This window comes from Protopterus annectens, chromosome 15.part0 (assembly GCF_019279795.1).
Source record: "Protopterus annectens isolate FY-2018-M chromosome 15.part0, PAN1.0, whole genome shotgun sequence".
Classification (NCBI taxonomy): Eukaryota; Metazoa; Chordata; order Ceratodontiformes; family Protopteridae; genus Protopterus; species Protopterus annectens.
In genome coordinates, this window is record NC_056749.1 from 517,857,539 (window position 1) to 517,929,627 (window position 72,089).

The following is a 72,089-nucleotide window of genomic DNA, read 5'->3' on the forward strand; positions in this document are numbered from 1 at the left end:
GGCAGTGAAATGTATGGTTGTAACACAGCATTTTATTCTGGCAACTTTCCAACATTATATAAGCAATGTTTAAAATGTGTCCCTGGTTTTTGGGCTTTTGTCCCCCCCCCAATAAATTTTGTCTTTTTCCTGATTTCTTGTGCTGCAAAGTTCAGATATACAGCTGAGTGTTGAGTAGATTTTACAAGGAGCAGAGAGCTGCAGGGGAACAAATGTTTAGTGCTTATGCTGAGTCTGCCTGCATTGCTAATAACACAACAGGTAGTGTACTTGCTTTTGATGCAGAAGACTGTGGGTTCTACTCCCACAGTAGGTAGATGCATTGCTGATACTGTACTGTGTTGCAAAGGGGATGGTTGCTGCAGTCCTTTTTGGTGAAGATACTTAGCAAGTATGAACCTATTATCAGTTTGGGATACATTCCCTCTTGTAATATTACTAGCTTATCATTTTTTTAGTGTAACATGGCCAATTTATTCCTCAAAGGCAACAGGCACTTTGTAGATGAAACAATGAAATATAAAGTTGTTTGCTAGCAGCATCCTCTTTATTAGTTACAGATCTCTTTAACGTAGAATTATTTAGATGACATTTACTTCTTCAGAGATTGTGCATATTTACTGATACTGGTGGACTGTCGAAGTTTGAGTAGACTTTTATGATGGAAATGGTCTGAATTGGACAGTTTTGTCATTATTGGTGCATGCATTTTGTTTCATTGCTAACTGGAAAAATGTTCAAAACAATAAATTTAAAATGCCCTCTAAAACTGCACTGTATTGTACAAGGAATATAATTTAATACAATCAGGAAGGTGTATCAAAGACTATGTGTACGTTTCATGTGCAAGGGACCTGTGATTTGCAAACAGCCCAAAGTTAATCTTTATCTGCCACTGGCAAAATGTATTTGCTTTGAATGTGGGTTTCAATGCTGTTTCAATAAATGTGAGTTTCAAGGGCAGATAAGTTTTAATGCTAAGTCTGTTTTCATTGTGAGACTGCATTGCTTTGTTTAGCAGATATCTATTAGTGTTTGTTCTGTAAAATGCAAAATAAAACTTTCAAATGAAGTCCAAATCATCGCAGAAGTAAAGCAGTATGCACATTAGTGTTCATGGTAAATGGGGTGAAATAGCCAAGTAATGGTTCATTGGAATGGCTGCAGGGGGGAGGCTCAATTCGACCATGATTTTGTGATGGAGGAAGGGTGGCAAACTCAAAGACAGCCCCAGCTGAACTATACCTGTCAACTGTCCAGATTTTTGCAGAATGAACAGATTCTTGCTTCTTATTCTTGGTTTGTTCTTCATAAAATTTGTGGTTTTCTGGCAAATCGTTTAGGAATTAATTCACTAAATAATGACAGACGCTGAGCTTCAGACTTCATAACCTTCAGAAAAATGCATGCTAAAGCAAGACCTGTTATTCTATCAACTGTCTCAGTTTACACAAGAGCAATTTTTAGTACTGTTTATATGTTCCCTCAATACATTTGGCATTGTCCAGATTTCCTGCATTAACAGGTTGAGAGGTATGTGAAAATAAATTGCTTTATAGAATTAGGCATATTCACACCTCTCAACTGTCCCTGATTTTGACTCACAATGTTGCTCTTCCCCTATTAATGCCTCCACAAAATGGCAATTTTGGAAGAAAACATGGAGGTTTATATTTAATAAACTGTAATAATCAGAGTTATAGATTACTTTTATTTCAGAAATGCATGTAGATTTTTTTAATTTTGTCAGCTGCACAAGTTAGCAGTACTAATATTAAAACAGTGTCCCTTCTTTGACAGGTTCCCAGCTATATTGTGAGGCTATTTTATATTTTTGCATCACATTTTTGGTCCGTTTTTCATAAAATTGTGTTTTTTTTGGCAAATTAGTGGCAAATAATTAAAGAGTGAAGTTAGAAAATAATGACAGACATTTCAGTTTCAGATTTCATACCCTTCAGAAAATTCATACTAATGCAAGACCTACTATTCTATTATCTTTCTAAGTTTATAAGAGCAATATTTAAAAATTGTCCTTATTTTTGGGCCTTTGTCCCACTTCTATGTATGGCTTTGTCCAGATTTCTTGCTCTGAGGTTGAGAGGTATGACACATGTGTCAGGGCCGTCACAGTCAGCCAGAGACATTTCAAATTGTGACATACTTGTTGCACCCCACTCCCTCATGTAGTAACTCTGGATGTGACCAAGCAAGGCAAGGAGCAGTTATGCAGTGTAAATGTGCAGAGTATCACCCCATCAAAAGTAGACACAAGTACTACAGTGGCTTTTCATCTGTCCTTGATTTTGCGGAATGTTATGGTTTCTGTCATATTTTTATAGTGTTGATTTATGCTTATTATTATTATTCAGAAAGTGCCTGTTGCTCTGTGATTAAGTAGCAATGCTTTAATGACAATCAGGTAAGCTTGTCTGCAATTGTAAGATGCAAGTAAGCTTTAATAAGCATACTGTTAAAGAATTGCCAACATTGAAAGCCTTTCTGTTGTTGCCATGCAGAGAATACTTACATAACTAGATAACGTATAAGCCTTGGGTATTGAAATACCTATGACAGTATTTGTAATAAAGGACAGGATTACATTATTTTAAGAAGCTCATTACATTTGTTGGAGACTTGCAGTCATCTTTGCAGGCTTTACCTGTAAACTAAACAGAATGCTAATCTATTATGTGTGGCCCATAACATGTGCAGTAATCCTTTAAGCAATGTATCTTGAGCTTGTTTTTTTCTTTGCTTTTCATTTTTTACTTTGATCATGTTTTCCCCATGAAACAAGTAGATAGTTGTTGTCAGGCAGCAGGTCTTTTTTGAATAAGAAACATTTTTACAAGTGGGGTATCACAGAGATTGCTACTTTCAGCATATTACTTGGTACTTTAATAAAGGTGAATATAAATTATAATTAGAACTGCAGTGCAAGGAGAAGTGGTTTGAGTTGAGTGCTGCTTGTTTTTCTTATACTTGATTTTGATTGGCATTCCAGTAATGTATTTTAAAAGTAATTTATTTTTTCATGCCTCACAACCTTTTTGTTTCTATCTAGATATTAAGTAAGCTGTCATGCAGCAATGCATTGAAATATTTTTTTCTTCTACTCTTCATTTTGTCTTGATTAGACTCTCATAATGATGGTTTGGCACCCAGGGCAGCATATTTAATTAAATTTACAGTTTTTGTGGTTTTGAGCATAGCTCCTCTCCTTACTAGTTGACCATACCCCTTCCCATTGACCCCACCCATTCAGCTGTTTCCTGCAGCCCCCCTTTGATTTGAAGTCACCAGCTGTCACTGCATGCCACTGTATCATATTCTTTACTTTGCAACTCAGTACTGTAGCGTGTATCTTACACATCTATATGCATTCCATAATCCATAAATGTGGGATGCTGTCAGATGCTTTTTGAGATCTATACATGCCATACTTATACAGTTTATAATATCCTTGTCTAACAAAAATTAATACTTTGTTTCAAATGATTTCCATTTAATTTTTTATTGGTTGTATATTAATCATTTTACAGTTATAAACACAACAGAAACATATCAACAGTGCAGTCAAAATATCTTTTAACTTTTGCAACCATTTTTCTTTAAAATGAAACAGCAGAATCACAAAAAATGAATACATAATTAAATAATGTCCTCCCCGCGGTTGAGTGGGCGTTTGAAAGACATGCATTGAATGGGCGTGCCTTCATTGAAGGTTGGGCATTAGGCTGGCAACTCAACATCATAAAAACCAAGTGCCAATCATTAGCGGACCGGAGTTCCGCTGTGGCAACCCCTAATTGGGAAAAGCCAAAAGACAAACAACAACATCTGCAATGTGAGTCTAGATCTCCAATTTAAAATTCAAAACATTTTTGCTTATACCATCTGCTATGCTTAATTATCCAATAATTTAAATATGGTAAAAAATAGCATAAAATTACTAGAGAACATTAATGAAGCCAGCTCATTGTTTTGGCCAAGATTCCAAAAAACACACGTCTGAATTTAAAACTAAGTGGGTTATTATCAGATTTTTAAGACTGTTTCTACATTGTGAACTGTTCTTAAAATTCCTAAAAATTCAGAAAAAAGAGGGATAAGTATTATGTGCCCATTTTTTAAAAATTGTTTTCCTAGAAATAACTAAAATAAAATAGAGTATAGTGTAATTACTCTTTTTAATAGATGAAGGTAGAGAATTATTAAACAATACCAAATTTTTAGTAAATGAAAAGTTAGCAATCGAAATATTTAACCAAAAGCACAGCACCACAAAAAGCGAATCCAATTCAGTAAAAAGGATTTATTCCAAAAAACACTCGAATGGCAAAAAATTACCTATAATTGATCCACATATGATACAAAAACTGAAGAAATCTCTAGTGCCTCGGCAAACTTGCATTTAACAGAGTAAAAACTTATTGTATGCATTTGCTTCACCTATATACTAACACATGACACACCCTCTTTTGTGGTTCTACAAATTTAACCAAAAGTCTCAAACTTTCTACAAATGTCATGAATTTTTGAAAAATCAAACTGGTTTCCAATTAGCTTACTCATTTGAATTACATCTCCAGCACTGATTTTAGTTTTTTTTTTCAATTTTTGCTTGAAGTGTAAAAATCTCTATGTATGAATTTTTAAGTATAAAGCTCCCAGTAAAGAGAGCTAATTATACGTACAACAGAAATGTGAGTTAAATTTGTATCAATATCAGACAAAAAAAATTGTACATCTCATCCTGGACGATAAATTTCTAAAATTTCTTATTCAGTTCAATTCAGTTTATACTCTAAAATAATACCTTACATACCTGATAAGAGTTTCTAGCTTTGTTTTTATTCAGAGATTTACATAAAAACTTTATTGACTGAAGATGTCCTACTGTTTCTCTTTTCTCTATTACAAATGAACTAAGTCCTTGGATGTTCATCCAGTTCTTGCTTCCATTAAGTTAAAATTCTTTGTCATGATCTGAGAATATGTGTAAAGCTATACATGCAAAAAAGATCATGCAGATTCAGTAAACTCTGTGTAGGCTTTGCTCAGAGTCTACAGGGCATTTACATGTTACAGTGTAGCACGGTAGCATGCAATGCATATTAATGAGGTGTGGCACGCCTTAGCTGGATTTCGTAGCTCACAACAGTATTGCTGGTCACAAAACCTTGTAAGTGAACATGGATATTAATTCCATGTAAAGGAGAGCATATACGGCCTGTGGATTTGCGTTGAATGCCACAATGATCACCAGAGCTCTTCTCAAACTCTTTCAGCAAGAAATATAGACAAAAGCCATAAAATATGTGGAGACAAAGGATGAAAACTAGGGACACCATACCTCTCAACCTCTTAAGAGCAAGAAATCTGGGCAAAGTCATAAATAATGGGAGGACAGAGGCCTAAAAATAAGGACACTTTTTAAATACTGCTCTTACAAAGTTAGACAGGTGATAGAATAACAGGCTTTACATTCATAAATATTTTCTGAAGGATATGAAGTCTAAAACTTGTCTGTCATTATTTTCTGAAAATATCTGGACATTCTGTGAAAATCTGTACAGTTGAGAGGTATGAGGGGCACATTTATTTAATGTTGCTCTTACAAACTTATAAAGTTGATAGAGTGGCAGGTTTTGCATTCGCATTAATTTTCTGAAGAGTAAGAAGTCTGATACTCAAATGTCTGTCACTATTTTCTGAGTTCAAACCTCAATAATTTAACAATGATTTTCCAGAAAACCACAATTGCACGAGAAATAGACCAAAAATATGAGGCAAAATCTGGACTTCTGAAAAAAATCTTTACAGTTGAGCGGTATGGATGTATAAATAGCTGTCATTCTGTCAACGCAAAATATCTGCACAGACGCCAACTTAATGAGAGGACAAATAACCAGTAATAGAGTCATATTTGACATAGCTGTCAAATGGAAATGAGTTTGAATGTAACACTCTCAACCTCTTAGAGTGTGAAATTTGGACAAAGGGACAGAAATATGAACAGATTGTAAATATTCCACGTCCAAACTTATGAAGTTGATAGAATATATAGGTTGTACATTAGCATGAACTTTCTGAAGAGCATGAAGTTTGAAATTCAAATGTCAGTTATCAATTACAGACTACATGCTACAATAATATGCCAATGATTTGTTAGAAAATCAACATGTTATGAGGAAAAGATAATAAATACGAGACAAGAACTGGACATTCTGCACAGATTAGGACAGTTGAGAGGTATGTACCCAAATGTCTATAATATTGAATCACATCGGTCCAGAGATAATTTGAGTGGTATGGCAGAAAGCTGCATATTTGATAAGGAAAACATCTGGACATCCTGGCAATATCTGGACAGTTGAGAGGTATGAATGTGAAGTATATAATCCACAGGACAGTGTACCTACAGTGCACAGTATTGTGATATCCCATTCCTGGCATTCTGTACTGAAGCTGTGTTAATGATCTGTAACGGGGTCTATATCACATTATCGAACTTCCAAAATATTGAACACCATAAGCTCGAACTTGGAAGTTTGAAATGTGATATCATCGAAAGCTTAAAACAGGAAATTTTTTCCCAGGGAAAAAAATTAACTGTTCCGAGAAACCCACACACAACACAAGCACACCAAAAACCTTTGTCTAATGTGGGGGGCTGTGCCCCCCACACCCCCTACTTAAATATACCAACTCTGAGATCACACCATAGTGGAGGAAATAGCGAAGCCATGGAATGGTCCACTGAATTCTCAGCGTTCCTGGTTTCATGTTCGATGTAATGCTGTTCATAATTATGCGCTTTCGCAGTTATGATATACACCCATCTGTAAGAGGACATGGGACTGCTATGTAAAATGATCACAAATTGGAAGTGTGTGTATTGAATAGGGACACACAGATGAACTGTAAGAATGAACACAGGGAAAGAGGACAAGTGTAACTCCCTAATGTACAGCAGAGGAGGACATGTCAATGGAAGATGCTTGTAGCAGCAACACCAAGCAGATATCTATATGGTACAGTAGGGACTGTACAGTGAAAATGTGCTGCCTGTGACTGTCACACAAGGTGACATAATGGGGAGGATGTATGTGTCAGACAAGCATCCTTACATGAATAATGCAGAAGATATCTATCAGGGATCTGACATACAGTTGAGGTAGGGTGCATATTGGGAAGCTGTGCAAACTGTTTTGCCTGAATATGAGTGTACTATCAGCAGAGGTCTCCAGCATGGAGGCCACAGGTAAAGGATCATGGCAAACATTAAAAGAACCAACCACAATAATGGACAATATCTGAATAATACCACCACTAATCCCATGCCTCTGATATAACATATGTGATATGGAGTGATACCACATGAGCCTACACAGATACACTGGACAACTAGTATAACACATCCACACTCTATAAGAGTTAACAACTCACACTGTCCTGGTAATGTAATATATGCAGGAGGTGTTACGAGGTACACTGCTATACTTGTATGTGACAGTATGGGATCTACAGGCTAATTACCATGTGTGTGTGGCATATATCTATGGCACAATTCAGACTGTCACATATAATATACATGCCATTAATGTTTGTCAAACACCTATGTATGCAATGTGTGCATAAGGTGAACAGGTAGCACACATGCATCTGGTGTAACAACTTGATCGTGTTCCATACCATCAGACAGTTATGTATATTCCCCAGAAAGAATACCTAGGTATGGACAATAAGCTGTGTGACAGCGCACTGTGATTAAAGTGCTACACTTCAATTATACATCACTGGAACATGTATAGGAATGTACATGGAGATGGATACATTGTAGTCAGTTATTGGTGTGATGAAAGCTGGGAACCATGACATTAGTATGCTCTCTGATCTACATGTCTTTCATATACCCAGTACTTGTGTTACAGACAAGGGAGTAGTCAGCAATATGACCACATGCTGGTGGATATACCACTTACCTTCTACCCCAGGACACCTGTTAGATACCTATTTGGTCTGATTATAGCATGCAATGTCCATATTATACTTGGGTGGCATGTCTGTTTTCTGATGCAACACATTCCTCCATGTGTCTTGTCAGTGCAGGTGTTATCATGGCTGGGGCAGAAATCTCTGATATGTGTTGATTCTTTGTGTATTAAACTAGTTCAAGTTGTTGTCAGTTATTGCCCACAAGCTGTAGTCCTTAAGGCAGCTGTTTGGAAACAGCATGTGTATGTCATCTGTGATGTCCATCACTTAACTAAGGGGCAGACAAGGGCCTAGCGGACACCCCTGATGTACTGACCTGATCACTGTACTGAGTTATATGTCATGTCATACATTTCAACATAATGAGATGCCACAGCTGTCATACACAGGTATAACCATTTGGTAATATAGCTGTTTATGGCCACATGTGACAGTGCTGATTGAATACCACAGTGTGACTTTTTGCCAGATACCTTCAACTATTCAGATTTAACAAGATGATACTATTGTCATCATGCATGCCATCAATGAACTCTTTGACAACATCTATCAGATGTAACAGACCTGATGTAGCAATAACAACTCACACAGGTCTGTTGCTTACACCTGGAATCTTACTAGTATACATGTAGAAGAGCTCCATGATGACATGTCGGTGTACCTCACAGTCAAGGAGAGTGAGGATGTCTCTACACATGCATGCATCAGGTGCTGTCCCCCCAACTCAGGTGGATGCACGTTGATGTACACACATACACAGGAACATAGGCAGTGTGGAGGGTGTGTTTGTTGAACTGTGTATTCCATTGTATCAGGAAGGTGTTTGTGCAGGGTCACACCATAGGTGATCTGTGATGCTGTCACAGCACATTGATTCCATGTGATAGGCCTGGAGGAAGGTAAGACAGTACATACTGCTTACTGTGATCTGGCCTACAGTTTTCAGACAATCGCGCATGCAGGTATCATTGAGAAGACCCCCAAGTTGGGGATTAAACCTTATGTCAGATGATGGGTAAACAACTGGCTCTATGACTGAACAAATCATGTGACAGTCGTGAATTAACCTGTACCAGTACAGCTGTCACCACTGGCAAATCCCAGGGATCTGTGCTTGGACTTTCACTGTTTGAACTGTATTTCTAGACAGTTCAGGCTAAAGTATATGGCCTTTGTTTTACCAAGTTAGCCGATTCTTGCATATTGTGTGCAATCATTGAGTCCACCAATGGAGGTAATATAGTACAGGAGGAACTAACACACACAATTGAATGGTGACAAAAGCACACGATCTATAAATATCTGTAGAAATGTATGTTTGTAATATCTGTCTGAAAAGTGGAGTTTTAATCACAGCATTGACAACAGTCCTGCTATGCACAAACCCAATGATGCAAGTACTGGAAACACATTTAGACAGCAATCTGAACTTTGACCACCAAGTGTCCTCACTGCTATTGAAAGCATATGCTGTGCACATCCTAAATCATGCCATCATACTGACATCTTAGAATCGTATGACACCACTGTAGTCAAACCTCCTTGCAACATTAATAGAGTATAATGTTCTTTTCTACATGTATCTTACCAGACACATGTAGCAGCTGGAAAGACCACACGGCTTTCTCAGCAAGATAACACAGGGTTTACACAAATTGCCATGATGTATGTGGATAGATTGAAAGCCATGTCACTGTAAATTTTATTGTATAGGATAATGTGAGTTCTGCCTGGCTTCCAGGTCAGTCTCTGACCCTGCCTTGTGGAAGTACTGCATATCCAAAAATTTAATATAACTAATGACATCAGCAGTGTTTGTTGAGGAGTAGATGACAGTGTCTCACATACTGGTGTAAAATGCTCTATGTATGTCAAGGAACAGTTCTCTCTCACTCACACACACACACACACACACACACACACACACACACACACACACACACACACACACACACACACACATTTGACTCCAGTGAGAATAGGACCCCTACCTATCTAAGTGCATAGACTACAGAACACAGTACTTAACCTAAGTACCACTGCTTAAGTCTGATTTATACAGGACTGCAGGTCAACTTACGAAATTACATCAGCAGGCCATGTGGGAGACAAGAGGTTGGGAGGTCTTTATGAAATGGATGTGTAGGCATATGCAAGTATGGAAATAGTGGTGTTGCATGGCAGTGGAGATGTAACTGTAGGACACACACACACACACACACACACACACACACTTGTTGCAATGAGAACAGAACCCCTACCTGTCAAGTTCACAGACTACAGAACACAGTACTTAATGTAAGTGTCACAGCTCAGGTGTAATTTGTACAGGAGTGCAAATAAACTTATAGTAGATGATATCAGCAGGCCATGTGGGGAACAACAGGTTATCAGGCCTGCATAGGCACATAGCTTCAAAGGTTCATATGAGGCTACTAGCCTAATAGCACTAGTGTGTGTAGAAGCCTAGCTGTGTATAAACACATGTACCCTTATTGAACAGAGTTGGATGGTTGTTTTCAGTAGAGTGTGTTTGTGAGCAGCACAAGCTGGCCCTGTCCATAAGGGACATAGGTGCCAGCTCAAATGCAATTGTACAATCACCCTACCAGTAGTCAAGGTTGGGATTGAATGGGGTCATTGAGGAGTACTTCTTCACACAGAGTGGGAGCCTATTACAGCCTCTCAGGTAGCACCTATGTTTCTCATAGACAGGTGCAGCTACTGCTGCTCACAAAATCACTATACTAACAACCACCACCTAAATATGCTTAATAAAGGTACTTGTCTTCTCTTGCCTTGTGTGTAGTGGTAAACATTTACTCCTAAAACTTACCAATACAATATGTGAGAGATGTAAGTATGCAATGGATCTTGAATAAATGCTCTCTTTCTCTCAGGTAACAACAAACTAGATATCCAATAGGTTGTCAGCACAAACAATCCACCTCCTCAACAAACCAAGTGGACAACACATAATCCCACATACACAGAGGTATTCATTAAAAGCTTACCGGAAGAGCAGAGACCTTGCAAATGCAAACCTTCTGCACACATTACAGTCCCAACAGAACCCACAACACACAAAATCAAACATATCAGTGCCTCATCCATTAAGCCCTTAAGGCAAAACACCTCAAAACCAATGTATTGGTCATAGGCAAATCCATAGTGAGACACACAGATGTTCCCCTCACCAAGTTGTATAAGGAGAAAGTCACGGTCAGTGAGCTGTCAGATGCCAGGATCTGCAAAGTCACTCATGCACTCAATTGCTTAACCACAGTTACACCTCTGTCATACTCCATGTTGGAATAAATGACTTGAGATGTACCTCACTGGACTATATGAATAGAGATATGACTGACCTCTCAGATTATGTGTCCCAGACAGGTATGTCCATAGCCCTAAGCAGCGTTCTTTCACCCAGGATGATACCTCAATACAAACGAAAGAACTGTTGACTTCAACAATTGGCTTAGCTACTGGTGTCACTCCAGGGGGATCCAGTGGTTGTCAGGTGGGATGATATGGCTGACAGCTGCTTTGCCAGGGATGCTCTTTTGGTTATTAGCCAAAGTACTTGCCTCTCCCATAATGACTTTTTAGGCAATGTCATAAGATCAAAGATTCTGATGTAACAAACTGAAGATTATGCTTCTTAATGTTAGGAGCCTAAATCAGAAACTACATTTAATGGAGGCACTTCTTACTTGGGAACATGTCGATGTTTGTGCAGTCAAAGAGACATAGTTTAGGTCGACAGACAGTACTCCAGCCATGAAAGGCCATAATGCCTTCTGCAAGTTCAGGGCACAAAATGAACATGAAAGAACCAAATGAAGAGGTGTATCCATTTTCATAAAATACAAGTACATCTCAAGACTTGTTAAGCAGTATGACTCCTTAGAGTTACTCCAAGTCCAATTAACTGTATGAAAAAAAAAAAAACATGTCATTGTTAGCTACAGGTCCACCAACATGAACCATGAAAACCACACACGTACTGGACGTACTTGATTCACTCATATGTCCTTGACCTAGAACTTACCGAAATGGGAGATCGCTGCACCATCCCATGTGTGAGATTGGTTCTTATTAGATGACCGAAGATGCATTCTATCGAATGCGGCTTGGTCAAACTTAAAACAATGAAAAGGCAAAGTATAGGGAAAGAATTAACTTGGCTGCTTCCTTTACTTTGCCATTTCCAGCACTGTAGTGCGATCTCAGAGTTGGTATATTTAAGTAGGGGGGTGTGCGGGGGGGGGCAAAGCCCCCCACTTTATGTATTCTTTCAATTTTTTTTTCTTTTTTCTTTGAATAGCTGTTTTTTTCCCTTGGAAAAAAAATTGCTGTTTTGAGCTTTCGAGATTGTAAGCCTTCGCTTACATGGGGTAGATTATTCATTGTTCACTTTTTTAAGCGCGTTTGATGATATAATATAGACCCTGTGAGATCTTCCCTGGTAATGTCTGATCATAAATCAGTCACGTTCAATGTAACAATCATACCTCATTCCTGTCAGGAACCAAAAGGTGGAAAAAGCTTTGCAAGGCAAACTATAGTTTCCTATGTGATAGCATATATAGTTTCAAACCTATTGCCACCACTGACAGTAAAGACTCCTAGATGGAGGTCTACACAAATGCCCTGTATAAACATCATTACAAATGTATAGACTTAGCTGTACCAGAACGGATGAAAACTTGCTCACAAAAAACAAGCTACCCTTGTGGACATGTAGCATAAATAGATTATACAACAAGAGAAAGAAACTAATGTCCAGGAATAAGATGGAGCAGTCTCAGCAAAAGAAAACCTTCCATAGCTTGAGCAAACAAATTAGACGTCTTGTAAAGTCTTATAAAGCTAATTATGTAACTAAATTAGCAACTATAGCTAAGGATAATCACAAGGCATTCTGTAGTTATTTCTGTAATGTAAAGGGAAAGGCCCGACTTTGCACCAAATTCAGAGTGGACGGTACCACTCATACTGAACCTGAGGACATAGCCAACCTGTTAGCAGACAGGTTTGGCAACAATTTCACATCCCTGCCTCCACCAGTCATACCTATCCACAGTTCTCTACCTATTATCTCCAAATAACAGGTCAAAACTGCACTCATCAATGCCAAAAACACAGCCTCTATGGGACCAGATAACCTCCCAGGCTGCTTACTGAACAGTCTAAAGCAAGGATTAGCAGAACCGCTGGATACTCCCTTCAACCACAATCTAAGTACTGGCTTTGTCCAGGCAGAGAGGAACACAGCAACCATAATACCCTTGCACAGAGGGGGCCCCTCAACTGTCCTGGGGAACTATACACCCATAAGCCTGACCAGTCTTGGCTGTAAGGCCATGGAGAGAATCATCTTGGAACTTATCAACAATGACATTGGTGACCATCAGACTCTTCACCAGAGAGACAATTTGGCTTTGTCAAGTGCAGATAATGCCTGTTAAACCTAGTGGAATTCTTCAAGAGTGTCACCAAAGCCCTGGATAAAGGCAAATTAGTACATACTGCCTTCCGCAACTTGTCCAAGGGCTTTCACACAATCCCCCACTGAGGCATGATTTTGGAACTCACCCATCTGGGGATTACCCCATATGTCATTAATTGGGTAGTCAACTGGCTCAACAACAGAATGCATACAGTCATAGGTGGAGATTCCACCTCTACCAACAGTCCTTTTATCAGTAGTGTCCCACGATGGTCTGTGCTCAGCCCCCTAGTCTTTGGAATATATTTCTTAGAAAATCAGACAAAAAAAGATGGCCTGTGGCTCAACAAGGTCACTAACGACTGCAAACTGGGTACAATCATTGGATCCCCAAATGATGTCAACATACTACAAAATGTGTTTACATACATAAATGAATGTTGCCAAAGCCACAGACTTAAAGTTAACCCAAAATAATGCACTAGTATCCCTTTCAACAAAGGATAAGTCCCTACAAATTACAATATTAATAATACCCCCTAAGTTCTAACCCAGTGGTGAGAGATTTGGGAATGTAGGTTGATGGCAAACTCACCTTTGATCATCATATGTCCAGAGTAGTAATGAAGGCCCTTTAAGTTGCATACCTCATAAGTGAGGGCATAGTATCCAAGACTAAAGATGTTATAACTCCATTGTACTTATCCCTCATCAAACCAATAATATAGTGCAATAATGCCTTTTGCATGCACTTCACCAGACACCTGCAGCAGCTAAAGAGACCTCATAGGTTTCTCACTAAGAAAATCCAAGGATTTTCAACACATTACCTACATGGACAGACGGAAGACCCTGTCACTGTACTCTGTATCATACAGACTGCTGAGAGGTGACTGCCCTACAGAGCAGTCTCAAACCCTGCATTAATGATATTGCTGCACCTCTGTAAATCACATGAGACAAGACTTGCTCGCTCAAGGGACCTTAACCTAGCCTGTGACATCAAGAGAACATGCTGGAGAGACAGATATGTCTCCCAGAGATTGTCCCTCCAAACTCCCAATTCACATTAAACTGAGCTCCTCAATGAACCTATTTAAGAGTAACTGGGACAATTGGATGGGAAACCGCAAATTCACCCTCGGGATCTCACCTATGTCCCCTTTGGATAAAGGCAGATGGTGCTGATCATACATTTTGTGCTATAGGCCATTTCTCTTGGTCTGTGAGGGAATGGGAATAAAAAATGGCTAGGCTTGTAAAGGCCCTAGGGCTAATAGCCTAGTAGCCTCCTATGAGCCTATAATATTTATCACAGAGCATTGCATTTTCACATATTGCCAATCATGTATGTGAAATGTATATGAAATGACTTGACAAACATGCCAATGCCATCAGTACACTTGTAAGTAATGCATACAGATGAAAGTGTAAAAGGCTTTGCTTCAGATTTTCTTAAATACATTCCAGCATATGTAGTATGTAGCTGACAAAATGGAAGCATACCTTCTGAAGATCTGTAATCGTCTGTACAGATATATCCTGAAGAAAAATCATTTTTGCAGTCAAGCAAACATGTACAACTCCCTTCATTGTCAGTTTGGCCAGCTGCACATTTGCCTTTGTATAATTGTGTAGATTATTGATAGACTGCATCTGTCTTTGTCTGTGTTTCATAGATGTTAATTACAGCATAAGCAGCTGAATTGCATGCTACTCAACCAATCTGGTGGAGCTATTCGACCAGCTATAAAGCATCTATGCAGACTCCACTCGTTTTTTTCCTGCAGATTTCAAAACTTTTGAAGGACAAACATGGAAAGTCTACACAGACAGAATGCTAGGGGCTGCTGCTTTCATCCATTGTATGTGCTAGAGGCTGAAGCCAATGTTGCTTCTTCCAATAGGACTAGGCCGAGAAGGAGAAGAGTTTTCAAGCCGCGTTTAACTTATCACAACCAACATGAACAGGAAACTGTAGACTGCTACATGGTGGACAGGGATGCACTACAGGAAATCTGCAACTTCTGCCACCTTCAACTCAGAGCCAGAACCAACTGAGGGAACCCATCCCAGTGGAATCTAAGGTCTGTGTAGCCCTTAGCATCTTAGCTATAGGTACCTTTCAGAGACCAACACGGGACATGCTGGGGGTGTCACAGGAATCAGCATTCAGGATCCTCTACCAATTCCTGGATGCCATGCTGCAACATGCCAGTGAACATATATATTTTCTCTGTAGTTCTGAGGAGAGGGCCAGAAAAATGCAATAGTTCTACTGGGTAGCACACTACCCAGAAGTATGAGTTCCATAGATCACACTCGTGTAGAAATTAAGGCACCACCTGGGGAGCAAGGTAGGCTCTACATTAACAGAAAGGGCTAACACTCTATCAACTACCAAGTCATGTGTATTGCAAAGGGAACCCTGGCAGTTACCATGACTCATGTGGCTGGCACACCTCCCAACTATACCAGATGTTTGCTCGGGGGTTATCCGACAGGGTCATTTACTGGGGGATACAGGCTATGCACTGGAACCTGGCTGATGACACCCATCAGAAACACACACACACACACACAAACACATGGAAGAACATCATAATAAGGCACACACTCAAACCAGAAATTTCTTAGAGTGTGTGTTTGGGCTGCTAAAGTCATGGTTCTGGTGCCTAGATACATCTGGGTGAACCCTGTAGTACAATCCTTGGACATGTACTGAAACCTTTACAGTATGTGCCATGCTACACAACATAATTCTGGGGAATACAGCTGCAGCAGGATCAGTAAGAAGAAGGGGCGGACATCACACCACCAATGCCAAGGACACCACAGCCACAGGCAGATAGGGAGGCAGAGGGGGAGCCACCAGTTGCAGTGGATGTAGGTAGACATAGGTGTGCTCAATATGTCCTTGCACTAGCTAAGAAACAACGCATAGCACACTCACTCACCACCTAGGGGCATAAGACCTTCCTCCTACTCACAAACATATAGTAACATTGATGCCAACCAACTCACATGACCTTTACCTCCCCATGCTTTGGCTGTGTACTGCTTGCATCAGCCAGAGTCAGCCCTGGACTAACATTGTGGCAACTGCTGCATTTACAAGGTAAGTGCTGAACCTGGTGTGTGCTATTTAATAATATTATGGCATATCCCTGTATTTCATCACTTGTGACATTAAGCAAGTAAAAAGTGGGAGACTTGTACAAACATTACTGCAACATGTGATAGCAGAGACTTATTTGACTTATGTGTGTCCATTAGTAAATAGTAGGCCTCAGGCTTCAAAGATTCACACAGTCGTACCCCTCAAAAGTACTGATGATCACTACATTCCCTCAGTTTAGTACCATAGGTTTGTACTGGAAATCATTGAAGAGATAATTTAGAAAGTAATGTTACACATTGCAGTTTTTAGACTTCACAACCCTCACATGATCAAACAACAGACAGGATGCAATACAAGGAGAGTAGCAAGAGCAACATATCTTTGTTAGTTCCATAACAGTAACACACCTTTGTCCCCCCCCAAAAGAACAGTCTATGCATGTATGTGCCATAACAGTAACTCAGCTTTGTTCCCTACCTCAGCAGAACAGTTGCACTCTTGTATGTGCCATGACAGTAACTCATCATTACCCCCCCTTTAAGCACAGTCTATGCTTGTTTGTGCCATCCAAACTATCCTTCAATTGTTGGTAAATGCATATCATATTATTGTCAGTTAATATCCTTACATGATTTGTGGCCAGTAATATAGTATGGCTTACAGACATACCTCTCAACCTGGAAACATCAAAAATCTGGACAAAGGCCCATGAAAAGTAGGTACAACTGGCCAAAAATCTGTACAATCATTAACATAAAATCTGCATACATAATTATGCAACCCTGCACACTCCAGTGGAATTGTAGGATACAAACATTTAAACTCAAATTGAAGAACAGGCAAAATATTAAACACAAAATATGGGAAGTGGGGTTCAGTGGGTGAACCTAGACAACGAGCAGTATAATGTATTCATCATGTCCACATTAAAGACTGTATGAATTCAGTTTATAATATTTGTTTTTTTATGTACGTCCCATTTAATGCTGTATTTAACATGTATAAACAATTCAATTAGCAATATGCAGATTTCACAGTTATGTACCAGATTAAAAATTAGATTTTACTTTTATTTTCAGCAGCAAGCTGAATGAGCATGGGAAAACAAGCTTTAATGAATTACATAGATTCTCTGTAAAATGTAATATCTCTTACCAGTTTTACTCCATGGTTTTGTTGTTGTTGTTTTTTTTTTTTTTTGAAAAAATAATCCTGAAAGATGGTTTGTTGCACTTTTTTTGTAAGGCACATGCAATGGAACTTAAGAAATCTACTCCTTTAACAAGACAAACTTAAAAGAGGGTAAGATCTTGACAGGCAGCTTCCACTTAGCTGGTAAATAATGTAATTTGAGATATTGTAAGAAATGCATGGCAATAAAAACATTCACCATATTTAGCAGTATATGAACCATTGTATTTTGTTTCTTTTAAATCCTGATTCTTAAATGTAAAAATGGAAATTATAACATCTTTTGCAGTATGCCAAGGGGAGGATGTTTGGTTATCACATACATTTTTCAGTGCACTAATGTAAGACTCTTCCACAGAGCTGGAAGTGTTTGTGAAAAAAATGAGGGACTAACACTCCCAAGATAGTTTATGCTGACTTTGCTTGATCTGTTGAAAAGTTTAACTGTTCACATATATACTGAGTATATGTACAGTATTTTGTTTTTATGTGAAAGCAATTCAATGCAGTACAAAGATGGATAAAATAGAAATTTCTGGTAAGCACTCCAGGACAGTGGTTATTTAAAAAGAATAAGAGCATAAATCAAGGCATTTTCACCCATCCAGAATATGATAAATAACCATGAAGTTGCTGGGCTGCTGACACAATAAGGCCATACATCACTGTATTTGCATTATATAATGTTTTGCATGGGAAACTTAGAACAAAATGATCAATCTGGACGTAAACCACTGCAAAATTACAGTCTGTCATTCTTTCGCTCTCTCTCTGTTTGCATGTCTCTCTCTACCTTGCTGTCCTTTTCTCTGTGTGCTTCAGCTGCATACTGTAGTCCTGCACTTTTATCATTTATCACTAGCTGAAACTAATGTAACATGCTGTAAAGCCTTTTTCCATACGTAGTTTACACAATATGATAGGAAGTTAAGAATGCACTCTGACCTAAGGAACTAAGATATATATACACTTACATACATGCACATGCTCATGCTTACATATGCGCATACACACACACACACACACACACACACACACACACACACACACACACACACACACACTACTTATATTCGTTAGATGCAACTCCAGAACGATTCCACACACACACCACTTACATTCGTTAGATGCAACTCCAGAAGGATTCCACTTACATTCGTTAGATGCAACTTCCCTTAACAGGGCCGAACACTTGCTAGTCATTTTGGAATGATTAACTCTACTGTTTAGAGTGTAGGTGGAAGAATAGGATGTCTGTGCAATAACACATGCAAAGACATGACGCAACAGGACCATTCTTAAAGAAGAATGTCCTTAAATACAAATATGACAGTCTCAAAAGTGCCGGCTGGGGGGACAGCCCCTCTCGCCCCACCGGTGCTCTGCATCAGCACTTAATATCTTAAATGATGTGTTGTTTCTATGTAATTAATAAGTGCTTCTTATGATTAACTGAATCTGTAGCAAATAGGTATAGATGATCCCAACATCACAGTTAATAACATCCAACTTAATTCATCAGAAACAGGAGTAATGCACCCCCCCCCCACCCCCATCCAGATCACTGAGCTCATTGCCTGCTAATGTGGAAATACTGCTGATGTAACAGTTACTACAGCTGGGTAGTACTTTCAATGACAGTTCTGCAGTAACGTTTGCACGCCATCCTAAATTAAGGAAATTAAGACAATCTTATGGATGTACCTTCTCCACATGGATTTTTGATCAGGTTCCTGCTGAAGGGCCCAGAAACACTGGTACTACTCATACTTTACTACAACTGCTATCTATGCTGCCTGCTTTTAGCCACAAGCACTTGTAAAGCCTAAACTCCAACTCAAGTCAAGTGAAGACTTCCTTTGCTAGGAATTGCTGACACACTCACTCATACACACACCACATCATTCATGAATGCATTGGTAGTGCTAGGTACTGTTTAATTATTTTTATTTTAAAAAGTCAAGGATTGCTACAGTTTCTGCTAGGCTGATAAGCTGGGTGGAATGGCAAATTTGCCACACATAATGTGCTTTTTTAATCGCTTTACTTTACCTAGTTTAAGTTGCCTGAGATAGAACCACTGCCAGAGAAAGTATTTTCTCATCCTCCTGATTTGCCCGAGGAGTACAGCTGGACACATACGGGACTGGTCTGGTTACTGGAGGGCGGACTGCCGGACTCTGCTTCAGCAGATATAGAACACAAGTAATTTGTAATATATTATATGCACAGCAGCTCTACTGTAATTTTAAATTAAGGAGTCTGACACTGATTGTCCAATAGGATGCAGTCTGCCTTACAGCTCTTATGTCGCCACGCACACCACTGGTGACATTAGCCATAAATTTAAAGTTGTAATAACAAAAAAAAAAGAAAAAAAATTGGGAATTAAAGAGGCCATTTGGGAATTCATGGCACCCCTTTATTTTGCCTTCAAAACTGGTAAATACTGAGGAATTTGGTACAGTTGAGAGGTATGCTTACAGACTGATGTCTCTGAGAACTGGTCAGATAACTGATGAATGACCAGGAAACACAGAAATATAAGACAGAGCTGTATATTTTCAATTAATAATCATGTGTGATCACTAAGTGCACTATGCCCAAATGTAATAATACTTGTGGAAATAACAGTTTATGGTTTGATATCAGTGTACATTCTATTGCAGTTGGTTGTGTGAAGAATGACTTCAGTTCATTGCTGCAAAGCTGTTAGTGTGGCAAACAGGGATAAGGTACTCATACTGTTTTCTGAAGGTGCATCGGAGTGAGAGTTGAAATCCAGACCTATGTAGACATATCTCATGTGTACTAACATTTTCTAGTGTCTATGTCATAGACTGCTTTTCTTCATTTCAACTATTTCTCCCTTTTTTGTTTTTTTTACTTTTCTTTTATACTAAATAATACTGAAAACCTGACAGAGAAAACACAATTTCCCCACAAATGAAGAGGAGGTTGGATGTTAATGAAACAGAACCTGTAAATTGTTTACTTCCATTTTCAACCTTGACAGACCTACATGTAACACTTTGTAATTATAACTTGACACACCCACCTAATGTAAGCATTCACAGTTCCTATACCATAAACATAAAGATGGAGGGAGTGCTTGCACTATATTTGCATCCTTACACGGATCCAATTTTTGGAATTCAAGTATTCTAATGAGTTCAGACCTCATTTGCATCTTCATTGTGCTGACAGCCCTGAATCTACACAATTGGCAACCATATAGCTAGGGAAATTGAATGGAGGATATTACTTTGGGATAAATCTGCACAGAGGAGTACTGCTTTTAAGATAGATATGCATGCATTTCATCAGCTACATATTGCATATGCTGACATGTAACTATGAAAATTCAGTGTACATTTTTATATTTATTTTGATTACCACACACTTATACCTTTAGCTGTCTGCTGCATTACTTACAATGTATGCCACTTATTTGGGGGTGGGGGTGGAGGAGCAAAGCTGCATTTCTGTTCTGGCACAATATTTAATGGAACAGATCAAAATGCATTAAGTAATAAAAACTTCTCAATAGATAACTCAAAATAAATAACTAAATAAATAAATAAAGATACTCTTCCAAGTAGTTCCACTGATCTTATAGTACTAGTAGCAATATTGTATGTCACAAATCAAATAAATATAATATTTTTTTATCTGAATTAAAAATAATTTATTTTACAAATAATGGATCAGTCTGTCAAGTCCAAAAGTAAGGACTCATGTCAAAAGACTTGAAATATATATATAAAAGGTATAATATGTGAGAGAAAAAAGCTGCACACATCCACAAGCCTAACTCGTGACATGCTAACTGCACCAGAATGGTACACAGAACTGTGAGAAGCTTTAGCTAACAAACATTCTGTAAAGTCAAATTTGTGAGCAAAAAAGTAAATACTAATTCTATCCATGTAGATGCTTTCTGTGGCTGTATGACCAAAAATTTTGGAATACAGACTGAACACCAGCACAAAGTCTACACAGTTGCTTTCTTCATTGTTGAATTGCTTCATGGGTTGATTAGCATGCTATTCAGCAAATAGCATGCCATGGTGTTTCACTTGTTTCCCTGGGGGTGTGTGCAGCTACACAGCACTTATTGAATTTAAATTTTCTTGTGGTCATGTGCATATCAGCATGAACACTGTGTGGGGTGTATTGAATTCCTCAGGATATTTATTCTTCTATTTACTCATTTTGATAACATTAGAAGATTCTAAGTGACCCTTAGTTAAACAAAAAGGATACATCGGATGAATCCATTTTTTCATGTCCAAGAGTTTAAATACAAAATATCTGATGGATTTAAAATACAAAAACAGCTTAACATAATATGAATCTGTAAAGTTATATACATTGTATAGTAAAACAAAATACTAAAAATTATCCAAAAGTCATTGCCTGTGATATGAAAGGCATGCTCTAACATTTTTAATTTTTCATCATTCATCAATACCAAGAATACATCTTTCCAGTGTAAAATACATGAAACATCAACCCAATAAGGGACATTTTTTAAAAACTCAAGCCAGTATATATATGCCTTAATATCTATAAATGTCATCACTCCCTTGGTCCATATTCTAATATGATGACTATATGCCAACTTGTTTTCTTCTAGGAAGCCATAACAATTTTAATGTTTCTTTTTTGAATTGACAAATTGTTTTTGCCAGGGGTAAAGGAAGTGCTAGTATTATATAAAGCAGCTTAGAAAGTAATTCTATTCTAAAAATATAGTCTATTTTAAAAAGTGAAAAATACATTATTCCACTTAGAAATCATAGAATGAATATGAGTAAATCAGTTATAATATATGTTGTAAATGAAGCCAGGAACTGAGCGACAGTGAGGAAGTCAAACAATGCAAAAATTTATTAAAATTTCCACTTTTAATACAAAAATATAAGACAGGATAAGCGCTTTCGCAAGTAGCTTCATCAGATCCATACAAAAATCCAAGTGTTAATTGCATGCTTATATACCTGCAGATAATGACTCATACTCATGGTTAATTAGCAAACAAGGTACTGCCCATCATTTTTAAAGATATAGATGATGCCAACAGCTACACAAATATGTTTCTTGCATACTGGGAAGAACATGTGCTTTTTCGTGAGGAGATGTTCAGGCAACACGTAGTGTTTTATCGACGTTTCGTCGACGACCTTTTCATTTTATGGGATGGCACTATTGAACATCTAGAATCCATGCATTTCATGATGAATAACCTTACGACTTGCCTTAAGTTTACCATGCAACATTCCTCATGTAGGATAGAGTTCCTAGATTTATTTATTGAGAGATTACCGAACGACATAATCAATACAGGTGTACATCGTAAGGCCTGTTATACTAATATCTTACTTTCTAGATCCAGTATGTACCCCCCTTACATTTTTAAAAATATTATAAGAGGACAGGCTATCAGGGCCTCAAGATTAAACCCCACAAATTATGGCTTTGAAACTGAGTTAACTAGCCTGAAAAACAGATTGGTCAATAGGGGTTATACCCAAACTGAAATCAACTCCGATATGGATGATATATATGAACTGCATTGCACTAGAGCAGCATCTTATTTTGGTCCTAGGGAATTTGATAATCCTTTAGGTAATAACCGTAATAACCACAGTATTAGATTTTCAACACAATTTTCTTCTGACTACTTCAAAATTAAGGAAGCTATTAATAGGCATTGGGGTATCTTACATGTTGACAGTGATTTAAAACGGATCGTGGGTAAGACACCCACTTTCCTTTATAGGAATAAACATAATTTAAAAAGGATACTTTGTTACCCTAAAACTATAAAAAGTGATAATAAGGGTGGTTGTACGAAGCCATGTGGGCATTGTAATTTTTGCCATTTTATTGACAGTAACACTCAGTTTTTTCAACCAGACTTACAGAAAGTATTTATGATACAAGCAGATGCAAACTGTATGACATCAGATGTGGTTTATTTGGCTACTTGTCAATCCTGCCCGTCATTCTATGTAGGCAAGACTAATCGCCCCTTAAGAGATAGGATGAGGGAGGATATCTATCATATGAAGAGAGGTACATTGCACAATGCTCTAGCCAAACATATTACATTAAACAACAATGAACATTATTTTTTATTTAAGGTGCTAGAAGTTATTTCTCCTAATGTAAGGGGAGGTGATATCAGAACCTACACAGAAAGTAAGGAAATGCAATGGATTATTTCATTAAGGGCTGACAAAGGTTTTGGCCTGAATGAGAGAGCCTCTATAAGACCAAAACTAAAACAACGTAGAAATTTCAAATGAATTGTTATACACTGATTATATACAGATGTATTTACTTTTTAATTTATACATAGTTTTGTGTTTCTTAATATAATTCAATATTCTGATCAATATGTTTGTAATTTGATGCCTAGCCATTATTTATCTTTCAGCAATGCATTTTATGAAGCTTTTATATATTCATTTTTATCTATAATTTTAAACATCATCTATATCTTTAAAAATGATGGGCAGTACCTTGTTTGCTAATTAACCATGCGTATGAGTCATTATCTGCAGGTATATAAGTATGCAATTAACACTTGGATTTTTGTATGGATCTGATGAAGCTACTTGCGAAAGCGCTTATCCTGTCTTATATTTTTGTATTAAAAGTGGAGATTTTAATTAATTTTTGCATCGTTTGACTTCCTCACTGTCGCTCAGTTCCTGGCTTCATTTACTGATTTTAAACTTTTTTCTGTGAACCTGAGCGTTTACCTTTCCCATTGGATTTACTTTGCTACATTATAATATATGTTGTGTCCTGTACATTTTGTTTTATTATAGCTATTCAGGTGACATCACTACTGTTTTACTTATTAAGTCCCAGTTTTATCCTTATTAAATGACATTCATGTATCATCTCAAAACTCCTAATCAAATTATTTAAATTAACTATCCTAATTATTAATATTTGTTAAAGTTAATATGTCATCAGCAAATAAAGTTAACCACATGTCATTGGCAAATAATAGGATGTTTTATTCATCTCTATCTACTAGTATAACCCTGGCTATTCTATGATCCTGTCTAATGGCTGCGGATAAAGGCTTCATTGCTTGCCCAAACAATAATGGAGACAACAGGCAGCCTGGTTTAGTATCTTTCTCAGCATTTATATATTGAGATAAAAAAGTAACCCGATTTGATGTAGGTTGTATTGTTAGAATAGAGTTGCTTGACTGGGTTCACACACACACATAAAGGTGGGATTAAGGTATTCAATGTTTTTAATGTTGCTGCTTGGCATGTATTTGTATTTAAGTTTACAACATATTCTTTATTCCTTTAGGTTATCTCAAGACAAAGACTTTGCTATAAGATTAAGAAGAAAAATAGAATCATATTGCAGACGGCGGCTCATCTGTTTTCTGAGCAGTTCAAAGGAGATGACTACAATCAGGCAGTTGATTTTTTGCAGGTTAACTGGAAGAAAACTCCTGTTCAAGTTATTGAGTCTGAAAGAGTAGATGATGGCCCACCTTACAAAAGATCGAAAAGACACCTCAGAAAGGACATGATGGAATCATTGTCAACAGCAGCTGTGGCAGTTAGCCCCAAAGGTAAATATCTAACGGGGGAGGGTCGAGGTCTCAAACTAGTTTAGGGGTAAAAAAAAATGATGGTTATTTAGAGTCTTTTGTAGATACACTAACTGAGGAAGGGAGATCCAGGTTGCGTCATTTAGCTGAAAATTGTTATCTCAACAGCTCCTAAGGAAGTCTCAAGAGGACTAAGGATCAATGTGGTGGGGTGCTGGTCAGTTTCTGTCAATGATGGTCATTCCCTTTGTTGCCATTTAAAGACTGTGTGCATGTGGTTCTGCCACATGTCAGCCAAGCACCTCTATTAATGGATCAAAGGTTCTCAAAGCATTTAGTCCCAATGAGAATATCTTGCTTAAGTACTGCAGCACATATTAGTCTGGCAGTAAAGGAAAAAATGGAAGGGTGAGTTCATTGAAATATTTGAACTTATTGACCAAGATGAGGTGCAGATGATAATGAATGGTGATACATTAAGGTCAAATGATTGAACAGAAGCTTTAGTGATATTGGGCAGATGACGGCCCATACATTTCAAAGTAAAATCTTGCTGCATTTGGGTTATCGGTTTTATATGGCAATAATCATTGAGACGCAACCAGAAAAGCAACATTTTTATTAACTTATTTTCTAACCACAAGTGAGGTTCATTTCCTTAAAGCTAGGCTGGATGTGGTAAGATCAGAAATCCAAAAAGATGAGGATGATGAAAACATTTAAGGTAGGAAGGCAGAGACACAGATACACGGCTTAGTGTTATGCCTGACAAAACTAGACCTAATTTTGGACATTTTGAGGACTCATCAGGAGTGAAGGTCAAATCTTGCTGGGCCTTTAACATCAGTATTTATATTTCATCCTCATGTAGGTTTCCCCATATATTCCATAACTGTTTTGGCAGGCACCCAACAGCCACATGTCGGTTCAAAGATTAAGTGCATCTTTCTTTAGGAAATAATGGACTGTTCTGAGGTGTTCAGTTGGTGGAAATAGAAGGAGAGAGGGACAAAAAGTCCTCTTGGGCATTAGCAACCTGAATGCTTTTCTCAGATTTCAATAAGGGTTTTTGGCACCATGCACCCATAAATGTGGAAACTTTGAGGACATTGTTGCAGGATTACCCTAATAAATAGAACACTGTGGAATTAATGAATTTCTTCAGACTAGGCTGTTCAGTCAAGCATAGTGTGCTGCACTTCACAACATACTGGCTAGCCAAAGTTAATACTGAGGCAACATTTTATTTGTTACCCCTTTATCTTCTTGACTGGCCTTTATTAGTCATGTGATTTTGAAAAAAAAAATCTTTTTTAATATGGCAATGTCTATGGAATGTTTTGTGGCTTTTTCCACATTTGAATATTTCAAAATGTGGAAGAAGGTACAGAGTGCTACAGTGATTTGAATATTGCAGATTAGCATTATTGTGATGCTGGAAACAGAGATCTCCTTATCAAGATGGAATCAATTATTTGGATAATTTTTTAATCATTGAAGAGGGTAAACTACTAAACTAGAGATTGCCATCATTACTTTTAGTGCCTCAGGTCGAAGGGCCCACAATAGTAATCACTTTCTTGTGCGTTGAAACTGGGACTATCTGTTCTTCATTTAAGTTGCCTTTGCATAAATTAGAGAAGATTTCAGTGTATTTGAATAACTTTCTAACTGCAAAGATAGTTTCAATTGGTCAAGTCATGGAGTTGGTAGGTCTTCTGAACTTGGCTTGAAGAGCTGTTGCACCATGTAGGATATTCTTCTTCACTCTTTAATCGGTTTATTATGGGAGTGCTGTAAAAATGATAAAGTTAGACATAACAGAAAAGCAAGAGCAGATTTACTTTTGTGGTCCTTCTTCATGTTGGATTGTAATAGCTTATTTCTTTTGCAAGAGGAATGGCTTTCAAATGAGGTGCACCAGCTGTTCACTGATGGAGTAGAAAGCTTTGGCAAGGGCATGAATTTCAATGGACAGTGGCTTTCAGCTGTGACTACAGTCCATAGAAGTAAGGATAAAAGGCATTACATTTTAGAGTTTCCACGTAGTTGGGCTAAAGCACTGCTAAGGTAAGATCAGTTGAAGAATAAGAAAGCAATGTTCCAATCTGATAATGAGGCAGTTGTGAAGGTGTTGATTAAAAATATTCTAAAGCTTTAATCTTCTAAGTCTTACCATTCCAAAAATTATATATTTTTATTAAATGTAAATAGCAGTTCATCCAAAGGAAAGTCATATTTATCAATTATTTATAAGATTATAAGAACTGAATTTGTTCCTCATGACTTGTCAATCTGGAATTACTCAAGAAAAATCAATAATTAAGTATTTTCAGATGTAAATAAATTTTTTTCTTAAAATCTGCTGGGAAATCAATGTCTTCACTTTATTGGAAGATGTATATATGGAAGTTTTTACACAGAGTTTTCATAACACCTCACAAAATTGTGTTAATATAGAAATCAGAAAAAATAAAATGCTGGAGATGTAATGAAGTTATTGACATGGATTGGATTAACATGATAATTGAATGTGAGATGGTGTCTTCCTTTTCAATTGATTTTAGAAACTTCTCCCAAGCATTGTGTCAGATAATTGTGTTATTACAGATTCTTTGAATTTATTTAATGTCCCAATCCCAGTTACTATACCAGCCTCACGCATACCTTTTCTTTGGTCTATCCTAGCTATTGCTAGGAAAGTTATAACTAAAAACTGAAAATGCAAAAAACTACACTCTCTTTTAGTGAATTTGTTGGTCTAGCTAAGTCTGTTTGTAAAAAAAGAATTGTTAACTATAAACATGAGAACTATAAATGTAATTCATTAGTACATATCCAGGCAAAAACTTAATGATCTATTAGAAAAGTATTAATGGTTAAGTGTATATAAAATTTCTTGTTATGAACAACTGTAAATAGATATTTTTGTCTTGTCCTAATTGTTTAAAATGTTGTTTGATGTTTTAAAATCAAATAAAAAGTAAAACAAATCTTGTAAATCTTTTTGGGTTAATTCTGTTTTGAGAGTACTTTTACCCAGTTTGCTCACAAACTTTTCGAGTCTATATTAGAACATTGAAGTTTCAAAACTTTGAATGTTCTAATATCAAACCCTATTACGCGAAAGTTGAAAATATCGAAGCAACAGAAAACTATATTTTTTTCCTAGGGAAAGAATTTGGTTGTCCATTTCTTTTGCTTCGGTATTGTCAGCACTGTGGTGGAAAGTTACGGGTCGGGTTCAGGTAAGTGTGCGATTGAGTGCGGGTTAGGGTAGTTTGGGTTAGGGTACGGGTTAGGTATGTGTGTGATTGTTTGGACGTAAGGGTTAGGATGGATTAGGTGAGTTAGGATTAGGGCATGGGTCAGGTAAGTGTGCGATTGTGTAGATGTGAAGGTTAGGGTGGGGTAGGTGAGTTAGGGTTAGGGCGTGGGTCAGGTAAGTGTGCGACAGTGACAGACCTTAGGGTTAGGGTTTGGGTTAAGGTAAGGGGATAGTTAGCGGTGTGTGTATAGTTTAGTGTAAGGTTAGGTGTAAGATTTTAGGTGTATTTGTGTGGATTGCTGTTTGTTTGGTGTGCTTGTGTTGTGTGTATGTGTTTTGGTACAACAAATTTTTTCCCTAAGAAAAAATTTGCTGTTCTGTATGTTCGATGTTTTTAGCTTTCGCGTAATAGGGTTCAATATTAGAACATTCGCAGTTTTGAAACTTCAGTGTTCTAATATAGACCCAAACTTTTCATTCATGACAGTTCACACTCCTGCAAAGACAAATGTTTTACTATGAAAAATGTGACAACTAAAAGCCACAAAAACACAAATTTAATAGGGTTTTGCATAAGCACTTTTGATCTATACAAAGTACTTCATCAAATAAACACCTTTGAATTCATGAACCACTTAAATAAACAAAATACAGTCACGTGTTCAACAAGCATGACATAAAATCAATGTTTTGACTCCTCCTTTTTCAGAACAACTTTAAAAGTTTCTGTATCATGGAGGCCAGTAAAACTGCAAGTATCCAGCCTTAATTGCCAGCAGTATTCCTTCCAATCCAAGTCTTCTTCTGCTTCAAATTTATATTGAAAATTATTTACTTGATCTATAACACAGAACAGAAATCTCCACCAATAAAGTTACTAAAATGGTGTCGCTGATTCTTTGTCTCATTTGCAAGCATCAGTATTCAGACCACTGGTTCCGCACACAGCATGTGTCCCCATACCCATATTTTAGGAGGTGTGGCTAGCTGGAGAAGAATGACATCTACCATGTTTTGGAATTCTTGGGATACCAATGCAAGGAAGGCAAGCAGTTCTGCTTTAAAACACTTTATACAATTTTGTAGGTCCCTTCCAAGTAATGAGATGTATTGCTGTTCTTACCTTATATTACATTATACAGCCTACTGTTGCCAGTCGGGTATTGCCTCCTCTATAATACAAATCAATATGGTTGCTTTAAGTTTATTTTCCAGGGATTAAAACTGACAGACATAATGAACTGCTGGGTATTAAGCAGGATACTTAGAGGTTGGGAGAAGTTAAGTGGTTATCTCAGTGATAGAAGGCATTCTATTGGGCTTTCTTTGCTAGAAGGTCTTTTGGTCAATCTACATGTACATCAGATTTATATCACAATTGTATAGTTTAGGCTACACTGTATACATGGATCTAGTGTGGTGCTTTCAGAGTTAGCAAGTTGTTAGAGTCTCTCAGCTGTAGGAATGTAGCTGTGACCTGATAACATTTTAGTGTGGATATATAGGTCTAATATGAATCAGAAAGGCAGATGTCAACAAGTCAGGCTAGACAAATCAGAGGATCTTATTATCGGTCTACTGCTTTGGGGTTTCACATTATGAATATAAATGTCTCTTGTTAATCTTGATAATTTTGATGCTATTACCCCAGATGGCATGCAACTAACAACCTACAGCTTTAACACCTGTTTGAGCAGGGTGCTTACTCTTTCCTGCTCATTCAGAATTGGGTGTACCATGTTTTAGCCATCTAGGGTGAGTCAGGTGATGATCATTTTTCAAGTAGCCACCCTTTAACACACAAAAAAAGTTTAGTAAAAGGATACGCTACAAAGATTGCATGCATGATATCCCAAGTGGGCGATGTTAGAGAAGAGTTATTTAAATTAAGGGACATGTTTTTAGAAAGGGGACACCCCAAATATATAGTTGAGACAATAATAGAGGAGGCATTTAATGAATGGGAAAAGTGGTATAAACCTCTTTTAGGAACTGGATGCCTGGATAATGGTCACAATGCCTTTTTTCTTGAACTTACAAATTATGATAATGCTTGTATTGTGCAACACAGTCCTATTTCTTGAGAAGTAAAAAATATTTTAATAAAAAACTGGAATATATTTAGAGTAAACAGCAAAGTGAAAATTGTTTTGGGAGAAAAACAAGTTTTTATTAATAAAGTAGGTAAAAACATCAAAAAGCTTATCGAGAACAAAGTGGACAAATATAAAGAAATTGAGGGGGTTACAAAATCTTGTGGGAGATGTACCCAATGTCCATATATTATTAAAGTCAATCATATTACATTAGCAAATAAGATGGAAACAAAAATCAATTTTAAGAAAGGGAACTGTTTTACCAACAGGGTGGTTTACCTGGCAAAATGTGATACATGTTGAGGATTTTATGTTGGTAAAACAGAAAGGGTACTAAAAAATAGGATTTATGAACATTTATATAAAATTAAAAATAAAAAGGATACAAATGCATATATAGGCATTAAATTGTCTGCCCAGGGTTCATGGGTTTTAGGTTTGGTATTTTAGATACTGTAAACATAGATTTGAGATGGAGAGATTAGAAGACTCTCCTGTGTAAAAGGGAATTACAATGGCAGTTAAGGTTGGCTCTTAATTTTCCTCCAGGTATAAATGATTCTGTATCTATAGTCCCAGCTTTGAAAGAAAAGGCTGCAAAGCTATGAGGTCAATTACATTGTAAGAATGTGTTTTAAAACATATTCAATTTTTTATAAGATTAACATATACTTCTTAATTTGCATATGTAGAAGAGAAATGTTTTTATATTTAAATTAGGTTGTATTTATTGAGAGTGATTTTGTAACATGGCAACATCAATTAAGGTTATTGGTTCAATATGTTACCAATAGAAATTTAGGTCTTGTTTTTTAAACAATGAGATATGATTTGTCTTATATTCTGATGAAGTCTCCTGAGTGAAAGACAAAAGCGCTTAATGGTTTTGTGTGACTTTATTAAAGTAGTGTTTGTTTTTTCAGCCTGCATTGGTGCATTTCTTCTGTATTGGTGACCCAGCTGATGTGTTGAAAAGAATGGTTTGATAGTCCACCATTGCTTATGTAAGTGCTTAGGCAAGTGCAAATTTGCTTCACTTTTCTCAATTTTCTCATTCAGAGAAAAGTTTGATTATTATTTTGGGCTGTCATTTATTTCAGATGCTTCTGACAGAGTGAGAGTTCAAATATATGGTATGAATTCAGATCTGAATCATCACTTTCATGAAGTAATTTAGAAGGGATTCTGTGGAATGAGTTGGTCACATTTTGTTTTTCTTCAAGTTTTAGAGAAAGGCAGGTTTTCTTTCCATGGTTTGGTCATACATGCAGGGGGTAACAATTTTAGTTTAAGTTCAAAACTCATTTTGGCATACCATATTTTGAGAGATCTTGCACTACTTAAAACATTCCATACCTGGTTTGCATTGCTTTGGTTACCTCTAATTCCCCATTTCAAATGGCATTTGGGCCATTAAACATGGAACCGTAGAAAGAGCCTGAAGGCTACTGAATAAGAAAATTCTCAGGGGATTGATAGGCATATCAGTTATAGAGCATTGGAACTCTAAAATATTAATTCTATATAGTTTAATAAAGATGGAGAACATTTTTTGGTATTTGGTTTGGATATTTTTTATTTAAATTTGACTGTCTTCCTGCAAGCATTACGAGACTTTAAAGTGTTAAAGTTTTCGATATTAATAATAAGGAAGTTTTTGGTAGGAAATTTGGAAAAAGTTGTTTCAGCTTATTACTTCATGTTCCATACATCAAGTTATGTTGGTATACATGACTAAATGTGGATGTTCAAAGTGGTTTTGTTATAATATGGCCAGGAAGTAAAGGGGTAAATAGACTGCTTCATAGCCTGGTAGACAGTTACTGCTTAGCCTCATCCCCATTTAGACCCCCACTTTCTGCTTTTCTTGGACTAGTTCAGTTTCAAAAATTATGACCTTAAGGAAAGTCACTACAGTTTTCAGTGGCCAGTTTGGCTGAGGGGCATGTTCCTAGGCCACATGGCTCCAGGGACAAGCAATCAGGAGGTGTTCAGGTCATCACTTCTTGGAAACATGTCTGTAGTTGAAAGGTGGCTAAAGATGTAAAGCTACATCTTATTGGTTGGTCAAATCTTAATATTTATAGTATAAACTGGAATCAGCAAGTAATGAGAAATCTTTTATGTCTTTCAGCTTCTCCAGTTAGGGGTCGCCACAGCAGATCACCGGTCCACAGATTGACTGGCAATGGAGTTTGTACTTTCATGTAATACTATACATCCTGATACTGGGAAACAACTAGAGTTTAGAGTGAATGCTAACTGTAATACTTGCCATATTTGGCCTACTATCAGTTGTGTCTATCTTTCTATAGTGGCAAAACAGATAGATGTTTAAGGGACCAGTTAAGAGAGCATGTTTATAACATAAACAATGGGATAAGTACAACTGCATTAGCTAGACATATTCTACAATATGGTCCTTCAGACAGTTTTAAATTTATGGCAATTGTGGTAATTCGACTTAGTGAACATAGGGGTGATATCAGGAATAGGATAGAAACTTCGGAATTAAAATTGATTATTAGAATAAGGGCTAACAAGGGGAGAGGCCTGAATGATAAGGTCTCTTTTAAACCTATCCTTAAGGTCAGACATCCTTATAAATGAAAAGATTGATTTTAAACAGTTTCAATATGTATCTCTTTTTATATGTATATTTTTATATGTATTTTTACTTGTATCTTTTATAGTTTGTATATATTTTTTATATATTTTTCAGATGAATTTTATGTATTGTAACTCTATAGGTATATTCAATGATTGTTTAATAGTGTCAGCAATTTCATTGGTTGAATATGACATAAATATTCAGTCAATGGTATGTTTTATGTGGCCATCTCTCACATTGGCTTGGTTCACTACATTGTTTATTTTTGGAGTTTATTTTGGTTTACTTTTGGGTGTATTTATCTTGTCCGTGTTTTGTGGTTTTCAGGATAAAAAAAAAACATTTCCTTCCTCCTTCTCTTCCTCCCATGTTTAATAATTATTCTTGTTTTCTCTTCCCTTCCTCTCTTTTCCAGATTCTCCTGTATTACTTGTCTTCCTCTTCTTACTTCTTCCCCTATTCAAGTAGCACACAAAAGCCAAGACAACTCTAACTAAAATTCATCATGTAAGAGTCTTGCAACAGAAGACGTTCTCTGTCAGAAGTTTATTTTGAATTTAACTTATATGATTAATGAGATGTCAGACACCAACTATCTGTGTTTACATTCTTTAGGGAAAAAATCAGAACGGTATGGCTCAAAAATAAATACTTCTCTCATCATTATATTTAAGTCTCCACATCCCAGCATATATTTAATCTAAGCCAAAGCTGACCAGTAAAGACAGACTCAAAATCAAGGACAGACCCAAACATTATTCTAAAATCTTAGTCAACCACAGAACTCTATAGGAAGAGCTTAAGAAGATATAGAGAAAATCTATAGCTTCAGTGAAGGTCTGAACAAAAGAGAGACTTTGAGCTGCACAGCAGAAGATTTATAAAGCCTAGATGTTGATCATAATGAATTATTCTGCTGTAAATATTTGTTCAAAAGATTAAAAATGCAAATCTCAAAAATTATTTTAGTAAGGTTTACATTGAAGTCAGTGTTCCTTACCTACCCATTAACTCAATACTCTTAAGTAATGTTATCTCAGATAAAGTGCTTTACTTATTTATAGATAAAAATTACATTTATCCAACAACAATGAATTTAAATATTTTCCATGGAGATGAATAAATGTAATGACATGTGGTACTTTGTGAGTATACAGTGCATGTCACTATATCTTTAACCTTTACCACATCATGTCTGAGCATCAGAAATCTTTATCCAATGTGTGCATGTACCTCCCAGGACTTGTTGTGAACTATTATAATTAATTTCTTCAAAGGTAAACATATTCAGAGGAAAAGGAGAGCCCTTTCACACTAGCATTATTAGTGCAGATAACATAAAAATGATATACAACAAATTCAAATGAAGGAATACATTAAGAGGCAAATCAAAGTGAAAGCAAAGTGTACTTCTTGTTCGGAAGTGTTAATAAAACAGAACAATAAACAAGTTGAGGCTTTACTGCCTAAAGTATAATACTATGGTAATAAATTATTTACTTTTAGAGAGGGTTTCTTATGTCAGGACCCCTCTCCCAAGGGATCTGACAAACCCATGCAGCAACTTGAATGTTGTGTGAATACAACCTGGGATAATGAGACTAAAAACAGCTATTACCAAGCTAATATCTGATACCATATTATACAGAATTATAATTGGGTTGCTGATAACAACCTACTTATTACATGTTTGAGTTGTAGATACCAAGAAGTTCAGGTTTAGAGCAAATAATTCAGGGTTATGATCAGAGACCCGATCATAACTCTTTGTACAGTATGGAGCTTTATCTCTTCCATGTACTATTAACTGTAGGAAAAAAAGAAAAAATGTTAAGTGTTTTGCTGGTTGTCAAAGCTGTAAAGCATTTAGAGACTTAGTGAGAACTGTTAGAATGGCAGTATAAGACACCATCACTCACATTTATACTCACCTTCTTCACTTCCTAACTGTTCAGATTTTTCCCTCATTTGTTTGGATACAATGTCTGTGATTTTCAGACAGATCTTAGAGGACTGAAGTTACTGAATAATGACATACATATGAGTTTTAGAGTTTGTGCTTCTCAGACAACATGCAGGTAAACATAAATCCTATTATTCTAATAACTTTCTATGTCTATAAACAGGAAGTCAGGACATGCAGGTGAAAAAAAGTAATTTATTTTGTCTCTGTGGTTTGCTGGTCAGTGCTAGCAGATTTGTTTGCTTAGAGCAGGACGCGGCCCTAGCAACTTAAGTAGGGAGTGCTAAACATTTGTTAACGTTAGGTCTCGCACCACTGCAGCACTTAACTGATTTGTCATTTACTGAATACTGTAGTATCGATGTACTACAGTACTGTTTAAGATGTCATGTTTATTATACTACTCATTTGAATGAAAAAGGTTATTTAGTATTACCTTAATCATATGTAAAGCAGAAAAAAAACTTAACACTGACAAACCTACAGATATTTTTCCCATATTCAGAAGAACAGCGGGAAGTTAACACATGATAAAGCTTTTTCTGTTATGTTGAACATTCTTATTCCAGTAGAAAGGAAGGATTTTCATCTTGCTGGCTACAAGAGATGACTTTTATATTGTTCTGTTTCAAAGATGTAATTAGGTGCCAGAATTCTCTCCTTTTTTTCCAGAGTATTAGTGGCAAAGTCATTATCAGATCTTATTGTTGCCTGATCTATTTTAATTGGGTGTTTTGCTCATGCCATTTTCAGAACTTGATTCTTTCCAAGTAAAGCATACATTTAACTACAATGAATCTAGGATGTGAAAAACAATGTTTTCATTTTCCATTTCTCAATGAGCTCCTTCAAAAGGAAAAAACAGACTTTTTTGTAAATGTAGAACATGAGGTATCCAAGCTGTTACAAAAATTATGTCAGCTACCTAACGTTTTTCAAGAACACCAAGAATTTAACGATTCTTTCTCTATTTTAGTAGTATATGATTTTATTTATTAACCATGTATTTTATTTCAATAAAAACTCAACATGTGACTCACCCTCTTTCATTCTTCCATCCATTTTAGTGAGAGATGTTTACATGTCTTATATTGGTAGGTAATGTTTTTCAATAATATTTTTAAGAAGCTCGGTCTATGTACTAAGCTATAGTTCATTAATTCCATTTTGTTATGAAACGGATCTACCTTAAAAGCTAGATACTGTATAGAAAATAAGATGTGTTCTATATATTTCTTAGTAGCCATTTTAGAGTGTGAATTCATGGAGAAACTCATCAGCTCAAGAGGTGGTTTTCCTGTGATCTTCAATGGAGTTGCTCTCAAAGAAAAATACTGAACATTTCAGACAAACAACTGACATATCTTGTATGGAAGTCAAAAGAAAGATTTCTTGTTGAAAACAATCTTGAGGTTTTTGTTGACATTCATTCAATGTCATTTCCCATTTTTGGAGCATTTTGCTTAAACTGTTCCACTTTTTGTTTTATTGCCATAACTGAGTTTTCCCCCCAAATGATGATACACTTTGTTAGCATCAGTTTTGATATGCAATTTATATACTCCCAGATGGCAAGCTATTTGTCTATAATTCTTAGGGTGGCTGGCTGGTTCACTCTTAAGGAGAGTATGTTGTTTCTGTTGTTAACCAGGCTGGGATGTGTACATCAATAAATTTTACTCAGGGCTTACACTACATGTGAGGACATTTTAATGGATCTCCACTGTCCCCAAAATCATAGTCCAAAAAACAATAAATGTACTATCTAAAGGATTCTATAATAGTCTAAGAAGCAGGATGTTACTTTATCTGCACTTACCTCTTAAATGTCAATGAGTTAGAAGTCTAGTTCTATCAGACTAAGGAAAATTTATATATTATATAATATAAATATACGTAAAAAAACAAATCCAAGCAACCACCACTGCTGCTGGCATAACATCTTTAATGGAAACAGATAAAAGTTGATCTGATCTGAAGAAGCATGCACTGTGTGAAAGCACTTATCCAATTTTTGTTTCCACTAAAGATTGTATGCCAGCAGCAGCAGTAGTTGCTTGGATTTGTTTTTTACATTACTTTATTGTTTATCTGAGGGATTTTTGGTTTCCGTTTGTTTCATTATTATTTCCATATAATATAAATGTACATATACATATATACAGATCGATAGAGATTTTATGTATATAGATATAATCAGGTCTTTCAACAGCAAGGCCGATTCTGATCACTCATTAAGATGCCACCATATCACACTGGCTGTGATAGGCAGTGCTGTATGTTAGAGCCCATCAGCAGAAGATCCTTTAATTCTGAAATCCTTCAGAAGCTTAAGGATTTCCCTGCAGTGTAATGAGAGTACAGCAGGCAGAGGTATACCAGATTGTTGCTGGTGTGTGGCAATTTTTGAAGCTGCTGGCTTGCCAGAAGGTGTTAATGAAAGTTTTAATCACTTCATTGGCCACTAATTGGCAAATAATTTATGATATGACTCTGAGTAAAGTTACTGAGGGGTAGGCTGTTATCACTATGTTAACATTTTGCCTGAAAAGGTATACCTGGTTAGTTTTACACTTGACTTCTTGGCAATCAATAAATTTGTTCTGCAAGAGTGGCTTTGCATGGCTGTATCTCCTACTAGTTTTTATGCCAATTAATGCAGAGTGTTCTTTGTCAGTCTCCAGCATAAAATCTTAATATGCATTACTTTACAGCTTCATTTATGTTACTGCCTACCCAGTTGTAAAGTCACCCCTTGACCTGGTACTTTTTGGGGCCATAACATATTTCTTGCTTTCATCCAGTTTGTTGTTGAAGTGACTGTACAGTCAGTGAAAGGGAACTTTAAAATGAATGGCTCTGAGGAGCAAACTGCAGGAAACATGATATTCAATATGTGCAACAGCTGTGGTGGGAAGTGCTCTGCCAACTACAAAGTTTGTAAAAGAGGGTGGAGGTGACCATCAAGTCAAGAAAGATGCTGTATTGGCTGTAGTAAGGCCGTGTGTGTAGCTAATAGGTCATGATGATTCTAAGGCAATACCATTTTAGAAAAAAACTCACAAATGAAGGGTCAGTTTTTAATAAACTTGGCTAGTATCTAGGAAATGGTGCCAGGAGGTGATCCTTTGCAAGCTTATGGATAAGGCAGTCAAAAAAAGTTAAAATCTTTCTCCTACTAAATCTCATTATAACCAGCTCGATGCCTGTATACATTTTTTTTTAAAAAAAGGATATGACTTCAGCTTATGTTTTGCCATGTATATTGCTCCCATCTATCTTATACACTTGGATGGATGTTTCTGTTTCGGTGAGTCTGGAAATGAGTCTGTGATATTGTAAGGCATTTGTTTTTTCTTGAAATACCCATATTCTGACTGTATCAGGATTTTTTTGTAAAGTTACACAAATTTATGACAGAAATGGAACTGTTTTCCATTTGCTTATATGCTGACATGGGAACAATGATACCCTGAAATGAGTAATCAGCCAACTAGATGAGAACTAGGATGGGTGTTTTGCCTGAGGTAAAAACTCAGAAAGAGTTAGCATGCAGAGTTCCTGATTTCCTTACCTACATGGCGACTGTGCTGTGTGGAGATAATACAAAACAGAATGGATTATTTGGGAAGGATATAGAGGAACTATGTAATTCATGGATGTGCCTATGCAGCTCCATTGAAGAGAGACATGCGTATGTCTCTGGTCTATGACATGGCCATAGGTGCCTTCATGGACTGGTAATGAGGATTTATATATGGGAGATTTATAAGTGTATCTTAGGAGACAGGGTTGACTACAGGTAGAAGCAGCAGCAGAATTAGTGAGGTGTAACAGCCGACCAGTCCTGGGCTGGAGACATTTTCAATTACCATAGAAATTCCCTTTTGAGGAGTAGCTGGAAAATTGTGGTCAGGGAGATGGTCTTGGGACAGGACACAGTGAGTGTGTGCCATCTAAGCAATAGCTTAAGACTATTTAACAGCCAGTCTTAGACACTGGGGTGCTGATTAAGACAGGGAAGTTAAGGTCAATGAGGCACTGATATAAACTGCTCAGGAAGAAAAGCAAGAAGACAGAGTAATGAGAAACATGAAGAAGAAATATACTGAATGGGAAAATAAGGAGTCATGGAGCATTTATTCTAATCCTGTATTTCTTTCTAATTCTTCAAAACTAAAAACAGAGGAGGATGGAAACCAAGATGTATGGATTAGGTAGGGATGTTGTATTATAACACCAATGGCAGAAGGAGACTGGTGTATTACTTGTCATAACCCACCATCACTACCACCAGCACCACCATCAGCTCATTCAAAACACAGACTGTCATGCAAAGACAATGCATTTTATTTTAACTAGGTTTTAGCTACTGGACTAGAAAATAACATGTAATAACAGCATTCTAATAGCTTGTCATCAGAACCACTGAAAATGATTCAGTGTGACATCATGGACTGCCTTATACTTCAGGCTGTGCATCTAAGAGGAAATCATGGCTTCTCACATCCTTTACAAACAAGGACACTGATGCATTTATTGTGAGAACATCAAAATGATCAAAAGGCCACCTTAATCCCCTTGCACAAAGGTGGTGCTTCCACTGACCCAGGGAACTACAGACCTATTAGCCTGACTAGCCTTATCTGTAAGGCCATGGAGCTTATCATCATGGACCTTATTAACAAAGATATATGAAATCTTTAAACACTTGACCTTATGCAATTTGTCAAAAGGAGATCATGCCTGTTAAAACTGGTGAACTTCTTCGAGACAGTGACCAAGGCACTTGATGAGGGAAAATCTGTGCTTACAGCCTACGTAGACCTATCCAAGGCTTTGGACACTATCCCCCACTCAGGTATCACTGACAAACTCACCCAGCTAGGTATCAACCCTTATATCAGTAGATGGGTCACTAAATGGCTCACTGATAGAAGCCATATAGTCAAAATAGGGGAATCCACCTCCAACAGCAGACCTGTAACCAGTGGTGTTCCACAGGGATCAATCCTGGGACCACTACTGTTTGGAATTAATTTCTCCATAGTGATAGCAAAAATAAAGGTCTGTGGCTGACAAAGTTTGCTGATGACTGCAAACTTGGAGAAGTCATAGAATCTCCAAATAATGTCAACAACCTACAAGAGGGTCTTACACAAACAAATGATCGGTGCCAAAGTCAAGTCCTTAAACTCAATGCAAAAAGAAATGTGTTATCATCCCTTTCAGTAAGAGCGATGTTCCTGCTAACTACCACATCCAGAACTTAGTGGTGAGAGACCTGGGCACACAGGTTGACAGCAACCTTACCTTTGATCACCATGTCTCCATACTGGTAAGAACAGCATTCTATATATCTCATCTCGTAAGTAAGGGGATTGCCTCCACAAAAAAAAGAAGTTATAACCTATCTGTACTCTTCCCTCAGAAGGCCAATAACTGCGTACAATGCCTCTTTTTGTATGTACCTTTCCAAGCAACTGCAGCAGTTTGACAGACCACAAAGGTTACTCACAAGAAAAATTCAAGGTCTTCAACATCTGTCTTATGAAGATCATCTGAAATTACTGTCACTTTATTCTGTTTCTTACAGACTACTCAGAGGCAATCGCTGCCTTGAATATAAGCAATCTTTGACCCTGCTTTATTGGAAATGCTGCATATCCGTAAGTCAAATGGTACACAAGTTACTCACGCTAAAGGCCTTAACCTGGTATGTGACATTAATAGAACCTGCTGGAGGGACAGATTTGTCTCCTAGAGGTTACCACTCCTTTGGAACAGACCCTCGGTTCTGGATGATTGGATTGGTAACTATAAATTTATCCCAGGGGTTCCACCTGTGTCCTTCTTGGACAGGGGTGATAGGTGCTGATCCTGGAAATAAGGCAAAACTTGGCCAGGTTTGAAAGGGCCCTAGATTCATTAGCCTATTGATCTCCTATTATCCTATGTAGGTTGTGTAGTTGGCTTCATAATTTACTGTGAAACCATAGCCCTTTAAGCTGTGCATTCTTACACTTACTGTGTTAGTATATTACATAATTAATTACATAATTATTTAATACCAACTCCAATTGAGGATGAGTGATTGTTAGTTCATTATCAACATTCATATATGATTTTAATAATTGTATTTCTAGTAAGGCTGGTTCATAAGCTTAGCAGCTAGCACTGTTGCCTTACTTTGCTTGCTTTGCAAGTTCTGTTCTTCACTAGGGCGCCATTCGTGAGAAGTCTGCACAAATTCCCTATGTCCATGAGGATTTTTGCCAAATGCTTTGATTCCCTTCCACATCACAGTGGTGTGCTGTGGGAGTGGTGTTAATTTCCATATTGTCCTCAAGTACATCTGGTATGAATGCATGAGTGAGTGAGTGCATTTGAATTTTGAGATAGGCTTCTGCCCTGTCCATTATTAGCTTCACCGAGTGCCAAAAATCTTGTGCATCTCCATAACCTTACCGCAAATTAAGCTGGTAAGGTATGGATGTATGGATGGATGAAAGAAAGCATGGATGAATGAATGCAATACCTTGTGAGGTAGCTTGTTTCTGATAATACTAAGTTTTATATTCCTGCTTGACAATATATTCACAGCTAACCTAGAATTTAAGTGCTTCAAGTGAGCTATGATACCTATGCCTACTTCTATGTTGTGCTTTTACTCAGGTTAGATACCTAACATCACTGTTGTTGATGAAAGCAGGATGTCTATGTTGTATAACACTTTAAAACAATTATCAGGGTTTAGGCTGCTGACTCCTTTTTTTTCCGTTTTGTTAAGCTAAATGAAACAGTGGTTATGTATCTCTATACAAAAACACTAATTTATTTTCTTTGGTTTGCAACATTAGGTCCCTGTGTGATGCAGAATACATCAAATGTATTAATAGTAGGTGACATTTTGTTACACATCAACACCTTACCTAATAAATCTTTCATTTATTCTGTTCTCAATTTGTTATCCAGAACAGTTTAACAAAATGTTGAGAAATTATCATTTAAGTTAAAAAATAAAGTAGAGAGACTGAAAAGGATGAGCAAACTGCCCTACACTGTCTTGCTATTTATTAAAGTCTATCCATATCTTTATATATATATATATATATATATATATATATATATATGTGTGTGTGTGTGTGTGTGTGTGTGTGTGTGTGTCTATATATGGATCTAGGACTCTCAAACGAAAGCACTTTAAACCGAAACTAAAATGGCCAAACACACTTTAGTGAAAGTGCTTTTCACTGAAAAAGCACCTTCGCTAATGTGTGCGAAAAATTAATAAATAAAATTTAAAAAAAGCCACAGAACTCACGTTTACACAGGGGGACAAGCCCCCTTGCACCCCCCACACCCCTTCTACTTCTCCGAGACTGCACTACAGTGGGGAAAAAGGGATTATCGCCTTATCCCCACTGTGCTACGGTCTCAGCAACATCCATTTCCCCATGTTTTTCTCTTTTTTTAGCACAATGTCATGAAAGTGCTTTTTCTGTGAAAAGCACTTTCGTGAAAGTGTGCTCGGCCATTTCACTTTCAGTGAAACAGTCGTTTGCTAGACAGTACAGCTCCTATATATATATATTTTCACTTTACAGTCCCAAAGTACTGAAATATCGAAATTCAGTATCCTGAGATTGTAAAGCCAAAAACTGAAAATCCGAAACCCCAAAAGTGCTAAATTCAAATTCGTGACTACCTACATACACACTCCACACACAAACAAGCACACATACACCTTCCTCACTACACTATAAACCAACAAAGCACACACAGACACAAGAAATCCAACACAACCGTTAACCCTACATAAAAGCAGGGGGTCAGGCCTCCCAGCACCCGCCATGTGGGGGGCTGCACCCCCCACACCACCCTACTTATATATACTAACTCTAAGGTCACACTAAAAACACAAACACACAAAAAACACCACTACACACTCTACACTCCCCTTGCACAAATGCACATCACATATGCACAAATACTACCACTCACAACACTTACACACTCACAATTTTACCTACCTACCCTAACCCACACCTCAAAACTCCGAACACACACACACAAACTAAAATCCCTACTCAAAACCCCTAATAAAACATCACTTACCTGAATCTCCATCGACATCCACACCGCAAATTTGACATTTCCGCATTCATTTACACACTCTGTATTCTGCACTTTCACGCAAGTGCAGTTTTGCCTCTTCGGTCTCGAGGTACTGAAGTTCGATATTTCAATAACTCGAGATTCTGAAGTGTAACTATATATATATATATATATATATATATATATATATATATATATATATCTATACTCATACATATATAGACACACACACACACACACACACATACATATATACATTTATTTGCATGCACACACATGCACACACACGCACACAGACACACACACACACACACACACACACACACACACACACACACACACACACGCACACACGCACACACGCACACACACATACATATCTTGTTTGATTTTAGCACTCAACATAGAAATAATTCCCTTTTTTGCTGAAACCAGTAAACAAAATATCTTTGAGTACATTGTTTCAAGCAATGCAGTTGCAGGGAGATTACAGTATACCCAACAGGACAAAACTGTTTAAACATCTCTAGTGAAAAAGCAACTACAAGTCACAGATCAAATTTAACTCTCTGAAAAAAGGCATTTGGGGGAATATACCTTATCTGATCTTTAGAAATACCAATGGATAAGGTGTTAACACAATTGCAGGACTCTCATAGGCTTTAAAATTTATCACTGAAACTGACGATGTGTCATTGACTGATGAAAGTCAAAGTGATTGATGCATTCAAATAAGTGTTAAAAACATGTCCTGACAATCTCCTCTAGTCCTGACTCGAATATATTACAACCATGATAGAATAGACTAAACTTTTAACTGAGACCTTCAAGTAATTTACTATGAAATTTCAAAGTCGCTGTTTGCATGTCTCCTTCAGTTTTATGGAAAACATATGGCGGAGTTCAAGCAATTACTTAAAAATAACAAGCTGCTGTTTGATTATTATAGAGAAAGAGTGCTTAAAGTCAATCTCATTACTGTTGTAGATTTCTTTATATTGAACTCTGCTGCAGAGAGAATCAGTGCATTGATATGCATAAAAGGATGTATGACTATATTAAGAAAGAGAAATTTGCTGAATGACTATACAGTTTCAATCACATAGATTTTATTAGAGGCATCAAAATGCAGAGGTTGCCACATTTTCAAATGCTGAAAGTGAAACACTAAAAATGTAACATTAAAATGACTGTACAGTTTCAATTACATGCACATTTCACTAGGGGACATCACAATGTATATATTACAGGGGTGTAACCTTTTCAAATACACACAGAAAAGCATTGCATGAAAATGTGACATTTAAACAACTCTACCATTTCAGTCAAACATGGATTTCAAAAGAGCCATCAAAATGCTTACCTAGGTCTGCCATCTTTTCAAATACCTAAAATGAAACATTAAAACATGATAAGATTTTTGCAGAGCAGATTCTGCAATGATTTCAGATTGGTTTATCAAACTAAATGGTTACTATTGTAAAATGTTGATTGTTTCTGTTGTTTCAATTCAGAATAAGCTGCTTCATATATAGTTTTCTACAACAAAAGGAAAGCTAGAAGATATTTCCTCTTTAAAAATTACAAGACACTGACTATTTTTCATTTATTTATTAAGGAGACACATGCTCAAATAGTAACTGACATGCAAATAATGTGAGAGAGAGAGAGAGAGAGAGAGAGAGACAGGTGTTAATGTTGGTTTAATAGGATCTTAGTAACTACTGGGTTAATGATTGTAAATGGCCTTTTTTAAGCCTAGCCATAATACCCAATAGTAATGGACCTGATTGGATCCTGTAGGTTTTGTGTAAGGTATATATAACTTTTGCATTGGTGGTTGAGCATTTGCAAGCTCAGTCTAATAGGAAATAGGTGCCTTGTGGAGGAAAACTTATGATTTCCCATCAACTGATCCAGGGTGCACTTGAATAAATGTAAAGAAGAGCTTTCCTTCACATAAATGGCATGCCTGTTACAGAGAACGTGCAGTCTGTGAGATACCCCGTATTATTTCAGTTACTTAGATATGTAAGCTGAATTGTTTTTGTAGTCTCTCATATCAGTTTCTATAAAATGCAGCATGTTTGGATAATTAATAAGCTACAAAAATAACGTACATCGTCATATATTTCAACATCTTCATCTTCAAGTTTATGCACCTTAACTAAGCACTGTACAAACACTAAAGCAGTCAAATATGTATAATTAGAACATATAGGGAAGGGGCGTGGCCAAGGATGAACACAGGCTAGCAGCAGATTTCTTCAGCTCCACCAATTTCACTGCACTGACAGGAAATAATTACTTTAAAAATTAATTTATGAAGTAATTTTTTTTCTAAATATGTTTGTTTTATCTATTTCTTGAACTATATCTAAAAAAGAAAGGAAATTTTAAAAATATTCCTGTCAGAAATCACCTTGGAAAGTTTCTTGTCAGTTTCTCTGTTTGAAATGAGTTCCAGTAAGACAAATTCTCAAGACTCCAGCATCAAGAAAGGACTTCAGTCTCTGATATCTTACGTATGATAACTTACTGCTAAGATGGATAAACTGGATACTAAAATTGATACCTTCATAGAAAAAACTACAAAACAAATAGACTTGTTACATATAGACTTGCAACAACAGAAGATCCAGATTACAGGCATAGAAGAGACTGTAAATGACATGGAAAATAGAATCCAAGAAGAGGAAATCAACATTGAGTTTTTGCTGAAACAAAATACACATCTACAAACAAAGCTTGATGACCTGGAAAATAGATCTAGGTGCAATAACATTAGGATTTTTGGACTGCCAGAAAATATTGAAGGTAACAATATTACTTCTTTTTAACAACATGGCTCCCTAAAACTTTAGACTTACCAGAAGCATTCTCTTTTGGTATCGAAAGAGCACATAGATCTATAGCTAATACTAACTCTAACAAAAACTATCCTAGATCAGTTATAGTTAGATTTCTATCATCTTTTGATAAAGAGATGGTTCTTAAATCTGCTTGGGCTAAAGCTCCTGTTAAGATTAATGAGACAACTGTGCGTTTTGACAATGACTATTCTTCCTTGGTAATAGCTAAAAGAAAAGTTTTTCTGCCACTAAAAAGGGAGCTTAAAAAAGCACAGTTTAAAACATACCTTCTGTTTCCTGCCAAGCTAAAAATCTTCCTTCCTGATGGTCCTAAAATTTTTGATGACTTAGACTCTGCATTACTGTTTATCAAAAAAAAAATAAGATTTTGGATAAAATAGAGGAAATGGAATGGGCTAGTCCTTCATTAAAGAGGTTGGCAACTGAAACTTCGTGGAAGAATTCAGAGAAGAAGAAGAGACTAAAAAACAAATGATTTGTTCTATGTTTTTTTTCCCCTTTTTTTTTTCTCTCTTTATTTTTTTCTTCATTATTAATCTTTTTAAATATAGTTACTGCATTTCCAGAAAGCCACAAATATTCTGAAAAAGATTTAATCAAAGTTATTTTCTGTGTGCAAAGAAATGTTTTGTTTCATAAACAGTCAAAATATCTGATGAACTAATAACAAGCTATTATTCAATTTGTTTCTCTTTCTGAAAAAGAGAAGTAAGGTTAGTAACTTGATACATTTTTTTTTTTTTTTCTCCTTTTCTTCTTTTCTTTATTTTAAACAATGACATTCTATTTAGATTATGTAGTGGGTAAGGGGTGGGGGAGGGCAGGGAGAGAAGTGTAATGAAAATATGATAAATGGAATAATAACTTATTTATTCCTTGTAAAAAAGTTTATATGTTGTTTAAATGCTATTCCTAATTATACTTTCTTGATTATATTGCTTATGCTTGTTTACAAATAATCTGTCATGCTTTAATTAATAATAATTAGAACTAAATAATAGTAAATAATATGTTTTATTTTCATCTTTATTAATATAAGCAGTAAGTAATATTCCATTGTAAATACTTTTTATAGCTTCCTTTTACATTTTTCTATCTCTGCTTTACTCTCTTATTTTCTACTCCCTCTTTTTTCTTTTCTTTATTCTTTCTCTTTATTTTTTTTTCATATTAATATATAGAAATGCTTTTGATCATACAGGCACAGTAAATAATAAGATTTGTATAAAAATTGAGTTGGGGCAAAAATATTGAGTTTTATTACTTATTAATAACTTTGGGCTTAATTTCACTTGCATAGAGGCTGTAATAATCTGTAAAATACTTCGCGAAGGTTTTGTTATGTTTAGATGCATTTATACTGCTAAATGAATCTTTGTCACTAGTTTTTAACAAGATTCCCACCAAAATGTTAAGGGAGACAATTTGGGATGTGGGTTACCTCGTGAACAGTGTCCTTGAGTTGTTTTAAAAGCTTCAACTCTCAGAATTCACGCAGAGAAGCTGAAAGCAGTCAATTTGACCTTTGACCCCAGAATTCACACTGACACATCGCAGATTCAGGAAGAACACTCTACCAGGAAGTAGAACTGCTGCAAATGCGACTATGTGAAGGAAAATGAACTCTTTAACATTTAAATGTGAGTTATTTTATATAATTACTTAAATATTTATGTTATAATTTATAAAATATGTCAGTTATAATTATTTTAAATGATGCAGTTTCTTGTAGTAAGCAAATGTGATATTTTAGAAGGCATAAAAAGTGAAACATTTATTCAAGTGTTTTTGAAAGTTTACTTGACTGCAGCATACTAATTTATGTTAAAAACTTATGATTTAAACATATACATTACTATAACTCATTTGATTTATCTGACTGACAAGCATAAATAACTTTATGACTTTATTCTGGAAGAAGTTGTCATGTGATATATTTTAAAGCAGCAGTATAGATATATAAAATACAGATGGCTTTCTTTACAATAATGCAAGTGTTTCTGAGAATTTACATAACTATGCAGTATGATTTATAACAATTTCTATAAATATAATATTTTATTCTACTGACAATAATAAGTATGAGAAAAAAGCTCAGATACAAGTAATTCAAGGTTTTTTTGGAAGCTGTTAACTGCATTTACATGACAGAAAATAGATGCATCTTAATATATGTAATATTTGAACCATATTAGCCAAAGTTTTCGATTTAAATGAATATTAGAGCTTATTTTTACAAACTTTGAATAAATGAATATGTAAATATGCCCTCCCTTTTTTTTTTTTTTTTTTTTTTTTCTTTCTTTCACTCTCTCTCCCTCTCTCGCGTCTTTTATTTCTCTCTCTCTCCTCTTGGTTCCTAATATTAAGTTTATTTGAATGCTATTTGAATACAAGTGTATTATTTTAAATAGATGTATATAGTAGTATGAATAGTTTTTAAAAAAAGTTTATCTTAATTTATATGATGCTGTTTTATCAAATGTGTAGTTTTGTCTTGCTAGATAATCTAATTGAAAGTTGTTAATTTAAGTTAAATATAACTAGTATTAAATTGATAAGGTGGTAGCTGAGGTACTGCTGCTTAGGGTAGGGGGTTAACTTGAGTGGTATATACTACTCTAAGTTGGTGTTTTTAACTCCAGGCTGGGTGCAAGGTTTAATCCTTACATTATTTTCTCTTGTTCATTGTTGTATGTATATAGTTCTGACATCCACAATACATTTTGTAAACTCATTGTCACTACAAACAAAATTGAATCTTATACAAAATCCCATAAGCGATTCAATAAATACAGCTATATCTAAGGGTACACCTAAAGGAGGAGATGTAACATTACTTATTTTGTTAATTGTTATTTTGATCATAAGATTTTTATGTTTTAAAAATGCCAAATGACATCTCTAAAAGGAATTTCTTTAAACATTAATGGACTGAATAATCCGTGTAAAAGGGCAATCCTAATAAGATACATTAATTTACATAAATTCCAGAAAGAAATTTACATAAATTCCAGAAAGAACTTAGTCTTCCTTCAAGAAACTCATCTCTTGAAAAAAGATATTGATAAACTAGCCACAAACAAATATACAGTATTGGTTAGTTCAGAGCACACTCAGAAAAAAAGAGGAGTGGCTATTTTATGGATTAAAAGTATGCACATTCCGAAAACTATTAAGTCTTATCAGGATGATAAAGGAATGTTTTGTATGGTTACAATACAAATTAATGGGAAGACTTACACATTAATTAATGTATATTGGATACCTGAAATTGGTATTAATACAGTGAAACACCATCTTTATAAGATCATATCATTCTCTATAGGAGATATTATTTTAGCTGGTGACTTTAATTGTATACTACATGAAAGTGACACTACCACTATAGGAAAAAGGAAAATTACATCTAATGCAAAACATTTAAGTGATTTTGCTAATTCTTATCATTTAAATGATATTAATAATCAGATTCAAAATCATTACCATACACCTTTTTTTTCTAACAGATACAAAACTTATTCAAAAATAGATAGGGTCTTTATTTCTAACCAGATGGTAACAGATTTAATTAATTCCAAAATCATTTCATGTCCTATATCTGATCATAATTCAATTGTTTTTGAGTTCATAATAAAAAATACTCACAATGTACAGATCAAAAGGATACCAGCATACTTAACTCAACTAAAAGACTATAAAGAATATATACTTTCAGAAGTACAACATTTTCTAGACATAAATAATACTCCTGAAGTCTCCATTGTCTATGTTTGGGATGCCTTAAAATCATATCTATATGGACAAAGTATCAGATGGTATAATAATAAAAGGAAATCTTGGGATAAGGAATTGTTAGATATTCAAAGTAAATTAGACTCTTATAAACATAATAATAAAGAAAATATTATGGATAAGAAAGTCATTGAAGAAATAAACAAACTAAATGAGAAATACAAAGAAATTTTAACTCATGAAGTTAAAATAACTCTAGAGAAATACAAGTTTTTGTCTTACTCAATAAGCCCCAAATACTTACATAGACTTAAAAATAAAACAAAAGGTTGAATAAACAAAATCATATCAAAGAAATCTTTTCTCTAAGGAAATACAAGAAGGTTTCTAGTCTACCAGAAATACTAGATGAATTTAGAAATCACTTTCACAAAATTAACCATAATAACATTAACATGGAACCTAAAGATAAAATAAAGGAGTTTATAACCACAAACATGAATAAAAAGCTTAATAAACAACAGATTAAACTATTAGACAAAAGTATTTCATATACAGAGGTTATTACACAAATAAACAAGCTTAAATCAAACAAAGCACCGGGTAATGATGGTATTATACCAGAGATATATAAAATCCTTTCTAAAAGTACATACTCATTAATACATAAGGTTTTTATTTTGGCCCAAAATGAGCTAATAACTCCCCCATCTTGGCAATATACATTTATTTCACCAATTTTAAAACCTAATACAGATCCAACTAGATGTACTTCATATTGACCCATCTCATTACTTAATGTTGTTTATAAAATGTTTATGAGTATTTTTGCTGATAGATTGAAGACAATCATCCCTGGCATTATAGATATAGATCAGACAGGCTTCATTGTAAATAGAAATACTTTTGATAATATAAGAAGAACTCTAACATTAATTGATTTTGCAAATAGGAAAAAGAAAGATTTAACACTTATTAGTCTTGATATAAGTTCAGCATTTGATTCAGTAAGTTGGGACTATCTGTTTACTTTACTGAAGTGCACAAACGTCTCAGATGCATTTGTAAATCTAATTGAGCATTTATACAAAGGAACAATGGCTTATATTAAGGTAGGAACATATGTCTCACAAAAATACCCATTTTTAAAGGTACAAAACAAGGGTGTCCACTCTCTCCACTATTATTCACTTTAATAATGGAGCCTTGGGCTAATTTGATCAGAAACAGTACTGACATAGAGGGTTTTGAAATAGATGAAAATACAACATCTAAAATTCAACTTTTTGCAGATGATGTTCTAATTACATCAACAGGATCTAATTCTTCTATGCAGTCTCTATTTGATAAAATGATGAATTTTAAAAGTATTTCTGGTTTAATATTCAATGAAGAAAAAACTAAAATACTACCTATATATACACGAAAAAATATTCTTATTAGTGATTTTACTAAATATGTACCCAATTCAGGTCAGATAAATTATTTAGGTATAATATTATCTAAAGATATTAAATCTATTATATATAATAATTATAATACCTGTTTTCTTAATATACAAAATCTTTTTAATACCTGGAATAATATGTTTTTTACTATGGAGGAGAGACTTACAATTATTAAAATGATAATATTCCCCAAGATTTTATACTTAATACAATCAATAATACTTCCACCTACAAAAATAATTATCAAGAAACTGAATACACTAATGTTAAATTTCCTATGGGCACCTAATAGACCTAGGATTGCATTAAAGAAACATACTAATAGTTGGTCTCAAGGGGGTATTTCTTTTCCAGACTTTAATTTATATACTATCTCTTCTATTGTAAAAGTTATTACTTTATTAATAGATCAGTCATATGTTGCAAAATGGAAAGATTACTGGGAGCTAATTAGTATGCACTTCATGAAAATCTCCTTAACACATAAAAATATGATTGTAAATAACTCCATGTTATGGTTACTAAAGGAATTTTGTACTTCACCTATTACACCTAAACATATAGTTAGTTACCCATTAAACATTATTATTAGCTATCGTAACTTTATATTCATGCATCCTAAATATAGGGAATGGAATTTTATTATATTCCCTATAATGTATACTCGGGGTATGCTTTTGTCATCTACTTTTGAAGGAACTCATTTAGCTACAGATAATGATTTAAAGTACTGGTATCAGTTGATATCTGATAATAAAGTTAAAAATCTAGATTTCTTAAAACAAGAATTTGATCTAAGAGAAACTTGCTGGTTAGAGGTTCAGACCTTTAGACAACATCTCATTGATAAAATAGATCTAATGTCTATAACAGTTAAAGAATCTATTCTAACACTGATTGATTACTTGATATTAAATTTACAACATAAAGTTTCTGATAAAGGTAAGCTTTCATACATACATAAAATTATCAGACAAGAAACTTTTTACAGTGTAGATACATACTGGAATTATTTCACTTCCATTAATGGGGACCCACCAAATCAACAAGATAAACAATATATATTGGAATCTGCCTATAAAACTACGTCTTCCATTGTCTGGAGACTTTTTACATGGAAATTTTTACATAGATCTTTTTATACACCTTTGATGATGAATAAAATAAATAATAAAGATCATCTATGTAAAAGATGTAATATAGAAATTAATGCTGACTGGGCTCATATGTTTTATGACTGTATAAAATTGAAAGAATATTGGAAGTCAATTAATGAATTTTTGCAGACTCTTTTTACAGATAATTTCATTATTTCTAACTCTCTTATATTATTCAACACACCTGTACCTCAAAGTGTTAAAAAGGTTAAGCTTCCCTTGTTATGGTCTATTCTAGCAGTGGCTAGGAAAATAATAACCAGAAATTGGATTTCAGATACTAACCAGAAATTGGATTTCAGATACACCTCCTTCGTTCAATGAATTTAAAAATTTTATGAATATAGTGTGCCATATGGAAATAAACACAATAAGGTCAAGAACAACTAGAAAAACATCTTATTATATTGTATGGGATAATTTACAAAACCTGTTAAAAAAATCTTAACTTCAATAGCATGGTATTTTAGTTTAATTAATTGATCTGATTGTAGTGGATGTCTTTGTAAATACTTTGGTTGTTTTGTTGAATGTTATAATCATATCTATTTTAATTACTTGTATAAAATTGTTATGATATTTCTCTTGTATGTTAAAACAATAAACTTGTTTTAAAAAAAAAAGAACATATAGGGAAATACAAAAGATGCAAAAATGTAAAAAAAAAAGACAAAACACATAATCAATGGTCAATACTGTCCAGCCTTTTATGTAAGGATAACTGACAGGAAAATAAAGGAATGTGTATATGATCATATTTATGATGTGCAGTAAATAAAAACGGAACTTCAAATGCTCTCTATAAACATATTGAATTAACCCCTATGCTTCTACACCACCTGAATAAATTAATTGATTTTAATTTCCTGTCTGCTAAAACTTAGATCGTATTATAGTTTTTTTTTAGATATCTTGTTTTTTGATCCATTTATTTATGATTTTTTACTGCATATTGTATATGTTATACAGTTATGTGCTTATGCAATTAATATTATATTTAATCTTATTTCTTATTTCTTTTTATATGGTTGGTTGGAAATGGTCATGTGTCTAATTAACTTTACTATTTAAGACCTGCTTTTATGATGTACTTTTATTCTGATGAAGTCCTCCTGTGATGATCTGGGATGAAAGCACTAAATAAATAGATTTTTGTCCTGGGAAATGGCCTGGATTCTGTTCATTGGGTTTCTTGTGGTTTTCAAAGTAAATAAAGGTACAGGCCTTGCATAATAAATGCAAGGGGGTTGTCCTTGTCTGAGCTTTTGAATTCTCCTGCAAAGTTTTCTGTTTATTTCCCCACATAGATCAAAAATTGCCCATTAAATTACTTCTGAACTTTACATAGTTAACGCTCTGATTATGACCCAATTAGGCAGGTTTCAGTTAATGGTCTGAGTATTGCAACAGCTGATTAGTATGGGAGAGGAATGAAGAGATATTTGCCTGCTTACCCAGATTTGAAGGGGGGAGATACAGGGATGTGCAACAGGAGCATATCTGCAGTTGTCAAAGTGGGGACAAGACAATTGAGGATGCATGTTCTTCCATCAACAGAGGTGCAGCTAGCTATTCTGGTGCTTGATACTGTATTCGCGTAAGATGCTCCTCTAAACTTTAATACAAAATATCACCACAGTAAAGCAGCAAATACTCCAACTCTTCAAACACTAAATTAAAACAAAGCAACAGAAGCAATAAATAATCCTTTAATTCACAAATGGTAAGCGCTTTCGTCTCAACACCTTTACAATGAGACTTCTTCAAACAACACTTTCTTATAAAAAACAGTCTTATATACTATCAGCAGCTAATCACATGATCAAATGCATCACTTAATACATTAATTAATTACTAAACAATGCTAATTAAAACATTAAAAACTAACATATTCTATAAGTAAAGCCTTGCAGCTAAAATAATAAATGAAGTATATACTAATGTTTGAAACCCCTTCTTTTTTAATACATTACAAATTCTTCCCTATTATTAAGACCAGGGGGGAACAGGCATTTAGTCTAACTTGCCATGAATACTCTAACCAGCCTAACTCTTCCTCTATATTCATATAGAATACTGTCTCATTTAATTTTTCTAATACCAAAAATGTAAAATAAACCTTACATTTTTTGGTTTTGTAATGCTGACTCATAGCATTTTTTTTCATCCTCAACTTGAATTGCATATTTGTGTTCATATGATGTGATTAGCTGCTGTGTTCACAAACAACTCCTACACTACCTCACCCTTAACAGTCTTTTGTCCTATACCCAACATGGCTTTCACCCCCATCATAGTACAACCACTGCCCTCCTCTCCTTTGTTGACTCAGTCAATAACAACCGAAACAATAAATTAATATCCTCTGCTCTCTTTCTTGACCTATCGAAGGCCTTCGACATGGTTAATCACCAGCATCTGCTTCATACCCTGGAAACCCTACACCTTGACAACCCAGCCATAAGCTGGTTTAATGCCTACCTCTCTGGCAGGCAACAAGCTGTCCAATGGCAAAACAGGCTATCTGACCTACTTCCTAACACCATTGGCGTTCCTCGGGGCTCTATACTAGGTCCTCTGCTTTTCTCCGTCTTCATAAATGATCTTCACTCAGTCATCCCCAAAACTACCTGCATCCAATATGCAGATGACTCCACCTTGATCTGTTCTGACGCCTCCCTCCTGAAACGTCAAGCAATAACCCAAAACTGTTTTACTATAGTTGAAAAATTGTTCTCTGAACTGAAACTCATACTTAATCCAACTAAAACCAAATTATTACTATTTTTTCCCCTCTGCATCTACTCCAAATGCTGACAACACGTTCCATGTGGTATCCACAAATGGTACCATCATAGAGCCTGTCTCTCATACCAAACTTCTAGGTGTGACTATTGACCACAAGCTTAAATTTGACATACACATTAACCAAACCATTAAGTCCGTAAACAAGAAACTCGGCTCTATGTATAGAATAAAGAATTTCTTAACCCCTTATGCCAAACTAACCATTGCTCGCACTCATCTCCTCTCCACCCTCCTTTACGCCTCCCCAGTACTTTCGTTCCTCAACAAGCGTGAGCTCAACAAACTATCTGTTGCCTATAATCACATAGCCAGATTTATAACAGAATCACCGTATCGTACTCACCATTGCCTTAACCTAATTACACTTGGTTGGTTAGAACTGCCCAATCTTCTCAAACTCAACCAACTCACTGAAGCTTTTAAAATAATCAACCAACCGGAAAGAACCCCCTCACTGAGAAAAATACTGACCCCCTACTCCAACCTAAAATCCCTCCGGTCGTCAAATAGTGTCCAGGTTCTAACCATTAAATCTAATAACTCAGGAGGTGATGCTCTCTATGCCAACTCCATCGGAAAGATCTGGAATTCCCTACCAAATAACCTAAGACTCATGACCTCGATTAATAAATTCAAAAATCACCTCAAAGTATTCTTCAAGTCTCACTGGTTATGCCCTTGTCCTAAACCAGACTAATCTCAAACGTCTCCCCAGAGATTATTAACTTAACCTCTCGGCTTCACAATGTAACCATGTTTAAGATTATCTATACAATTCTGTGATTGTTATTTAACCAATATGTAAGCTCAATGTTTTTTTCTTTTTGTCTCTATGTTACGCTATTTACTACCACATGTAAGTGTATTGTATTTTTCTCACTATGTTTGGAGCTTTTCTCTCCGGGCCTCTACTGAAAAAGGACATGTATCCAGCTAGACTAGGCCGGTCAACAAATGTAAAATAAAATAAATAAAATAAAAAATATATACGTCAGTATAATTCTCTTTTAGGTCTACCTACGTAGAATGCATTATATTCCAAACATATGATTAAATAGACCACATTCTTAACTTTACAGTTGAATAAACCAGGAATTTTAACAATATTCCTTCCCACTACATACTGATTACTGTCTACATACAAATAATTACACATATTGCAGTTCAAACACTTGACCATCCCACATTTAGAATTAGTCTGTTTACTAAAATTAAGTTTAGACTGGAAATAATTTTTAAAACTCTTCCCCCTTTTTTGAATGAATCTTGGACCATTTCCAATTTTATCCACCAACTCTTAATTTGTTCTAAAAATGCTCCAATTATGAATAATAACACTCTTGATAGCTTTTGAATCTACACTATTATGTATAGCCATAGAAATATTGCCATCATATTTACTATTCATACCTTTCCTAATGCTTTGACTTTTTCTAGCTCTCTTTTCTTCCTCATATAATTTATCCAAATGAGACTTTGGATAGCCTCTTTTTAGCATCTTATTACACAACTGACTTGCTTCTTCTTCAAAATTTTTTTTCTTTCATAGTTAAATCACTTATTCTCTTTAACTGACTTTTAACTATGTTCAATTTAGTATGTTCTGGATGCATACTAGTATAATGCAAGTATATATTATTTTGTACTTCTTTTTTATATATATTTTAGTCAATAGTCTATTTTCTTCCTTAAACACCACTAAGTCCAAAAAAATAACTAGTTCATAACTTTTGTGATGGATAAACTTAAGATAGGTGCACACATTATTAATATAACTGATTAAATTACTTAATTCTTTGTCTGTTCCTCTCCATAACAGAAAAATATTATCAATAAATCTAAACATCTTAATAATATTATCTCTAAAACCACTGTCCAAAATGTGCATTTGCTCCCATCCTTGCATAAACACATTAGCATAACTGGGGGCCACTGCCGCCCCCCATAGCTACTCCATTAGTTTGTTAACATATTTCATCTTTAGGTTCATAGGTTCATAGGTAGGTACTAGGCTATCTGCCCGAGGGCATTTATAAGCCTAGCCAGAGTGTGTCGTCTTTTGCTGCCCCATTGATTAATTAACTGAGCCTCTGTCAAGCAGAGCCAATGAAGTGATCCCAGGGGTGTACTTTCTGTTACCCATCCATTTGTCAAGGCTTCTCTTGAAGAGTGTTAGTAAGGGGCTCTGCCTAATGTAGTTAGGAATTTTGTTCCAAAGCATGGGGAGTCTCTTTGACAGGAATCTATCCCACCACCATGGTCTATTTATTGTTGTGGCGAGGTTTAGCTCACTACAGTGCATGACTCACAGTGACTTGGATTTCTTTAGGTGGAGCATGTCCATCAATTCTGAGTTGGACATGGGTTTGTAAGTCAGGCAGAGATCACCTCTGAGTAAGTGATATGCCACTGAGTATAGCCGGAGTTTTTTCAGTCGTGCTGCATAGGACATATGTTTGAGGCCCATAATCCTCTTGGTGAGGTGCTTTTGTGGTCTTTCAAGCTGTTGGAAGTGAATTGTGAGGTACATCCCAGATGGGGCATTGTACTCTATGATGGGTCTGATGGGTGACGAGTAGAGGGGCACTATAACCTCTTTATTTCCAGATGTGAACCCCTTAGTAATTAGATGGGCCACATAGAAGGATTTCCTAACTACTTTGGCAATATGATTGTCAAAGGAGAGATTACTATCTACCTGGGTCCCCATATCTCTTATTACCTCTTCTGTATTAAGGGGGCTGCTGCCTATGTGATAATTCATGGGTGTTTTGTTTTTCCCAAATGGGATGACTATGCATTCATTGGCATTTAGCTTGAGGCCATGACTTTGACACCAGGTGTCTGTCTCAGTAAGGCCTTTTTGGAGGATGTCCATGTCAGCCAGAGAGTCAATTATGGCTCCCAGTTTGCAGTCATCGGTGAACATGGTTAGCCATAGTCCTCCTGTGTTTGCCTGTACTTCTGAGAAATATATGCTGAATAGTAGGGGTCCCAGAACTGAGCCTTGCGGGACACCACTTGTGACTGGTTTAGAGTCAGACCTGGAGCCCGCTATTCTTACTGTGTGAGTTCTGTCTGTAAGCCTGTTGGCAACCCATCTTGTGACGTAGGGGTTTATGTTCAGGCTGGTGAGTTTTTATATAATACCCGAGTGAGGATGGTGTTGAACTCCTTGGCAAGATCAAGGTAGGCTGTGTGAACCACCTTTCCCTCATCTATGGCCTTGGTAACTGTCTTGAAGAAGTCAACCAGGTTTAGTAGGCATGATCTGCCCTTAACAAAGCCGAACTGGGTCGGGTCAAGGTTTTGGAGGTTTCCAATGTCTTTGTTAATGAGTTCCATGATGATGAGCTCCATAGCCTTGCAGACTAGGCTAGTCAGGCTTATGGGGGCGATAGTTACCTGGGTCAGTTGTGGCTCCTCATTTGTGGAGCAGAATAACCATTGCTGTGTGCCATTCTATGGGCACATAGCCTGTGGAGAGGCTGAGGTTGAACAGCGTGTTTAGGTGGGGGGTTAGTTCGTTCTGTAGTTAGTGCAAGACACAGCCTGGGACACCTTCTGGCCCCATTGATGCTGTGTTTTTGGCTTTTGAAAGGGCTGTTTTCACCTGTGCTTCTGTGATTTCCAGGACACTACACTTTTCTGGTATTGTTGTGAGCCCTTTTGAAGGCCAGAGGGAGGTGAAGTTTGCACTGAATCTATCTGCCAGTATGTTGGCAATATCAGTAGGTTCAGTATATTCTGTGCTATTTTGCACTATCTCAGAGCATATCTGCAAGTTGCCACTTAGATTTTTGACATAGCTAAAGAAGGCTTTGTGGTTATCTTTCGAGTCCTTGGCTATTTTTCTTTCGAAGTTAGCCTTGGATGATTTTATGAGGGACCTTAGTTTCTTACTGATACTAATCAGGGATGTCTTTCCTTCTTGGGATTTGCTTTTTTTTTAACTAGTTTCCTCCTTTTGTTGTATAACCTGTTTATGGCAGGGGTCCACCAGACTAGTTTCCTTCTCTTAGGGGAGTGAGTCTTGGTTTTGCTAGGGATGGCACGATCCATGCATCCTTGCAGGTGCTCATAGAGTGCAATTGTAAAGGATCCTGCATCTTGGGCAGTGTTATCCTTTAGCATGGGGGCTGTAAAACTTACCACCTCTAACTTAAGTAAGATGAAGTTTGCTTTGGAAAAGTTTTTCACTGTGGTTTCCTTGGTTGGGGGTGGTGGTGGGGTGTGGACATCCAGGGTGATTAGCTTATGGTCGAATCTAACAAGTGATGGGATGACCTCCGGTACGGAGCACCTGTCACCCATGTTGGTGATGACCAGGTTCAATATGTTGTGGCTTCTGGTAGGGGAGTTTACCAGCTGATCCAGGACATTTGAGTTGATAAATTCCAGGAAGCACTAAGCCTGGGAGTTTGTACTCAAGTAGTTTCCCCAGTTAATGGTAGGGTAATTGAAATCTCCCAAGATCAGGGTGTTCGTTAGGACCTTCATGTTTTCCAGTGTCTCCAGAAAGGTGGAGTGGTGGTCCTGGGTCATGGATGGTGATCTGTAGCAGGCCACAATTTGCATTGCAGATTTGCCCGATGTTAGTTGCACATGGATGATCTCAGAGGTATCATGCTGCGCCACTAACCCGGAGATGTGGGTATCCTTGATGAATATGGATACAACCCCTCCTTTTGTGTTTTGGTCCATGTTCTGTGGCCGAAATGTTTGGTATGAGTTGTAGCCCAGTAGTGTTAGACTGCTATCTGGAGCCTTGTACCAGGTTTCAGTTACTGCACAGATGTCGACGTTCTCCATACTTAGGAGTGCTTCGAGCGCATGCATTTTGAGATTCAAACTCCAGGCATTGAGTAGCATAACCCTCAGTTTTTTACTTGTGCTGTTTATGGAGGTGGGTTTGAATTTTGAGCCTTGCCTAAAAAAGGCACTATGGGGGTAGCAAGAGCCTTGGCCAGTATTCGAAAGCCAAGGGGTGACAGGTGCAAGCCGTCTCTTGCAAAGCAACCCGGCTTGTCGAGCATGTCATCCCAGGCTGACAGACACTGGATCCCCTTTGAATGACACCAGAAGCTTAGCCAGTTGTTGAAATTGATTATTTTTTCTTTATACTGAGGTATCATTCTTGGTGAGAGCAGGATGCTACTCAGGGTCAGGGTCATACCCGCCTGGGCTACATGATCGGAGAGCTCTTCCATGTCTGTTTTCATGTAGTCCAGGGAGGTACAGCTCAGGTCGTTCACACCAACGTGAACAATGACATAGTCATATTTGTACTTGTTCTGGAGTGACCTGAGTGCTTGTGTTATGTGGCAGATTCTGGCTCCCGACAGGCAGCTAACAGTAACTTTCTCCTTGTCCAGCCTAGTGAGTGGGGCATCAATGTGCCTGACTATAGAGTCACCTAATACTAGTGTGTTAGGTATGTTATTTTGCCTTAAGGGCTGTGATTGTGCGACACATTGATTTTGTGTTTTATGTGTTGTCTGGTTTGTGACAGGAGGTGCAGGTTTTGTGGGTGTCTGCTTTGGAGCTCTCTGATGCTTTTGCAGGTTTTTATTTAGAGCCTCCGAGTATGATTTTGTGTATTTATGTGTATCTTTTGCCAGTGTTGGTTTAGTAGGTATATGTGAGGCTGGAGGTGTGGTGCAAGTGTTAACCTTCTCCTCATGACTTTCTGTTCCAGTCTTGGGTGGAGATAACTTAGCCTCCAGTTTGGCTGTATAATTGCATCTCTCACATATGTTAGTGTTTTGTGGTAGGAGGAGAGGGCTGTCTTTGTACATGAGGCAGTTGTAACATTGCCTCAGGATACCCAGATTCACCAGCTGGACTCGAGAGTACACCTGTAGCTGCCCTTTGGTCATGCCTGAATAGTAGGGTGAGCTGCTTAGTCGCTTGATTGGTGAGGGGTAGATAAAGAGCCTTGCCCTGCTGGGCAGTCAAGTGTTGGGTTATAGTAGTGCTTGCTATTAGGTCTGAGCAAGTGCTGGACTGTAGGATGATTTTTGAATGCTTAGGTTGAGAGTTAGACTAGTTTCAAGTGAAAAACTGAAGGAGACTTAGTGGAGCCAGGAATAATTTAACCCTAGCTAACTGGTGCTGCCTGGCACACAAAACCATACAACATGTTTTTTAAACTACTAACTTCTGGGCTGGAACCACTCCTCCAGGGACAGAAGGCTGCTCAAAGTTCCCTCTCTCACAGGTGAACAGAGAAACTTCCCTCTATCCAAGTAAGGTATGGGCAACCCAGAAACTTGTAACACAGCCCTGAATTCAGCACTAGCCTGAAAACTGGACTATACTAGCTTAAAAAGGCAGGAAACAAGAAATGTATTTATTTATTTTTTTTGAAAAGATAAGGCAAAAAAACAGTAAAAAGTACACTTAAAACAGCTTTAAATGACTACAAGTGATCAGAAAAGGCTATCGCACTTTAATGTATAGCCTACAACAGTTAAACAATTTATTTAAACAAAAACAACTTTTTAAAAGTGCAGGCAGTCAAATAAGTACAATATGTGAAAAAAAACAAGCTTTTAACAAGCTTTTAAATCACAATAAGTGCTGGAAAATCAGCATTTAGGTGGAAAACAGTTAAGTACAGCAAGAAAATACAGAAAACTGATACTCAATCACTCTAAATTCTCTCTTTTAAGATAGAAGGCTTATATCAGTTTAAGGCTTTCTAGTGCTTTCCAGTAGGTTAGTTACAGGAAAGATGGGAAACAAGCGCAGATGTGGTCTTTTAAACCAGAAAGTTGAAAGAGATGGACAACTTCCCGAATGGTCAATAAACTACAATTCCTGGGCCAAGAACCAATCCTCTTGTGGTAGACAGGCTATCTATTACTGGCCACTCCCACTGATAAGCTAGAAGGCTGCACTCCAACAGAAGGGCTTGGGGGGCTCAGAAGCTTACAAACAGTCCTGGATACAGCAAATCTGTACCTGGACTAGACTAGCTACAAGAAAGGTGAGGATCAAGCACAAACACTGGCTTTAAAACCAGAAAGTTGAGAGAGATGGAAAAAAAAACTGCCCAAACGGCCAAAAATCTACAATTTCTGGGCCAGAACCACTCCTCTTGTGGTAGATAAGCTGCCTAGTCCATACCACTCCCACTGATAAGCTATAAGGCTTCCCTCCAACACAGAAAGGCTTGCGGGGCTCAGAAGCTTATCAATAGTCATGGATGCAGCAACTCTTTATCTGGACTAGGCTACTACTAGGAAAGGTGGGAAACAAGTGCAAGTGCGGCTTTTAAACCAGAAAGTTGAAAGAGATAGGAAAAACTGCCCAAACAGCCAGTAGCTACAGTTTCTAGTCCAGAACCACTCCTCTTGTGGTAAATAGGCTACCTAGTGCTTATCACTCACACTGATAAGCTAGAAGGTTTCCCTCCAACACAGAAAGGCTTGAGGGGCTCAGAAGCTTACAAAGAGTCCTGGATACAGCACATCTGTACCTGGACCAGACTAGTTACAGAAAAGGTGGGGAACAAATGCAAATGCAGGCTTTTAAGCCAGCAAGTTGAAAGAGATGGAAAACTGCCTAAACGGTCAATAAACTACAATTTATGGGCCAAAACCCACTCTTCCCATGGTAGATAGGCTACCTGATGCTTACCACTCTGACTGATAAGCTAGAAGGCTTCCCTCCAACACAGAAAGGCTTGGGTGGGGGCTCAGAAGCTTACAGAGAGTCCTGGATACAGCAAATTTGTACCTGGACTAGACTAGTAACAGGAAAGTCAGGAAAACAAGCACAAACACAGGCTTTTGAATCAGAAGGTTAAAAGAGATGGAAGAGCTTCCCAAACGGCCAATAAACTATAATTTATGGGCCAGAAACCTCTTCTCCTCTGGTAGATAGGGTACCTAGTGATTACCACTCCCACTGATAAGCTGTAATACTTCCCTCCAACACAGAAAGGCTTGGGGGGCTCAGGAACTTACAAACAGACCTGGATACAGCAAGTCTGTATCTGGACTAGATAAGTTACAGGAAAGGCAGGAAATAAGTTAGGATTGTTTTTTTTTTTTTTTTTTTAAACAGAAAAGCAGCTAAAACAGCAGTAAATACAATTCAAATACAGTGCAGGCTAGCACACGTATATCAATATTACGGCAAATACAGTTTAATTAAATGCAATAAAATTAACAAATTACTAAAAAACAAGTGCAGAAGGCATTAAATTAGAAGGCTACTAACTAGCAGTAATAAGTGCAGAGTAAGAACAACTGAACAGATAGCCCACAGAACAGCAACTAAGACAGTTATAGTAAGAGCAGCTGAATATATATATATATATATATATATATATATATATATATATATATATATATATATATATTTTTTTTTTTTTTTTTTTGAGGGAGGGAACACAGACAGCAGGATTAAGAGGCTACAGGGATTGTCCTTCTCAAATGCTCTCTTTGTACACAGTAGGAGTGCCTATGATCTCACTGCACTCAGTTGACTGAGTAAATGAGATAGGCCCTGTAGGAGTATCCAAATACAAACTTACAAGAGGGGTGGGCAGTTTCAAAACCACCAAGACTAACACCAAGACAAGAACATGGAGGGTGGGTGGCAAAAAAGGGTGGAGACACAAGAGACAGAAAAAATACAGCACCACTATAAATAATAGGCAAGTGTATAATTGTAGCTCAACACAATATCTATCATTTCCATTAAAAGACTAATAGTATTGGAAGAAAATAATACCCTCCAAATAAGGAATCATAGTGTACAAAGACTTAATATCTAATGTTACCATAATATCTGTAGGCTCTACTTCCAAGTCTCTAATTTTAGCTAGAAAGTCAAAGCTATCTTTGATATGAGTGACATGTTTAGGTATTACTTGTAAATGTTTATCTACATAAACTGACAGTGCCTCTGTTTTACTATTTCCATTAGACACTATTGGTCTTAGAGGGGGGGTTATTTAAATTCTTATGGATCTTTGGAATTCCAAAGATCCTACTAAGCTTGGGGTTACTATTACTCAAACTTTTTTAATATTTTCTTCAATTCTCCCTGTTAAAAACCACTCCTCAATACAGGCTTCTATCATTCTATACCCGTTTAACCTTTGTCATATTTATTTTCTTATAAAAGCATTCATCTGATAACAACTCAAGCATTTTGGTTTCATAATCCTTGGTGTCCAATGCCACAATCCTTTCTCAGCCTTTAAAAACAATACATCTTTATTACTAATAAGCTTATCAAAACTTTCTTTTTCAACCTTAGACATGTTATAATATTTGAATTCAGATTGATTTTCAAATATTTCTATCAGTTGAGCTTCAAACAGACTTAAAAAGCTTCCAAATCTTTGTAATGGTTGATTATAACTGCTTGGCTTATAAAAATGCAAATTTCCATTACCATCAGCCATACCTTTGTTAAACAAACACTTAAAATTTAACATTCTAACATAACTTCTAAGCTCATTGAATGTTTGCAGTTTGTTCGCTCTTTGTACTGGTACAAACATTCCAGCCTTTACCCAAAACCAAACATTCAACATCAGACAGCACATATTTAGAGAGATTTACAATTTTGAAACTGTCAGTACCTAAGTCCTCCATTGCTGCTTGCTGCGGTTCCAATTCGATTTGTTCTGGCCCCTCCTTACAAATCCGTTTTTTTTTTGTTGTTGCTTTTGTTGATTCTGGCACCATTTATTGTTTGAGGCTATTCCTTTGGATATTACCTGGGCCCAGGTTCTTTCGCCTCCTTCCTTCCTTTGGTAAATCTGAATTAACTGACCTTCTTTATTACAGTCATTCATAGCAGTACTACTACCTGGTTCTGCAGACTCTTCACTAATACTGTTCAAGTTAATTATACTTGTAACATTACTTGTTGCTCCTACAGAATCATTGATTTTAGATTTATTACTTTTATTACCAGATGTTTCAGTAGTAGTCTGAGCATTTTTATTTAACTGCTCAAATCTCCGTACTGCTCCACTATCGCTGCAAGCTAAAACCTCACTACTAGGTATTACGTTGTTACGTATTTCTTTTTGTAGTTCCAGCCTATATGCTGAAGCCACTCCCTCTTGATAGTCTCTTGCATCTCCCTCATACTTTGCAAGTTTGCGCTGGCCTAACAAATCATTTAGTTTGATAAGGTTTTCTTGTATAACACACATCTTTGTGCTAAAACTTTCTGCTGATATCATGTTTTAGTTTATTAAAAATTTCACATATTTTATTCGAAGTACTAGCAAGGGCTATCTTATTACAATCCATCAAGATTTCAATATACTTTAACCCCGCCTTTTGATTAACCTCCAACCATTTGTCTACTAATTCTTTAGGCAAGTCTTTTCCTGCAGGTAAATTGTTCACTCTTAAGCCTTTTGGGACTTGTTTCTCTTTCAAACTCATTTCAAAAAAGAGATTATCTCACTGCAATTGTTTATATTTAGAAAGCACTTTTTCTAGTTCATTAAACATCTCCGCATGATTCACTCTGGAGCTTTATGGTATATTTAATGTCATATTATGTGCAAGGGGATTTAATGGTGGAGCCAAACATCCCTTCAATACATCTTCATTTACTATTGAAGTATTGTTATTACTAGATAGTCCACTTGCCTCTATAAAATTAGTAGCTGTAATGAACAAACCCTCTGGTGTATCATTTAGTATACACCCTGCTAGCAGAGCTGTTAAACTTGTACCAGCTAAATTCCAGTTATCCATTGCTTTGAAGCTGCAACTTATAAAGTCCACAGAAAAGCAACAAATACTCCATCTCCTCAAAACACGAAAACAAAATAAAGCAATAAATAATCCTTTAATTCACAAACGGTAAGCACTTTCGTCTTAACATCTTTACAACGAGACTTCTTCAAAAACAACACTTTCTTATAAAAAACAGTCTTATATACTATCAGCAGCTAATCACATGATCAAATGCATCACTTAATACATTAATTAATTACTAAACAATGCTAATTAAAACATTAAAAACTAACATATTCTATAAGTAAAGCCTTGCAGCTAAAATAATAAATGAAGTATATACTAATGTTTGAAACCCCTTCTTTTTAAATACATTACAAATTCTTCCCTATTATTAAGACCGGGGGGGCAGGCATTTAGCCTAACTTGCCATGAATACTCTAACCAGCCTAACTCTTCCTCTATATTCATATAGAATACTGTGTCATTTAATTTTTCTAATACCAAAAATTTTAAATTAATCTTACATTTTTTGATTTTGTAATGCTTACTTATAGCATTTTTTTGTCCTCAACTTGAATTGCATATTTGTGTTCATATATACGTCGATATAATTCTCTTGTAGTTCTACCTACGTAGAATGCATTACATTCCAAACATATGATTAAATAGACCACATTCTTAACTTTACAGTTGAACAAACCAGGAATTTTAACAATATTCCTTTCCACTATCAGATAAATAACGATCTAACTAGATGGAAAAACATCAATCTTTCTTTGCTATCAAAATCTGCTATCATTAAAATGAATATTTTGCCTAGAATCCTTTTTCATCTTAACTCCATCTTCTTAAACGTTCCAAAAATTTTTTTCAGAAAAATGGAAACCACAATCTCAAAGTTTTCATGGTTCCCTAAATCAACCAGAATATCATACAGGAATCTAATTACCCCAAAGAACAAAGGTGGTTTAAGTCTCCTGGACTTTAATTTATATTACCACATCATTAATGCTAGCAGTCTAACTCAAATAGCCTGCTATGATCCCTCTGCTGATTCTTGGTACCCAACCTGGATCAAAATCTGGTGCAACTATATATAATCATTAAAACTCAATCCATATGCTGTCCCTTTTCTAGTATGTGATGGTGACTACAAATTCAAGATCTTGCCTACACTAAAGAACAAAATTTGCATCTTTCAAACTCTGATGACCTCATTAAAATTGCACAATACTATTCCCATTCTCCAACCTATTCACCTAAACCCTAACCTAAAAATCAATAATAAAATGATTGATCTAACAAACTTCCCTATTGTTAAGAAAGCCATAGTTTGGCACTTTTATAACTCTAAAAATGTTACCGAGGTCAAAGCTTTATTTGGTGCTCCTAACAAATATGATCCTATCTTAAGACAAATTAGCTCACTTATAAAACAAAAATTCTCTAACTATAAAGTGAAAGAGAAAGACATTACAGTATCACAATCTATCATTAAATCACTTTCCCTACGGAACATAATGATTTTGAATACCTATAAACTTGTGTCAAGCATTAAGTATAATCATTCACTTCTATTTTCCAAATATTGGGACAGTATACAAGGAGAAATTTCTATGGAGTCTTAGTGCGAAGCAATTAATAATACCCTGAATCTAACCCCCTTCAAAAACCTAATTTACACCCAGCTTATGATAAACATCAATTCCTACTATACCTCAGCAGTCTTACTGAAATTTGGATACAATAAAAACCTAACCTGTCCATTCTGTTCCCTCCCACATGTAGATATTCTTCACATTTTTTGGAGCTGTAAGAATATTTACAAACTTTGGTGTTCTCTCAGAATTCAGTTGGAAAAAATGGGATACGAAAAAAACACATTCTCTTGGCAAACCATGATTTTAAATATAATTCCAAAATCTCTTAAGGGTATCCATTGCCACATCTGTGTTACAGCCTGCACCCTTCTCAAATATTTCATAGCCAAGAATTGAGTCAATCCCTCAACAATAGCTTGGGAAAACTTTACATCAATGGCAATCAAATATATATCTGTACATAAGTTATGCAATAATAACAAAAAGAAAAAAGAATATTTTACAGAATTACTGGTGTAGACTTTTTGACCTAATCCAAACTAAATAATCTTCCAAAATGTGGGTCACTAACACTACATTCCAAAAAATCCTCCATCAGTATCATATCTGGCCCTATAACCATTAGACACTGTTATCATCACACGGTAACTTTTAATTTTACAAAATATTTTGTTATATTATTTTGTTATTCTCTGGCATCCATGGTGTAAATATGTTGTAAATATGGTATAAATAGAAGTACATGGTGTAAATAGTTGTTTTTTATGGTTATACCCTCCTTACTGCTTTTCTTTCTTCTTAAGACAGTCATATATTCTTCCTTCCAAGCCACTTTCCCTTTCTATCTCTAGACTTTGACTGTAATAGGTTATTGGGGGGGGTCTTTACTGCTTATATTGGTCTCTAAGATGTAAGTTTCTCTGTAAGATAACTGTTGTTTTATAAATGCATAGTTTTTGTACTAACTGTTACATATATACCTATACTTTACTGCTTCCCGTAATGACTTACAGTTTTTCCTTTGTATGTTTGAAACATTTGAAAAATTCAATAAAAATATATTTGAAAAAAAAAATATTCCTTCCCACTACATACTGATTAATGTCAACATACAAATAAGTACACATATTGCAGTTCAAACACTTAACCATCCCACATTTAGAATTAGTCTGTTTACTAAAATTAAGTTTAGACTGGAAATAATTTTTAAAACTCTTCCCCCTTTTTTGAATGAATCTTGGACCATTTCCAATTTTACCCACCAACTCTTCATTTGTTCTAAAAATGCTCCAATTACGAATAATAACACTCTTGATAGCTTTCGAATCTACACTATTATGTATAGCCATATAAATATTGTCATCATATTTACTATTCATACCTTTCCTAATGCTTTGACTTTTTCTAGCTCTCTTTTTCTTCCTCATATAATTTATCCATATGAGACTTTGGATAGCCTCTTTTTAGCATCTTATTATACAACTGACTTGCTTCTTCTTCAAAATCTTTTTCTTTCATAGTTGAATCACTTATTCTCTTTAACTGACTTTTAACTATGTTCAGTTTAGTATGTTCTGGATGCATACTAGTATAATGCAAGTACATATTATATACTATGTGATTGCTTGTACCTAAGAGAGCCATATGCCGAACAGGAGTGGTCCCAGTAATGGGTGCAGCTGAATACCACTGGTTACTGACATAGTATAGTACCTGAAGGATCCAAATGTTGCTGTGTGTCCTACATATGTGTGTCAGTTGTCAACACATCATCTAACGATTGGTTATGGTCAGGCTGTTGAAGTCATGTATACTACCAGAATGCAAAACAATGACAGATAGTAACAGTATCACCCACAGCACAGTGTCAAACCAGGTAATACACACATGTGTAGTCAGGTTCCAAAATGTGTTTAGTACAATGCATACTGGCCACCAATAGAAACTATTGAGTTTTACTATGTAATACAGAGCATGTCACCCTGCCCATGTGTCCACTATGCACATACATGCAGACAGTGCACCTCCTCCATTACCACAACTGTACACCTGCATATATGTGCTACACATATCCCACACATACTGTCTACTCACTAACACATGCTGCCAATACTGCACACATCAGCCAAGTGGCACGTGGGTGGACAATATACAATTGGAACTAACACTGGTATAAATCACACTACAATGACAATCATAGCTTTAATGCATCATGCCTGCTCAGATACGCCTTCAAGCATATCATTACACTCTACTGCTGACTACATGCTAACATTGCTATACTGCTATAATGACACCCTGTGCATTAGCACCATGGTAGCCTGTTCCTGTATCAATGTTACAGATGACAGGAGGTGGCACAGGTTTCATCATATGCACAGGGTGTGTTGCTGGTCTGCCAGAGGCTTACAGTGAGCCATCCAATCAACATGCATGTGTGTGTGTGTGTGTGTGTGTGTGTGTGTGTGTGTGTGTGTGTGTGTGTGTGTGTCTGTGTATGTGTGTGTGTGTGTGTGTGTGTGTGTGTGTGTGTGTGTGTGTGTGTGTGTGTGTGTGTGAGGGGCAAGAATAATGGTATGGGCCAATGTTGATGTAATGAGTGTGGGTATGTGTTAGCCCTAGTTGTCTGGATTATGTGTGTGTGTGTGTGTCTGCATGCACACAGTTCCACCATGTGGCTGCCACATACGAGTACTTGTGGGACAGCCACAGACTGTACCTGTGAGGCTTTACAGATCACCATCTCTGGCCATGGATATGGTGCCTGTGCCTGGCAGGGGTGCTACTGACACTATCAGGTACCACGCCAGACTGGGTACTATCCCCACAGGTAGATGGATGCACACTGGACACAGGTCCCTGCTGGGACTGTCCAGAGCCACGTGCACGTGGTCTTCTAGGACATTCTATGGACAGCCCACCCCCAACATTGCTGGGGCTGGTACTGGCACTACGGGAGCGGCTGTTGCTTGAGGGACGTCTGTGGTGACTGCCAGCTGCTGATGTTGCTGGCATACGTCCACGTCGATGACTCAACCGTCCTGCACTGTCCTGACACATGGACATGACATTGCAGAGGATATCTAGTGTCTCTCCCCAATGTCTATCGGTGACCTCAGTGTAATTGTGGATGGCACCAGCTAGGTCATGGATACTGTCTATTACTGCAGTGTTATGTACCCTCTGTGCCCTCAGTCCCTGTCTGGTGTACCATTCCATATGTGCCTGTGCCTCCATGACAGCTTGGAACATGTGTGAGGTACTTAGATCTGTGGCACATCTGCCATTGGCATGATGGGCAACAGTGCTCCGACGAGAACCCCTGGACATCTGCCTATGTGGCACCTTTCCAGACATCTGGGTATGGCTGCTGTGTCGGGATGCATGTGCCATGGATACCACACAGTCCTGGCCAATGCTGGCTGTATGCTGTCCCTATGCTAAGGGCATTGGTGACTGATCTAATTGCAGTATGACTGTGTGCATGGATGGGGTGGACACTTGTGTCGTGTTGATTGGTGGCCCAATGATAGACCCTGGCAAACATGCCTGTGCCTCAACACACCTATCATCATTGTCACTATCATGCTCAATGACATCAGTTTCCCTGCTGCATTGAACCAGCCCAGTATCACCACCTGTGAGAGGGAGACAGGAAACACACTTTACGACCTGTACATGATGTCAGCACACATGCACACATGAAAATATGCACACATGAACACATGAATACATGTACACATGCACACATGAACACATGCACACATGAACACATGCACACATGAACACTCCTCACTAGTACAGACCGACACACACACGCACACACACACGCACACCACCAGCAATCCCGAACATACTCAATAGCATGTGATGTTGGGTTACAGTATCACAAGCCAAACATTTATAGCAAATGTGACAGCATGCAGGACGTGTGTTGCTCAGCAGCATGCAGTGTGAGTGTAGACAGCCATTGCTAATTTATTTATTTTACATTTGTTGACCGGGCTAGTCCAACTGGATACATGTCCATTTTCAGCAGGGGCCCAGGGAGATAAGCTCCGTGCAAAAAAAAAAATAGCAAAAAAAAACATTTTTACAAACAATGTTGTTACAGGTTAATACAGAAATTATCATAGAGGTCTAAGTACCTCCCATTTTAAAATTCGGGTACAATACTAAAAATAGGTCTAATATTATACTATTGTCTGGGAGAAATAGGTCTGGAATAAGAGGAAAATAAAACCTTTATATTTACAAAGAACATTAGAAGTTAGGCTGGAAAAATCAAAGAGGACAGAAATACATCACAGTGCCAAAGG